The sequence below is a fragment of the Aquila chrysaetos genome, chromosome 2 (genome assembly GCF_900496995.4).
Source record: "Aquila chrysaetos chrysaetos chromosome 2, bAquChr1.4, whole genome shotgun sequence".
Classification (NCBI taxonomy): Eukaryota; Metazoa; Chordata; class Aves; order Accipitriformes; family Accipitridae; genus Aquila; species Aquila chrysaetos.
The window spans coordinates 70,929,781-71,001,621 of record NC_044005.1 but is presented as its reverse complement, the minus strand read 5'-3'; the positions used below and the strand labels follow the sequence as shown (position 1 = coordinate 71,001,621).

The following is a 71,841-nucleotide window of genomic DNA, read 5'->3' as shown; positions in this document are numbered from 1 at the left end:
GACCTGTTGCTGCTTTGGAAATTTTGCATGGAAACTCAGTGGAAGCCAGCTGAATTTTTTTCTTTTATTAAACTCAGTTTTCTACAAAGAACAATGAAGAACTGAGGACTTGAATTAAAACTCTTATTTTCCCAGATCATTTACTAAGGGTTCAACTTTTCTGTCACTATCTTACCTGTCTTTTCCATCCCTCTCTTTTTTTCAGATAGTATCTGGCTACATTTTGTTCTCAAAAACCTCCTCCCTCCCTCTGCAGCTGACCTCTGGGATGCTCCCCGGTTTCGCGGGTGGGCGATATGTATCCGCACTGTACCATCTATACACACCTACTGCTTAACCTGCTGCTCCACCTCTGATCGATCCACCCCTCCGCTTCCCCATCTCTGTCCCCCTCTGCCAATCCCGTGCAGTACCTTTCACTTAGCATACCCTTTCCGTTCATAAAACAGAAGAAGATGACCATCTTCTGCTGGCAAATCCCTTCCTCATCCTTTCTCTGCCACCACAGGTAATTTTGTCACCCTCTGAGCTCACTTGCTCCCTTTTCTCTCCCATATGAAAGCTGGTTTTAGGCCATGCTCATTCTTCTGTGAAGTATTTCCAGCGACCTGTTTCCCCACCTCAGACCTCATTTCCAAAATTCTTCCCCAGACTTAGGTCACCTCTAGCCTGAAGATGCTTATAAATTACCAGCTTTCTAGAAGTTTCTCCTGGGGAATCTTTGGCTTCTCCTTTCCACTCAGTTCAGGGTCTCTCTGTTCCCCCTTCCAGGGGATAGTTTTCACTGCCCTCCCCCTTTTTCCTCACCGAGCAGCAGCATATCGCCCCTTCTTGGGTTTTTCATCCCTTCGGTTTCAGGCCTCACGTTCAGGGCCTGGCATTGTTCTGCTGCTGCATTAATTCAGGATTTGTGTCATTGCTCCCACACGTTCTGGTCCAGCCCAGCGTTCCTCTAATCGCTTCCTTCCTTCCCTCCTCCTGCTTTCCTCCGAGGGCTTTCATTCACGCTGCCCTTTTTGTTTCAGGAACAACTGCGCCCATCTTGTGAACCAAATCCACGCTGCCTTCATTCAAATCTCTCCATAAAACATACTTCTGCCATAAAGCCTATCCAGCTCAGATTCCTCTGCTGAAATATATCCCATTCCTCTATAATAAAAACAAATCCAGTTTCATAACAAAACAAAAAGAACTGAGCGAGAGACTGACTACGCAATTAATTTTTGCCAGTTACTTTCTGCCAAGAGCAACATGCTTGTTCTTATCCCGCTCCTTAGGATTGTCCTCCCCATGTGCCTCCTGTTTGTCCTTTTGTTTTATTACTGGCTTTCAAGTCCTTCCTGAGGGCTCCTGGCCTGATCCTGTGCTCGCATTGGGGTGAAGCGAGGAGTAACTCCACTGCAGCAAACAGAGCTTTGCCAAGGTGAAATTTCTGTGGAAGACGAATGAGCCCTTTGTTTTAATATTAGCTTATAAAGCCTGTGCACAGCTCCAGCACAGCGCTCTGGTTTTAATTAATAAGAATTAGCATATACATCTACATACACTCTTTTTTTTCCCTTTGCGGGCTCGGCTACTTTGAAGAAAACCTCTTTGTATGTCTTGCTGGTTATCCTATATCTCGACATTAAAAAAACCCAAACGAATAAAACCCCAAAACTAAAGTAACATCAAACTCCCACGCAAACAAAAGGCTTAGCTGCTGCCGGTGGCGGGGAGTGCTGGGAGCAGCCCTTCCCGCCTGCCGAGAGGAGCCGGCTTCCAGCCCATGCTCCTCACTGCTGGGGAGCCGTCCAATTCCCAGCCCGCCGTCCCTTCCTCCGCCTTTGCACAATCCCACTGCAGTGACTTCCCAGTCCTAATTGGAGCCTCTGGGCATTATTGTATTATTATTATTTAATAAACAACCACATAAAACACTGGTTGACATTTAAATAAGAGTAAAGAAAGGAAAGCCCTGACTCCTAGACTGTTTTGTTTTCCTGTTGACTTGGGTGGAAGCAGGAGCAGGTTTTCTAAACAATACCCGCACCCGCTCGACACATACTTACCTTTAATGTTTTAGAAAAGGCACTGCTAACATGGGCCCGGTGCGGGTGAGAGGGCCAGACCTACTGCAGCTGTCAATCCCTGTTGCAACATAAGCTGTAAATATAGACCCGTAACCTGGACATTCCCGAGTAAAATACACGAACGGCTCGTCTTGCCTAAGCTACTAATCCTTGCTTAGGCAAGGATTCAGCATCATTTTCTGCATTGTTACCCCCAGCATGTCCTTTCGAGTGGTTATCCGAAATGTGCAGCCGTCAGGATGCTATTAAGAATAAATGGAAAGATAGTTTTATTTTTGCATTTGATTGTATGTTTGAGACAATTCAGAGTGAGAGTTATCATGACAAAAGAAAACGTGGTGTCCTTGAAGTGAACGCAGAGGAGCACAACTCGTTCAATAAGGTTTTGAAAGAAAACAAAGAGCTGAAGGCCAGAACTGACTCCTTTAGAAACAAGTATAAAACAAGACAGGATTCGAAGTGCTTAAAATACTTTGGTGACAAGCAACAAAGAAGCGTCTGTTACTAGAATTGATTGAATTAAGGAAAGGGAGAGAAAATCTTGAGAACTTTTTGAGAAGTAGAGATTTGATGTGTGGGGAGTATAAGAACAATATTCTCCCGGGCCACGACCAGAGCTCTGAATCAGCATAACTCTTTTCCTTGAAGAAAGTGAAAACTAGACAAGAGTGAGTACGTACGCCCTTATTATCCTTTTTCATTGTGGATCAAAGAGGAGGAATTCTCGGGGCTGCCAGCTCTCCACTTTCCTGCAGTGAGTCTGGAGTGTGGGCTGGGTTTATTTTTCTTGGTTAAGCAATGCCTCTCTAATACTCTAAATGATCAGGTCCAATAATGGACTTCTTGTGAGATCTGAGTTTTATTTACTGGTTTGTGTGTAGTATAAAGGTTTTTAAAGTATTCAGTAGGAGTGAAACATTCTTGCCATTTATAAAAATTATGTACATATATGCTTTAATTCTAGGGTGTTCACCCCTCATTCTTCCCACCATTTCATTACATGTTTGCTCTCGTGTATTATATATTAAAAACTTCATGCAGTGGCTCACTTGCATTTGCATATGTGGACTGTAATAATTCTGTGATGTTGCTTGGAACTTCTGTATGAACATGTTATATAGAGTCAATGTGGGCATGACAAATGTATTGCAGATTTTTCGTAGATAAACACAGTGAATGCAAATATGAATGAATTTCTGTGCAAGTTTTAATATCTAAGCAGAGCTTATAAGCGCGTAACACCTGTAACCACAATTGTCAGGGCAAACAGGGAAACTAGTTTTAAGGCATTTGTGCTGATTTAAAAGTGCTGGACTTTGAAATACTTCAGCTGTAATGGTGGAGATGTGTTCATCCTCCGGCAGGTATTTAAGTGCATAAACTCTGTTATTAAAGAATACAGAGTTTATTAGCAGCTGATACGCCAAAGTCCTTGTGAAAACAAGTACCAGAATGGCAAGGACTGCCTTACAAAGCAACCTGTGGCTTTTAAAGGCAATATGGAAATCTTACTGTGAAATGGATTAGAAAGTGCCAGTTGATGGTCTTAGGGAGGTGGGTGTTAAACATGGAGAATTTTTTTGGAAAGCAAAATGGGAACTTACCAGAAGGGTGCTGGATTTGCATGAGTGGCTGTGTAGCCAGTAATAGGTTTGGTCTAAAAGAAGGGAGCTTGCTTAGGAAAGGCACTGCAGTGGCATATAATATAAGGAGAAAATGGAATCTGTTTGAATATGGGGTGTAGTAATCTTCCCCTGAAGGAAGACTGAGTGACTGCTTTTTGTGAGAGTACTGAGACAAGAATATATTAAATTGTTACCAAAGATACAGAGAAGAAGTATATTCTGTCAAGTTTTCTGCTGCATTTTATGAAAACTGTTCATGTCACAAAGAGATACATGCAAGTCCAAGACTTTTATCAATAAAAAGGCAAAATTAACCTCTTTCAGCCTTTTCTTTATTCATGAATACAAATCTTTGCTTGTTCCTGTATTTGGTGGAGGTAAAGTTGTCCTTAATTGGCCTGCAAAATATTTCCTTGCTAGAGAGTTCAGGTTTAACATGTGAAGGAAATTTGTTCTGAATTCACTGCAAGTCCACCTGCTCGTTCTATGTAACACTATATTAAGTAGCTGTTGAAAGATGCATAAGAAAAGTTATGTTTTGCAGAGAGAGAAAATGAAATTGTCTTTGCATTTCTTTAGAGCTCAGTCTGAGTGGTTTATTCATGGAAAATCAGAAGACAGTCTTCAAAATGGCCAGTAGACCAAAGAAGCTGGGCTGGGAGCATCTGTATCTTCCCATTTGAAAACTTTGCCTGTTTCTTGCTCCTGCAGAGTACCTGGCAACACTGGTAAAAACCAAGTTACATTAGTCCATTGTATTTTAGAAGCTCTTTTGTCTGTATTAACATTAGGATGATGTCAGAGGTTGATTATATGTTAGGTTGTTCCAATAAGAACAATTAATTTGGGGGCAAAAGCCAGTGAGGACCCTGTCAGACATTGAACAATGTTTTTGGTTTTCATGCACTGAATCATCAGTGTTTGTAGGCCTCCAACATGTAAATCACCCTGAGGTAATCTGGAAGGGAAGGATATGAATAAGCCAATTAAATTGGCAAAGAGCCTAAGGAACACCCTGTTTAGGGATAAAATCACATGCCTGTCCTAGTGCCAGGAGTTTTGGAGAAGGAAATAGAGTTAAAATCTTTGTAGTTCATTTCTTTGCGGAGAGAGATGATTTAGAAGACTTCGGTCTTCTCCTTTTGTATGTGTGAGCTCAGGTGACTGTGATAAGGTAGTAAGTAATGTGTTTTCTGCAAGTAATTTTTATTTTGATGACACAGAAGGATATCGTCCAGGTTGCAGAGGGTGTAGGAACTAGTTGCCTCATTTATGGTAATTATTTCATATTCAGTTTTATGATATGAGCATTCAAAGGACTGAATTGCCCTTTATCTTTCCAAGTACCTCCTTTTTTTTTTTTTCCCTGTGGAAAGGGAGGCACAATTTTCCATCAGGAAGCCTTCTCCACACGACTCAGCAGTTACTAGCATACTTTAAGGTGCTCTATATCTAAATAATAACAAAAGCAACTGCTTTCTTCCTACCATCTGCCAGGCCTGTGCCTTCAAAGTTGTGATGTAACGGGGAAAGAAAGGCAGAGGTGAAGAAAACGTTTCACTGAAAGTTTTGCAGAGGAAAAAGTATTGCCATTCTTAGTTTACTTCTTCACAGTACCAATGGGTTCTTTTTGTGTTTTTAAGAGGCGTGCTGCATTTGCTGGAAGACTAACTGTGTATTTCTGCCATCCCACCCAGATCTTTGAACCTGTAGGCCAATTCCAATCAGGAAAGTAGCTAGGTCTCTAGAAGAGATATACCCTATATATGCCTTTACTGGAGGAAAGGCCCAGGCAGAACTCATGGCTGACATCAGACACTTTATGTGGGAGTGGATCATTATGACCTCCCCAAGCACAGGAGAAGCTGTAATTGGCATTTGTACATTATTAAGCATAGAGAATTTAACTGTAAACAGAAATCCATAGGAAATCAGGAGTCACCAGTTACACTGCTCACAGAACTACTCATTTAAGGGCAGCTTTTGGGCATTTTTCAGACACTATTAAAAGCGGGGGAGATGTAACCTCTCCTTTTTTTCCTCCATGTAGCCCATCATCTTTGGACTTCTAGAATCATGTTCCTGGTTGAAGGGAAGTAACTTCCTGAGAACAAAAACAGCCAGAAAGCAACAGAGACATGGGGTCACTGGAGGCACCACCTAACAGCCCTCCGGACGTCTTGGAAGTAACAGCATTGGGATAGCCTAGATACAAATGCACAGACTGGCAAAAGACCCAGATAAACATAGTTGTTCAAGATGGTTTCAATGCCTCTCACCTAACCCCAGCCATCTGATAGCTCAGCATCTAGCCCACACCAGTCTTTACGCCCTATGGAGACAAAGAGGCACCTTCCAGGAATGCTTTGTTCCAGCCCAAAATAGGTATGAAATGGGTGTGATGAACCCTTCTTTTTTTGTGTGTCTGCGTTGTGTGCTGAGGCCTAGATGACCATCTGAATTTTTTAGACAGCTAACATTCTGTGAGATTAATCCCAACCTTAGTGTTCAGCTCCTGCGCAGCCTGACCATGCATTGCTGGCAGCAGAGAAAACTGCAGTTACTATTTGAGGGCTAGAAATTTTGCACCAGAGGGTTAGTTCCAGGATCCCTTTTGTTTTGAGCTGGAACTGGAGGTTCAGTCAGCCTCTTGGACATGTCTCTGGCCCTTATGCACTTTCAGGCATTCAGACACTGTTCAGAGCAGTGGAAAGAAACAGAAATAGCTGCTTTCACTTCTCTTGTTGGTGTATGGGCCCTGCAGAGAAAGAGGAACCAAAGTAAGGTTAAGCAGGGTTTAAAGGAACAAGATAGTGTTTGGTAGAAGAAGGGAAAAACACATAAGCTGGCCAGGTCTTAACTTCACAGCAGTGTACATAAACTGTTTCCATGTCCCCAGGAAAACAAGGAATTCGGGAAATGGTCTAGGGCTAGTCTGCATGAAATACAGAGCACATGACACAGCATGAGTCCCTTTCTCTCGATAGACAGCGCTCTAGAATCGGTATGACCTTCCTCCTGCCCTTGTTAGTCTGAAATATGTAGCACAGCTGTAGGACATAGTTCATCATTTATCAAGGGTAAATACAGTTCTGGATGGGAACATGGAGGTGAAAAGTGTTCTGCACACAGCGTTCACTTGCATGTTGTAACTTGCTGCTCGGAAAAAAACAGAACGCTTTGTCTTCTTGTAACACTGGTGAGTGACTCCTTATCATAACCTTGTAAGAGGTTTCAAGTGTGTTCATGAATAGGAAGATGATTAAGATGACACATCAAGGTTTTCTGAATACTTATTCCTATTGAGCCGCAACCTCATATTTTTCTTAGTTTTCATTCCAAAACAAGGTGTTTCTAATCTCCGGTGTGATTGGTAGACCACATCCTTTCACTCTTGGTAGCGCAGCTTGCTGTGAAACCCAAGCAGAGCAGTAAGAAAGTGAGTTTAAATGAGAGGCTGTCAGAGCTAAAGCAGCTAATTTAGCTGAAAGGCCCTGCAAAGGAGGCCTCTATTGCTCTGAGCAGTTACTGTGACAAAACCCAAGGCTAAAAATGAAGCGACCTCACTAAAAAGTTTAGTGGGAAAGAAGCTAAATGGGAGACTTAGAGGATCTAATTTGTAGGGTAGGAAAAGGAAGATGGCTCTGTAGCTGGGGAGCAGTTGAAAGTCTTGCTCTGAACGCAACCATAAATCATCATGCCAGGTAGGGTATTTTCTCTTCCCCCAAGTATTTCCCAGACTGGGAGTCTGCTATGGCCACAGCTGCTTCTCTTCAACAGGCCATTAGAGCCCCGAGACTGGGTTTTGAGCAGGCTGTGTAGAAAGGATGTAATACTTTTGTCTGTTACGCAGCTGAAGAGTTAGGTCTGTAGCCTGACTGATGTGCCTTTTTTGAGGAGAGGACTCATATTAATTACCCTACATCTAAGGAAATCTAATTTCAGAGCACAAGGACATAGAGGAAAAAAGGAAGCCTGTTTTTTCCAGTGTTCAAATGATCGTATCAGTGCAGAGATTTGTGTCATGGGGAGCACCTCTGGGCTTTCTTGCCACTGCGTTTGTTAACAGAGGGTAGGAAAACAACTGAGGCCAATGGCTTCAGTGACAGACACCGGGGGAGTAGAGATGGTATCTTTGGCATTAGGCTGGGGGGGGCTGCAAGAGGCAGTGCAAGGGCTGAAAAGTTTACCCAGTGTCTCATTGCTTCTAGGGTTGTAAATGAGTGCTGACCATACAGCCCAACAGCACAAGTTTCACCACGCTTGCAAAGTGAAGTAGCTCTGGTGGTTCCCTTTTCTTCAAAGTGTTTTACACTTTCTGCAAAGCCACGTTTGGGGTATGCGTGGAATGGGCATCCCCAGTTCAGAGGTGGTAGAAGTAGCAGAGGACATATAGCCTTTCCTGTCTACTTTTCCAGCTCAGCCCCCTGTTCCTACCCCCTTCGCTCTGTAGCCCCAAGGATCCAGTTAACACCTGCTCCTTGCTGTCTGGTGCCCTCTGGTGCTGCAAATACCTGTCCGGGCTACATCCCATCATACCCCTGTGCAGTTGTGGGAACCAGCCTGTACCCCAACAGGGGACTCACGAACTGGTATCTGCTTTTTCCCCATTGCAGCCTGGCTGTGGCAAGGGCCCTCTGATATGCTGTGGAGCAGGTGGGACTGGCCTGGGAGGTGGGAAGAGCTAGTCCTAGCTTCTCTAGTCGTGTTTCAGTCCTTAAAGGGGGAGAGTGGGAAGCGGACAGGCTCTCGCTGGTCCCCCCTCCAAGTATATCTCCCTTTCTTTACTCCCTCCCCTTCTCCAGCTTTAGCCCCCTAACTTCTATCATCCATACTCTTTTATTACTGTTACCTTCACATAGTTGCCCGGTCTCACTGCAGAAAGCCTTTCTTCCTCTTCCAAGATACAGCTCCTCTTCCCCTAGGATGCTATTCCCACCACGGTCTCTGATCCCACTCCAGACACCTTATATTGCGGGGCCTATGGCTCAGGAATGCTTGGAGCTTACACATGCTCACATCCATTGTTCAGAAAACAGGATTACAGTATCTTCGCTGTCCTTCATCTCCCCTCTGATTAATCAGTGCTGATTGATTGATTGATGGTGGCTCTCTGGCGTAACGAACTCCCAAGTCCGTAACAATCTCCCAAGTCCGAGAAGCAGCCACATGCCTATCATTCTCACATATCTATCCAGAGCATACGGAACATATTAACCTCCAGAAATTAGTTAGAGCCTCTTCTAAATTAGTTTGTACGAATTGGCAGGGCTCATTTCTCTGGACTAAAAGAAAACTGATGACAGAGGCAGATAGCAATGACAGGCTGACAGGTCGTTTTCTTGGTTTTGGTCCAAGTAGATTTCACCCTCACGGGGAATGAGTGGATCCCTTGGTGACCACAAACTGCACACTGATGGTAGGTTCCTGCCTGCAAGCCTGCTTCCCCACACGTGATGCCCGTGCCTTGTTCAGTTTAGTGCTCCCTTCCTGAGATGGTCAAACACTGTTCACAATGATGATGTTGTAGTGCTGCACAACAGGCAGTAGGTGCCATGTGGTAACAGAGATCAATTTAGAGGGCCTGAGACTGACCAGTCCCTGTTGGCCCCCAGCCTGCTCTGTCACTGCGTGAAACCCCAAGCGACTGAGCCCTTCTCTTCTGCTCCAGTGCTTGGCTCAGATTCCTCAGCTTTCTCTCATTAGGCTCTTTTTGGGCAGCCTAGTTGCTGGGCTTTCTGAGTTGTAGGTAGATGACAGTGCTTCCATGCTATCACTGCAGCTGGGGGTAACTGCTGTAAGGAAGGACCAGCTTCAACTACTGTGTGGGCTGAAACACGACGAGTTGCTCCTTTGCAATCTGATTACCACCAGGAGTCCATTTGGCATGGACTTTCATGGCAGATTCATGACCTTAGGACTATCAGTCTGACAAATTTCAGTTCTCTGCCACAGGGAGTAATTATAGGAAGAAAGTCACAACTTTTTGGGGGGGGTTGGGTTTGGGTTTGGTTTTTTTTGACAAATCTCTCATGGAAACAGTTGAACTGGTTAAACAGAAAGTAAGATATCTTCCCCAAACTCAACCAAACCAAACCCCCAAACCCAACAAACAGGCAGTGAGCTGTATGCAGGCACTAAGCTTGAAACATGTGAGCTGGAACTGATAAAGGGTTGGCAGAGCTGTAAGCAAACTGAAAATGGGACCTTATAAAGAGAAGTTGGGCAATCTTCAAAAAAGTGGTGCTACCAGTCCTGTCAATGAATACTTAGATATGGCCCTTGCAGATTGCACCCCTTGATGCAATGCTCACTGGTGAGTCATTTGGAAGATCACTAATTGAAGGATAGAAAATGGCCTGCTGTGGCCTGCAGCCATTATGAGCTGCACATTTTTTTAAGCGGTGTTTGTTGCAATCCCCTCTATTTTCTGCAGATGGGGTGTGGCTGTCCCATTCCTGGCAAAGTGGCTGCTGCAGCCTTTAGTTGGGAAAATATGGGTGCTGTTGCATGACAAGTTAGGCTTCCCTGGGGAGGAGAGGGGGGGCAGTCACCTTCTTTCTCTCCAGCACAGCATCAGGGGTGTGACGATTCCCTAAAGGACAACAGAACCGCACAGAAATCTGGCAGCTTTATTCAGTTTGTAGTTATATGGATCTGGCTCATAAAAACATCTGAATCATGTTTCACACTACCTACCTAGCTACATAAACACAACTTGATCCTCTTCTTAGGATCTGAGCCTTATATTCTCAGACTATGCCTCCTTTTCCTTTTTTCATCAGAGGTCTTGTGACTCTCACTCCTCGCATAATTATTTGGGCTTTCGTGAAACCTGCTGTGTTCAAATTCCTCAGCCTGCAATCAGAAGTGACACTGTCACTCTTTGTTCATGTTAAATGCAGGCACCCGAAGTTTCTTTGGCTGTGATGCATTAGAGAACTCATTCTTCATGCAGGATGGGAGGGACACTGCACTCAGCCCCGCGGATGACAGAGCGTGGGTAGGCAGCAATCCTGCAACTGTGCCTGCGGTGGGTGAGACAACCCCTACACCTCCTTGACTCCTTATTGCCCTTCTGCCACTCTGCCTTCCCAGATCCACTCGCTTTGCCAGCTGAAGACTGCCCGGTCAGCTCTGCCAGAAGCCCGGGGTCACGGAGCAGGAGACAGACTGTGGCACTGTGCTGCAAGGATGGGAAGCATGGACTTAGTTTTGTGGAGGCTGCACGGAGGGAGCAGTCTGGTGAGTATTCGCACAGACACTGCATCCAGTCTGGTAGGCAGAAGAAGAAACGCACCCTCCTTATTTATAGGAAGATGGAGGTTGCTATGCTAGGCCAAACTGATTAAGTCTGGTATCCTGCTTCAGACAACGATGCACACTGGCTGCTAGAGGAGGTGCAAGAAATGCTGTAGTAAAACAAAGATAAAATCACTCAACATGGACATGTCTCACTGTCCTATGGATATCTAGGTCACTAGTTAACTGTGTCAACAACTAGTGACCAGCATGAGCTGGGAAGGATGAAAGCTTTACGCTGAACTATTCCAGTTGGTGTCCTACATGGTTCCTCTTACTTGGCTGAAACAAAAATGAAGAAAGAATGATACCCCCCCATTCTGTTTCTTCTGAAATATATGACAAACCATGTATTGTTCTCAAAGGTGCAGGATCAAACCTGTCATTATCTCACACAGAGTGCAATAAGTATCATGACTAAGAGTTAACAGTGCATCAAAAATTATCATCTCTAAGTCTTGTTGGCAGGCTTTACATGAACCGAACCAGGTTGTCAACTGCCTTCTTCAATGACAACTGATTATATTACAAAGAACTGCAACAACAAGGCATTTATTTTTCATTTTTAGGAATTTGAATGAGGAGATCTCATTACCCAGAATCAGGATGCATCTTGCTCAGTGGATACAATAACAAATGGATTCTTCAAATCCCTAATTCACAAGCATTTCAGAGCGAGATAGTTCAGCAGCATAAGAAAGATGTACTATTCCTAGAAATCTCCTGACTCAACTCCTGTCCTGTATCTGTCAGCGATTCAATAGCATGGCAGTTATAATTGAGCACAAACATAGTTCTGTTAGCAAACAGGAAGAAGCTGGGCAGGAGCACCAAGATGGCAATGGGCTGGGTGGGTGCCAAGGTGGGTGGTCACACCTGGTCAGGGCTGTGAGATCAGCGATATGGGTAAGGTGATCAGGCTTGCAGAGGGAAAATCCGAGTTGCCTGTCACTGTGTGGTGATAAGAAAGGAGGATGCACAAGGAGGATGATAAGCTTGATGGGCGCTTAACAAGGCAAAGCTGATAAGCCTGATGGGCACTTAACAAGGCAAAAATGAGATACAACAGTGCTTCATTTCTGTTTCTTTAATTAGTAATTCTCTTACCTTTTCCTTTGCATTGAATACTTTGTATAAGAAAGCACTGGCTGCAGCACTTAGACATATAGTCTATAGACTTCTGTAGATTTACAGACATTGTGTGACATGGTTGGAGAGAGGGTGGATTATCAGCAGGTAGCCAGCAGCCTGGGGAGAGGTTCTTGAGATTTGTGTGCTTCTATGTGCATCTTCTCAACCTCACCTGCTCAGTTGGAGATTTGGAAAAAAACAAGACTGTGCGCTATTTATGAAAGTGATGGTGACATCAGGACAAAAATACATGATCCACGTAGTTCCTGAAGCTAGAGATTACTCACAGGATATTGCTAGGGCATCAGATAAAGATTTTAACAAGTGGGTGTAAAAATTTCATCACAAGTCTGTCTTTAGGAACCCAAGGAACTGGTCCTATTTTCAAAAGTGTGGAATCACTGACAACTTCAGCAGCTTTCTTCCTCCTGATCTTATTTTCTGAATGGATTAGGGCTCAGTTGTTCAGGCTTGTTCTACTTGCCTGAATTGGTAGTATGCATAACAAACCAGTAGGATGGGGCAGCTCCTTTTCCTGTCTTTTATTTGAAGTTCTTTAAAATTATCAAATATCTGCAGATGCATAAACCATCAAAATACAAATAAATGGAAAAGAAAATTTGCTGTTAAATGCCTCCTTCTTCCCCACTCCAACCTTGTGGTTGGAGGTTCCTTCCTATCAGTCAGCTCCTGGCACCAACTGGTGTGTGGACACATCCCTCCTGCCTCCTAATGGCTCCTTGGGGAGAGAAGAATCTGCCCAAATTATCCTGAAGAGAGATTATGGCTTCAGTGGTGAAACTCATTGGGATAGTGATGTGTCCAACAAAGCTGATGACTGCAAGTAATGCTTCATTTCAAGCATAGTTCCAAGGGCAAAAAAGGCTCCTCCTGCCAAATTTGGCTAGTTTTCCTAGTTGAAATGTTTGTTGATGGTTTGCATGTGTGAATAGGTCTTGTCAATATTCCTCAGTCTCGGTTACATTGGTCTTATTACCCTCTTCTGTTAACAGCCTTTTGGAGGGAGGAGAGGATGTCATGAGTGCAGGAGTGCATCTTCAGTAGTTAGTTCTTTTTCTTTTTCCCAGCACATGAATCTAAAATGGCCCTGCTGCCTTCTTACTGTAACTTAATTGTATGGATCAGAATTTAATTCACTTAATTTTCTGGCTCTAAACATTTGCAGTCCAGAGCTAATCCAGAGAATAATGTTATTTCCTAACAGTCTCATTTTCCCCACTGGTACTTTGTCTATGTGCCATAAATGTTTCTTGATCATCTCTATTTCAGCCATGTAGAGGCACATACCTGAACTATTCTTTGGGTAGTAAAATGGTTTCTGGAAGTCAGTGCTTGAAGAGCTGGAATAAGATAATTTATAGCACAGAAGAATCAGGAAGGTTGGGAGCCCGTCAGGGACCTGATTACAAGGCAGTGTTGTCCTGATTCTTCCATTTTGTAACATAGGGAGATCCACCTGTGTGACAAGCCCAAATCACACTGAAGTCTTGGGCAATATAACTGATTTCCTGGTGTGCTCAGGCCAATCAATGTCCTGGACCAGACAGCCCAGGACGTGGCTCTTCTCCCTGTCTGTGCTTTGTAGGGGTGTGGGTTTCAGGGAGCTCCTTCTGTCCCACTGGAAGTATCGACTGTATGTTCAATAAGTTCAAAGGAAGACATTAGCTTTCAGCCAGATGTGCTGATCTGTGGGGCACGTCTGGGTGTATGTGGCATGACCACTGAGCAGAGGCTGTCACCTATGGGCCCGTGTTTGGAAGAGAGTTGTAGCAGTGCTACCAACAAGCAGCGGTTGGGGACAGCCGCTTGTGTCCATGCAATGCTCTTGGGTGTATGTCCGCTCTCTCTTAAGCAACTGAGCGAGTGCCCAGAAAGACAGATGGGTGCTGCACTGCATACATTACTTCCTAAACATTGCCCTGTCTAATCCGCAGCTGCTGTGGACTTTCCTTTCAGGATAAGGTCGCTTTGTCTGAATAAGCAACAACAGCATCTAAAGAAGCAATAGATTTTGAAACGGAGACAACTGGAGCAGTCATACTTTGATCTCTGGCAAAGCCCAGGGGCTTGATTATTATCCAGTGGAAGGAGCTGAGATAAATGAGTTTTCAGGAGCAGGGAACTCAAAGAGTTCAGGCTGTACGTGAATTGAGTGAAGGGTGAGGGGGTGCGCCCTCCTCCCAGGATAACGAGGTCAGTCATCAGTGAGCCACAGGGTCCTCTCGGAGCCTGGCACTTTACAGGGCTCACATACATTTTCTAGAAGCAGGCAGGAATGTTTCTTTCCATAGACCTCTGCCACCTCCTTGGAAGCTGATCAAACTAGTTTTATTAAAAACCACCATTTGACTTCTAATGTTTTTATACTGATTAAGAACATTGACTTGGCTGACTGAACAAGGGAACTGATTGTAGCTCAGCTGCTTCATGCTGGAAAAGCTTTGATCGGACTGAGTGGGAGTTTATGTTTAAGGTACTCTATAAAGTGAATTTTGGTGATAAGCTTATAAACTGAATTTGAACTTTGCACAGGCTCCAGAGAGAAGGAATAAACAGCTTAATTTATATTCTCTGCAGATGCACACCAAGATGTCCCTTTAACCTTCGGTTATTTTACCTAGGGGGTCAAACTGTTCTTTAAACTGTTTGAAATTATTTGTCCAGATTAGCTGTCCATGCTGAAGATGGAGAGCTTTCAGGGTGGCTCCCAAGAGCCCTGAAGCCAACTATAATGAATGAGTTTGGTGTTCTACCCAGAGGAAAAAAAGCTGAATGAGTTACAGAGCTGCCAAATAACCCCAGTTCATTCACACAAACTTGAGGATAATGTGTTTCTCTTGATCCCGATGTGGTATCATTAGAATAGTTTATTTCAAGGGCATTTGTGTCTGACATCTTCCCTCCCTCATTACTTATCAGCCTCTATAGTTATACACAGCAGTGAATTGCAATTAGCAGACACCGGTATCATTCAGGAAACGCTGGGGAGCACGGAGGGTTCATCCCCCGCTTCCGCTGAGGCCAGTGACCAAATTTGCAGGGGATCAAGTGGAAGCAAGGTCAGGTGGTCATCCTGCGAAATCCTCTGGTCCAATACATCTCGGAGTGTATATGCATAGGAGTCAGTCTGAAGAGTTTGGTAACTGGTCAAGGAATTATTCATCTCCAGTGGTGCGTGCAGCACAGATCCCAACACAGCCGTCACAGAGAGTCTGAGGCTGCCGCGAACCCCGGGCATGAAGGAGTCACTTGTTGAGGCAGTGATGGGGTCTTTGCCCGGGGAGAGATTTTCTTTAGATGGTGAGGTTGTGATCTGTCTGAACAGATATCTAAATATTTTATCAGAGGAGTCATCCAGCTGATGCGTGTCACCGCCGTAGGAAACGAGAGACTTTTGTTTGTGTTTTCTCAAGGCGGAGGGCTGGAAGTGACAAACCCGAGGTCTGGCTCTGTGATGGCCTTCTGCATACCTGCGGGCAAGTCACTCCCGTCCTCATGCTGCTCCTGCCGTCTCCCCACGTCTGCCCCAAAAGGCAATTGCTGAGACCCAGCAGCACCCTGAGCTTGTGCAGTCATTCTCCCTTCCCTGCTTCAAAACAAATCCACTTCATTTATCATAATAAAGGGAACATTTTTTTTTTTTTTTAAACCCAGCTTACAGTTCATGCCCTGTGTATGTGTGTCCACCTCTTCATCCCTCCCGGTGACTTCTGACCCTGATGCCCAACTCCAGCTAAGTATGGCAGAAGTGTAGAGGCCTCAGTGATATCAAAGTTACATGAAATTTCCAGAAAATTGGGAGAGCAAATAATTCAAATGTCACCTCTGCTGGGACAGAAGTCTTACCAGATATCAGAGGTCCCAGTAGGGAAGGGGAAAGAGGGACAGAGAGAAAGACAGAAGAAACCAGGCTTCATTTGCTCATTCTGTTGCCCACACTCATTTTATTTTGCATTTTCTTTTAATTTCCTTGTAACTCCTAGCTATCTAAACCTTACTGAGGACTTGAAGTCTAAGTTAGTGTAACGAAAAATTCCTCCCATTAGCTCTCAGTTGCTCTCAGCAAAGTATCAAGAGAGGAGTAGAGATCACTCAGTGTTGACGCTCCACCCCTGACAGGGGTAAAATCTAAGCAGCAAGGACACTGAACATGCCCAGGGAACAAGTCAGCTATGAGCTGGAGCAAGCCCATTCATCAACCAGTTTCACCATATGCTAAGGGAATGCAATAATATACATCTAAATCAGAGACAAATTGCAAAGACTAATTTGTGAACTGGGGCCCCATTCCTTGGAGTAAAGGTCTTTTGCTTCTAATCTATCTCCACTGGCTTTGCCCGTGTAGAAATAACTATGGGAAAAGATATCACAAACGAATCAGGTTCTGCAAGCCTTCTGAGGGCATTACTGACTTCTTCACATGCTCCCATTCAGGAGTCATAGACTCCCTGAACACTCAGTTTCCACCTGAATAGCTTTACTCTCAGCCTACTCTCTTCATCACATGTTATTTTATTCTAGTCTGCCCTGAAATAACAAGGTTTAATTGGCAATCTGGCTCTGATTTACTAATATCTCCTTGTGCATGGAAGGAGACCTCAAATTCTATGCACTCATTCTCAATCAACGTCAGTTTGGTATTAACTCAATGTTATTACATTATTGATTTTATTCATCCCAGGAGCTACATCAATTTATCATGGAATTTACACTTCTTTAACAACCAACACAAATCAAGAACATTTGTGAGGCTTGCGATGTAGACTAGAAAGTTTTTGGAATCTGATCCTCATTTTCCTTTACATTTGTTTAGATTTCCCGTTAATCTGAATTCCTATCTTGCCCCTTTGAACTTTCAACCAACTGTAAATACTTTTGATAAATTTCCGTGCTAAAAACTGTATTGCAACATAGTTCTGAAAAAAAAATGAAAACCAACTGCAAAATACCCAGTGCCTTCCGATGTATTGATATAATTGGTTTGGGGAAAGAAATGGTCGGGTGCTTTATGTTACACAGTGGCCACATGTAAACAATAAAATCTGTTTGTAACCTCAGTCATGCATTTGGTTCTGCTATACACAGTGTAACCATTTGTAGTTTTAACTCATGTCTTGAAGGTGTGTAGCAAATTAAAAGCATAGCAAAGAGTTTGTCCTTTTCCGTTGCATTTTACTGGCTGACTTATTTGCAACAGATGAAGAAATTCTGGGAAAGTTCATTGTCTGTTTCTGCATTTGTTCAGTCTTCCCCTCTGGCTTGACTCTGTGATGGCTGGAGAGATACTGAAAGGATGATGTCAGAAGAGTGGGAAGTGAAAGCTGAAGGGAATTTTAGTCAGATGCTTTGAACTGTTGATTTAAAAAAAAAAAAAATTAGTTAATGTTTACATAGCTGAAATGCTGATTGAGCGTTTGGGAAAAAGGATATGGGACACCAGAGCAGTCACAGCACTGGATGGTGTTAACAGAGGTACATTTTAGAGAACTAAAGCACCTTTACTATCTTCCTTCACACTACAGAGAAACCCACCACTGGCTGGAGTGTAAGGTGCAATTCTAAACTTACTACTCTGTGTAGTAATTTTGTCACTGCTTCTGTATGTTGAGCCTGTTGCTTGTGTCTGTTAGCTGTGTACAGTAAAACCAAAACTTTAAAAATATACTGTTGCTTAGTAGTAAGAGGACAGAGACCAGTCAGAAACACAAGGATGGACTTTACTGAAAATAGAAGGACTAGTTCAGCTGCATTTAACCTAAAGTGCGTGAGTAAGCTAGAAAAGGGAGGATTGCAAAATCTGTGTGTCCACGGCAATGCCACCCTTCAGTGTTACCTAACGTGGTTGGGATTACATCATCAGAACAAACTTTCATCAGTTCATCACAGTTTGGTTATATGACACTGTTTTGAGCTCAGCGAGGAAGTGATGCTTTTATGTATATTTGTCTCCTCCGGAGTATTGCAAAGAGTGTCAGAAACTCCATCCAGCCATAGTTTGCTACAAGGTGCCTTGGGAGAGAAGGACACACCACCCAAAAATATCAAATGAAAAATTCAGGAGCTAGAGGATTCGTGTGGACTTTCTCTTTGAAATCATCAAAGCAGGACTTTCTCAGCCATGTTGCTCAGGAGAGTTTCAGGGACATATGGTACCAGTAGTTCCCACACCAGCATCCTTCTGTTTTGCATCTCATCATTTCACATGGTGGTGAAAGATGGATACCTAGGTACCTGAGTGCTTGCGAGATTTGAAATAGAGGCATGCAGGAGGCAGGGAAGAGAAGACCAAGAACTCCCTCTGGATTTGCCCGGGTAGACAAATGTTTCTATTATGTTTTTACTACTCTGATAGCAGAGCCAGCTTGCATCTGTGCCGGAAGCCTTACACGTGGGCTGTTTGCCTAGTGGTAGCTGTGATGATGGTTAAAGGGTCGTAGTGAGATGCAAGGTCTCTTCTCAGGCTGAGCAGTACAGCGGGAACCCTCCTCCAGGTCAGACCTGAGATCACTGAAAGGCCAGGGAAGCCACAAACCAGAGCAATGCTGCGGCGCTGGGGGCAGCAGGAGGAAACGGGGCGACTGCGAGAGGTGTGATCCGCTCCTGCTGTTCCCCCTCTCCCGGCCAGGGGCAGGGGCTGAGCGAGAAGATGCCACGGAGCTGTAGCAAAAGGCTTGGCACTTGTGCATAGAGACCAGCCAACGCATAGGTTTTGACAAGAGTTGAGATGGTTGCCCAGCCGCTGCTTCAAGGGGCACGCAGGGATGGCAATTTGCCCCGAGTGCCAGGTGCACAGGTAAGCAAGCCCTGGCCTTTGCCAGCTTCTCACACCAAGCCACGGGAAGCCCTGAGCGCTTTTATAAACCCATGCTGCAATTCCGCAGGCACCGGGCAAGAGCAGGCACACGACCGCTATCAGATTAGCCGCTGACCTTATGCTGCCTTCATGCCGCTCGTGGGAGGACGTGATGCAGCAGAGAGGCAGAGCGGCACGGGCGAGCGGCACCTCATCCAGCACCCGACACGCTCGTACAAGGTTAACCCACCAACGATTTTAAACAAGCGTGAGTAGCCAGAGCTAATTTATAAAAGCTTTGCATTGTGTGGCATTTGGCTTGGCACTAGGCACCCTAACGCTGGCTTCAGCGCATTGCTGGATCACAGCTCGGAGATGTGGCTTGGCCGGGGTGTTTGGGTGGGTTGGTAGAGGTGCTTGGCTGTGCGGTGGAGGTTTTGGCATGTTTGCCTTCACTGCCAGTGCTGCAGCACGTGGGCTCCAGCTGCTGCGGCTACAAATCACCAAGCCCCTCAGGCTGAGCCCTTGGGCTCCGCAGGGGTGTCTGACTTGCAGCAGCTGTGCTGTGCAACCTTGAACATTAAAATACCTTCGCTTGTTGCTCAGACTCCCTTGTTTTCCTTTTGCTGGCTCTGTGCAGCTTAGTGCTGCCTCGGGAGTCCTATCAGCAAAGGTCACCCAAGTCAGGTTTCCCCACAAAGAGAACACTTTTCTGACCCTAAACTGTAACCATGGTGATTTGTTTTCTTTTAAATTCCTTTCCCTTAGATTCAATGCTATCTTTAGATGTCATCCTGTTTTGACAAATGTCCGTGTAGTTCCTGATACTATCAGGGAACTGTGGCATGACAAGGACTGGCTTAAGTAACAGCTGCATAACTCTGTCAGGAATGAATGATGCAGCCGGTGCCCTTTCTGGAAACACTCCCATTTTAGAATCATAGAATCATTATTTAAGCTGGAAAGGACCTTTAAGATCATCAAGTCCAACCGTTCAGTGATTCTTGCTCCGACGCAGCATCCAGCAGCCAGTCATGGCCCACCTTGCCTGGGTTTTCATCTTTCCTCTTCCCTCGACCTTGTGCAAGCACCTCATCGCTGCAGAGTTTTGCTCACACTTTGGACTTCACAGCCTGAGAGACTGGAGAGTTGGGATGTACAAGGCTGGCGGGGCAGGTAAATGGGAACAGCAAATGGGAACTGAAGCCTGAAATGGTTAACCCTGATGAGAGCTGGGCTTTTGACCCAGCAGAGTCCCAAGGCATGTTTCCCCAAGGATGATGGGGCTGGAGTATGGGCCTAGAAACGCTCTTCCTGACTTGCAGCAGAGGCCAGTTATGTTCTAGACACTGGTAAAATGGGCTTCCAAGCAGAGGCTGTGGAGATTGAGGGCAAGTGATATATCATCCCCTGAGATTTTGCGGCTGGCACGTAGTTTATGTATCTTTATTCTTTAAAAAATAATTACTGCCTCTGCTGTGGGCTAATATTATGGACAACCTGCAAAATGTGAAACCTGAAGAGTTTTGTTGGCTTTTTTTATTCAAAGAAAACTTTAAATTTGTGGTGCTGAAGCAATACAAGCATTTTTTTGTTTGTTTCTTACAACATTTTGTATTAAACCTCTGATGCTCTGGATATAGTTGCCTGTCTCTCTTCAGGCATGTGTCTACCAAGGGCGCCGTCGCGTGCACCCAGCCATTACCCGTGCGAATACAGCAAATGCTGCCCCGCAGAGCTGTTTTGCCAGCTAGAGGAGGTGCATGGGGCAGCACAGGGGCAGCAAGGCTGTGAGCCTCTCCTCTGGCATCTCCGGCTATTTAAGCACCCTATGCTTAAGGGTGCTCAGAAATCTGACCATTCAAGTTCATACCTCAGAGTCATCAAATCAAAATATTATTGGAAATCTGGCCTAAATTATAGACCATACAGCCTGACATCACCTTCAGCTAAATCATAAGATGACATTTCCTTCCTATAATGGACTGTATAAACCTCAGCTTAAAATGGCGAACAAAATTATCCCATCATTACCCAGCTGATTTAATGCCAACGTGCATTCAGAGGCGCAGAGGTGATCTTTAGCATCGCACATGAACTTTATGTTTCTTTAATTAACTGCATCATAGTGCATGTTGGCAAGAAGCCGTAATGATACTTCATCCTTCCATCGACTGAATGGCAGAAAGTTGCAGGGATAATACTGTCAAAAAACAGACTAGGTCTTGATTTAAGAACTACTCTAAATACCATTAAACAAAAGCCTTTTTAATAGTTCAATATTATATACTCAAAATACTTATGCTGTATGTTTAATAATTCCTTAGTATAAACAGTTGGGACCAAAATCAGTGCTATATCTAGGTCAAATGTAGCTTTCCAAACAATTATTTGGATCCAAATAGCTACGAGCCTTGAGCATCATGCAGGTTGTTTTAGGTAGGAGGTGCAAAGTATGATAAAGTTAGGTCAGTTGTGTTTACTTACAAGAACATAGTTGGGTTTACCTAAGACACAGTGAGGGTTCAGGATGTGTCCGGCTTCCTCTCCAGGGATTGCCCACATGACAGTTCTCAGCTTTTTTTCTGTCTGGCAACGCTCCGTACGTGCCTGGGTGCAGCTCCTTGCCCTGTCCCCAGCCCTCCTCCCGCCTCCGTTTTGCTGCCCTTCGCTCAGCCCCAGGAGCCCTGCTGCTCTCTCCCTGTGTGTGTCCCGACACTGGCTTGATGCTGGGCCAGGCTCGGGACCCCAGCCTGTCCCTAAGCCCGTGGGCGTCCCTGGACGTGCTCCCCCGGGCTCCAGCAAGGTGGTGCTGAGGCAGCCCAGGCTGGTTCTGTGCAGGGGCAGCACAGGTCTGGCAGAGCTCTTACATCTCAGGATGTAAGACTGAGATATAACCCACGTCCCAGGCGCTGAGTACTCAAGGTCTGCCCTTGAATACTGGCATAGAGCAAGGCTGGCGTGATGGCAGTGCAGCCGAGGGCTCCAAAAGCCATGTCTGTGTTGCAGCTATTGACTATGATCTCCCTGAAAGTAAGCTGACAAAAGGTCTCTGCTGATGGAGTTGCTGTGTGCACACCCCAGTTTGCCTGGGACAGCTCTGTGGGCGGGGAAGCACGATGTTTTTTCTCACCCTGAGCCAGCTCAGCTATACAGGCAGTTACATTTTCTGATCTGAATCCAATAGGTCTGCTTCCATGTGTTGCCCCCCCTGCTCCTTCCCCTTACGCACGCCCCGTGCTCAAGGCGATGCGCAGGGTGCAGTGCCCTGCGTGTTCCCTTTCATAGGAAGCCAGGACCAGAAATTCCCCCACCAGCCCTGCCCCTGGCAGGTCATTCCCTGTGCTGAGCCCCCGGGCTGATGCCCCAGGGGAGACCATCACCAGCCGAGGGCATGGGAAGGGAGTCTCACCCTCCCAGAAAATGCATAGGCAACTCCACCCTCTTCTCTGCCCAGAATTTAGAGCAGTTTTGTGTGTTTGCTTTTGTTTTGGGTTTCAATATGTGCTTAGCTATCTCTCAGAGCTATCTCATATGCAGGGGTGTGGTGAGACTGCCTAATTTAACCCGGCCTGTGACATCTGCAGACGGATGGTCTGTCTCCATAAAGCTGTTTTATCTTTTTCATTTAGGTTGGTTTAAAAGCTGATCACTTAAATCCTTTGTCACCACTCTTCTTTTGGCTTAATGAGACAGTCTAAGTTTGCTGGCAATTGAGATAAATGAAGTAAACCCTCTCAGAAACAGAAAAGGCCCCTGCAGAAGTTTGCACTGTTTTGGGAGCCTGTGTTTCAAAACACCGCTTCAGTTGTCTCCCCGGGAGGGACCTGGTTGCACACTGGGTCATGCTTTTAGGAAAGGAGAAGAAATGGCAGGATGTTCTGGGTACTTGTGAGGGCCCAGTTCCTCCCCAAACTTTCATCACCCCCCTCGTCGTTTCCCGTCCCACGGTCCTGCAAAGCCTGACGGCCAGGCACAGTGCCTGCCAGGCCAGCCACCTCCTTCACATGTCAGCAGAAACGCTCGGGCACCGAACGTGAGGAGCCACATCCCCAACCCACTGGAGTCACTGGAATAACACCCTTGACTTTCACAGGGTTAGGGTTTCAGCCCAACCAGTGCTCTCCAGTTGAAAAGCTACAGGCCAAACACACCCACGGGATCCACAACATACGTTTCTAGCAATATGCTCAGATTTTAATGTATTTGCATATAATCTTCTCGATGAGGGTTTTCCCACTAAACTCTTGCTCTGACATGACGAGGAATGTTTAAGACAGCAAAATGGAAAACACGGTAGGGAGATACGAACACCTGAACAGAGATGATGAGAGCAAGCGTGGTTACCTTTTTCTCCACCCTGCTTTCCCTCCTGCTGGCCCCATCACCATGGGTTTTGGCCTCCAGAGTTACTCCGCGGTGGCCAGCATCCTGGTCCTCATGCTTGTGCTTTCTCGTTGTACATCGTGGTGTGCCGCACGTCGGACACCAGCCCATCGGGTCTGCACAGAGCTTGCGTGCAAATCGCTGGCTGAGGGTCCCAGGGCTATTTTTTTTTTCTCCAGGACAAGGTGGGTCTCCAGATCTTCAGAAAGGGGGATCCCATCTGAGAGAGCTGCTGGCTGCCAGGGACTTATGAGCTGCAAGGGGAGTGGTGTGTTGTCTGTTGGGGACAGAAGGCAGGAGGATAATTACAGTGCTGTCATTTTTGATAACACAGGCCAATATGCCACTGAAAGTAAGTTTTTAGTCCTCAAGGAGGTGATATTTCCATGTCTCAGTCTTTTATGGGGTGAGGTCATAGGGCACGTGAAAAGTGAGAAACTGAGCTCTAGGTTAATGGCATAAACATGGGTCTAACCATTCCCCTTCAGTATTGGACTCCTTCTTGGGAAGAGGGAAGGAGATGGGCACCCTTTCTCAAGTGCAGTCAATCCCACCAAGCCAATGGCAGCTGCACATGTTTCTTTCCATCTCTGTTGTTTTTCTAAGGATATATTCAGTTCACTCCTGAGGAACAAGGATCCTGGCCACATTATGTCAGTCCGTGGCAGGCAGTTGTGTAGTGGGTAGTGGGTCCTGTATGGGGTTCAGATCCTCTGCAAGGTGCTCGGTGAGCACCACAAGTGCTTCTGTGGGTTCACCACAAGTGCCTCTTACTTACAGGATTGTCAAGTCCCTGCAATGCTTTCCAGATGTGTGTTAAGTCTGGTCTGGAAGAACCAGCTCTAGGTAGGAATAGACTTCAAGGGCCAGCTGCACACAACAATACTGATTAATGCCTTTTTTTTTCCCCAGATACAGTCCCGTCCAAGATGGACTAGACACAGACCACCAGCAATACAGACTGTCCATTCATTATATCAATTTTTTTTTTCAGAAGCTATTAATTTGGGATGTATTTCAGCTAGTGACCTCAACTGGAAAAGTACCAGAGCCCATGCTGTGTATCTTGGGGGTACCCCATCTCATTAATAAGTACCTTCATTTCAGAGTATTGTCTGTTTATTTTGGAAGGTTTACCTCCCCTCCCTGAAAAAACAGCGATGAATTGGGATAAATACAGGCAGGAAATGGTTTCCCTGGCAACACTAAGAATACATAAGAACAACCTCATCATTCACTTTTATTCCTTAGATACACTTTTAAAAGAAGTTTGAGCTACATTAAAAGACATCTCCTGTTCACAGCACAGCACCCAAGTCAACAGAATTAATCAGCCCTGATTTCACTTTCAGTGAGACGGGAACTAAGTCCCTTTAAAAAACAGGGACGTAAGGTCTTAGATTCCAGGGAATGAAAGCTGAGTCAAAAGAGGAGTTCATTCAGATTCAACGCTGGTCAAAAAAAAGCCGCTTTATGCAACATTCAGCTTTGCTGAAGTGTAACTTATACTAACAAACTTCCAGTGTGCCCTGTTCAGAGAGCCTTAGGTTTTGGTGAAGCCTGGGTCAGATTATCTGTAAGCAAAATCTAATCTATTTGTGTGACAGTACCAGAAAGGAAATCAGAAAAAGTGTCTCTGAGAGGTTATTAGGGGAGACATCAAAGCTTGGTGCAATGTAATTTCTACTCGCATCACGTTGCACTAACATATCCCCCACTCCCTCCCAATCTGCTTGCCATTCCTGCCAGCTTCCCCACACGCTGTAAGGTGCAGGAGAGACATTTCAGCAACTTGGATGACTTTACCTTCCATCTGGAACAACATGTCCCGCCTCAGAAGCCAGGGGAGACCTCACTGGGCATGTCCTCCTCACCCAGGTTGGTCTATGGTCTATAGCCAGGAGGGATTGTTCCTGAGGGGAAGCCACTTGGGAAGCAGGGTTTCAGGCTTACCCCTGCCAGATTTCTACCTCCAGGGCAGGCAAGATCTCCTCATTAAAGAGGGATCAGATTTGCCAGCAAAGGTCATGGCATCCCAAGGACCTGGTGTTCAACCTGCTTCCTTGTCTCCTGTCTTTTCTGGGATCACTGCTTCCCAGACTAGATCCTCTGTCCTGTATGTAAGACCTACTTTCTTGGTTCTGATCTGCCTAAACAGCGTTAGATTTGTCTTCAGTGACTGCTGGGGATCAATCCATAAGCACAGATATAAATCATTATCCGAAATGGTGTTTCTACTGAACATGTTATTGATGCTGAGGAAGGAGGACCCGTTGCTGATGACATCTGCAGATGATAACAGAGAATGTTTAAGGTCAGGTCATAGGAGGATCAGTTGTTCAGCTGGATGCAAACGAACAACATGTGCTTCAGCACGTGTCTAACGTGGAGTCACAGATCTGGGAACAGAAGTGGCAGCACATTAGAAAGTCTCCAGGGCCTCCTTCTGTTTGTCCCATTAGAAAGAAGGCTGAGAAGAGGGCTGGTCACTGCTTAGCATTGCCTGGATAAGGACAGGTATTCGGTGGCAGAACGCTCTTTGTTCTAGCAGATGAACAGAAAAAGCAGTGGGTGGAAGCTGAAAGTAAGCAAACTCAGACAAAAATAAGGTGCATTTTCTTATTGTGAGCGTAATAGTCATTGGACTTCAATGACTTCAACCAAGGTTGAAGTGGTTTCTCTCTCACAGGAAACTTAACATTCGTGGTGTTTTTCTTAAAGGTGGACCTTTGATCACTTCCAGGAGGTCCACTGAGCCAGGTTATATAGGAGATCAGAAAAGATAGTCACAGTGGTGCCCTTCTGGTGTTAGACTTTATCACGTGAGGAGCAGAGCAGCTGAAGAAGCCAGTCCAATATCATGGCCAAGCTAGTAGGTTTAGCCTCTTGGAAGTACTGATGGGAAGAAAGGGGAATATATAGTGCTTCCACATCCTGGAAGGCCTCTGATATTTGCAGGAGAGAGCTGATACACATTTGCTTTTTCCTCAGGCCTGTTTGAAGAAGGTAAAATTATTTGTTTTACCAGTCCCACTGGCATAGCTCTGGTTTGTTTGGTCTTGACATCAACCTAACTCCCTGCTCAGTAATATTATTGTTGCCTTGTATCAGAGGAATGGGGAATGGGTTGATGGTCCTTTCTGGGATGATTAATAGCACCTTTCTCTGATGTAGCTCTGTATGGTCCAGCTGATAGTGTGCAGAGAGCACAGCATGGCAGCTGGTGCTGGAGGAACTTGGAAGAGGATGGTGGTTACTGGGGAAGTTAGGGATTTGCAAAGGCCCCCAAAACCCGTGTCTGATTCCCACTGATGTGCCACTCTGGACTAGCTCATAATAGGAAATGATGCTGTAGCCAAAGACAGCCCTAGAAACTAACGCGGTCACTTCCTTATCTCCAGGGGCCTGATTAGACTCAGAAATGGTTTCTAAAGCTGGTTCTGCATTTTCCATCTACAGTATTACTAACCTCAAACTTAAAAAAAAATTTCCAAAATGCTGCAATGCCGTAATGATGAAATATGACTGAGGTATGGATGGTTTTGTTCTGTAAATGAGTATGCATTATTTGTTTCAAGATCAAAATTCCAACAATTGTATCCAATAAAAGAATTTCTGCTCTGTGGGGTGACATTCTCCCACGCACAGCGCTCGGTCTCAGGGATGGGCTTTCCTTATCACCCCGCAATTCTTCTCACACAAAAGCCATTTCTCAGAGATATACCTTTGTTCAAGAAGGGCTCAGTCCTGGGAGGCCCAATGAACCAGGTTATGGAGACCAGACTGGATAACCACAGCACTCTCTTTCTGGGTTTAAGCTGCAAAAGAGGATTTCCTGAGCACAAAGAGCAGGCCAGCTAAAAGAGGTAGTCCAGCATCATGGCCAAACGCCTAGACCTGTCTTCTGGGAAGGTACGATGGGAAGAAAAGAGAAGGACTCCCCAGTGGAGGACTTTGCAGGGCCCGTGCTCTGCAAAGGGCTCCTCAATGCAATGTGCGAGCTGGGCAGCGGGCCAGGAGCAAGAGAGGCAGAAGCGATGGGGCATGGCCCAAATTTGCATGATCCGTGGTGAAAAAAACACATGGGGCTCCTCTTTTGGGAATGAGATCCCTAAGGGCCTGGCCGTGCCCCTGCCTGCCCTGGGTGTGTAGAAGGAGGAGGTGGTGTAGATGCTCTCCTGGGCTACGATAGAGCAGGGTTTGGCTGGAGGATTGGTAGTGCCTCCACGCCTGTCCTAGCTCTGCTCCTTCTCTGGATTAGCTCCATGGCGAAACCCTGCCTGATTTCAGCAAGTGTTGCCTGAGCCCCTCTCTCCATGCTTCTGTGCTTCCCTGCCATGTCTAGCAATTAAGCAAAAGCCCCAGACATCCCCTTGCTCATACAATGCTTTAATTATAAAGTAGTTTGCTTCTGATTGGCAATTACTCTGCCTGGGAATGGGCCTCGCAAGCGGATGGGCCTTGGAGACCTGGCTGTCTCTTTCATCTGCCTCGTCCCCTTCTCCATCGGGCTGCTGAAGCATAAGGTCTCACAGGCTTTTCCATAAAATAATAGCACTAAAAAAATTAAGATAGTGGGTGGGGTTGGTTTGTTTCTTTGTTTGTTCCCTTTCCCTCTTAGTTGTTAATAGGAAACGTCTGATTCATTACCGTTGCTGGGCTAACCCCATCACACAGTGGCACCCGGCTCCTCCTGCCAGAGAACTGAGATAGTGGTGGCACACAGACAACCTGCCGCTGACCTTCTTCTCCGAAAGGCAGTGGGACTACCCTGGGAAAAGCACTTCTCAGAAGCACATTCCCAATCCCAGACACCGGGGCCGACATCTGGTCTGAGGGGTTGCGATGGTGGTCTCCGCAACGGGAAGCAGGGCGGCAGGGACTGGGTGCAGGGAGCAGACTGGCTCTTCTTGCTCTGAAATCCCTGAGGCTAAAGACTAGGGACAGAAATGCAAACGTGCAGAAATGTGGAAGTCTCTTCTGTATGCTGACATGGACTGCGCAGCTTTGCAAGGTGCCCTGGGGTGGGAGTTGGGTGCGGGAGCCCGGGCACTGTCTGTGGTTCTCCTCCTGGCCTGGGGAAAGCCGCTGCCCCCTCCTGACCTCGGCTACCCCCGGTAGCTGCTCTCCCATCCCGTGACATCCTGGCTGGTGGCACAAACCAGTCCCAGCTCAAAAATACCGCGATGGGTGGAAGTGCCGTGGTGCAGGGTTGGCCCGAGGTGGTTGAAGGCCACATGCCACCATCAGGAGTCACCCGCTGCAGCAGCGGTCTCCCCGTACGCTTTCTATGGCCGGTGACATCTGGGTTGTGCAGCGTGCTCTCCCACGCCAGTTGACCCTTCAGGCCCCTTCGTAGCCCCTTCCCACATCAGGAAGCATGTAGAGACAGAAGTAATTTCCTTTTCCACCTAGAAACTCCACAGGATTAGATCTTAATACCATGTACTTTGGTTCTCCTTAGTACAATCACACTGGTCATAGGTAGTTGTTCAATAGTAAATATTGGCAAAGAGCAAATATTTAGTGGCACAAAGATTAGGAACTGAGCACATTTTTGGATGAAACTCTCCCTTTCTTCAGCAGCCTGTGTTTTTTTGAGCTATTTAAATTCAGCCACTAGAGAGCAAACTTCTTCTTTTTATCAAATGGCAGTTTATAAATTTCTTTAAAAAAGAATTGTACAGTTCTTCAGGCTAAAACCATAAAAATTGAAAACAGAGCTTTTAGTTTACAGAAGGGGAAAAAAGCTTGCTTGCTTGATCTCTTTTCCTTCCTTCTTTCCTTCCTTTCTTTCTTTCTTTCTCTCTTTTCCTCTCTTTCTCTCTTTCTTTCTCTCTCTCTTTCTTTCTTTCTCTCTTCACAAGCTGCTTTTCAGGAAGGGAGAAGAATAGATGAGTGTGTTTTGTTGTAGTGAAGGCCTCTGCTAATGACTGCCGAAGCTCTCTTCCTCCATGTCAATCACCAGAGGTAATTGTCCATCCTGACATTTGGCAGGCTGAGTGAGGAGCATCTCAAAAGGAGGCCTTGGGATAGCAATAGGCACTACAGTGCTGCGCGTGCTATTGTGCAAGAGTTAGAGAGGAGGAAATCTGCAAACCGGCAGGATTATACCCATTAATATTGGAGACTGCTTCTTTTCTGGGGAAGCACTGCAGCAGCTGGGCTCCTTAGACCACGTGGTTTAAATGCCCTTGAGATTTTAATGCAGACAGGTTGGAGAAGTCAAATCTTTCCAGAGAGGAGCCTTCAGCCATGGGCTTTCCTTTGCCCCTCGGTCTTTCATAGCTCGGAGGTGACCCACTTTGATGGTTCCCGTGCAGCTGTGCTGGGGGAGCGGGGTCAGGGCTGGGGGAGAAGGAGGCCCTTTCAGTGTGGTAAGTTGGGAAGAAGAGCTCTTCTCACTTCTTTTTTGGTGAGCAAAGGTTGTTTGTGTGGATAGGAATAACTGAAGAATTTAAAAGCCATAATAAAAGGGCAATGGCATTTTACTAATTTACTTAATTGCTTCAGGAAAAAGCCCATACAAAGTGCTTCTGGGATACAGGGACTGTGGGCCCAGGCTCTGCCGAGTCCTGTAGTTGCTGTGCTATAACTGTATGTCCTTGACAAGGTAGTCGCTCATGTCAAGGCTGCCCGCAACCTTCCTTTAAGCCAATTTTAATAACGATAAACCCTGCAGAGGTGCTGAGGTGCACAAAGAGGCTTCCTAACATGATAGTGGTGGCAGAGACAGCTCAGAGATGATGGGGACGGGCAGGGAGATCTGTGGTTTAACAGGAGACGAGTCCCAGGTACGGGCTGGGACTGTGCTGCATGTCCTGGGCTTGCCAGCCCGGGTAGCAGCAGCAGCAGGGAACTGACCTTCCTGGAAACCACCTCCAAATGGCCCAGAGCACAAGTGAAGCAAATGCTGATTCAGTCAAGATCTGGAAACGCCCATCAGCACCTGATCAAAAGCAGCTCTTCCTGGGAAAATGAAAGGGGATTTTGTGAAATACTTAGTGTTGTCAGCATTGTGTACGTGGTGGGTTATCTCCCTGCCTTTCTTTGTGAACTGGCCAAGGGACCAGCTGTAGATACATGTGTGTTGCCTAATGTTCAATGAAGTGGTACTTTATGGTGACTCACAGGCACGATATTAGGGCCCACGGTCTGACATGGACCTTTACAGAAGGGCACTCCGACGGGCTGTGGGTGGTATGTGATCTGACTGCTAAGAGGACAAGTCCTACCATTTAATGTCCTATTGACATTATGAATTGCCCCATGGGGTGATGTGGCCCAGATTTAATCAGTTTAATCCATTGTACCAACCTGGGAGCTAGTGTTTTAGAGTGAAACTGCTTTATTATCTTTATGCTGCATTAGGCACGATGAAGTGGCTATGAAATTAATTAGTTGTACCCCTACAGCGTACTGTGACAGACTCTGCAAGCCAGATGTTTTGCCAGCAAAGAGGGACCTTAGGATTTTGGACTCATTCAGAGCAGCTATGAAAGTCATGGTTGGCAAATCTCACCAGGTCAATCTGTTGCAATGTAAGTTTTTGTATTTTGCTGCGAGGCCACTGATCTTGAGACCAAATACAGCTTGGGCAAGTGTTGTACAAATGCAGGCAGCAGGTAATAAAATCCTTTCTCTTCTATCTTGGGAACATCAAGGTATTGGGGAGTTGATGAGTCAGTCTGGAGAATGGGATCCCACCATCCCCCTTTTTGATACAACTTAGCTACAGATACGACCTCAAAGAGCCATGCCTTTAGGGGCTTGGATATGAATGACTTCACTGCAAGGTCACAGAGATCGCAGAGGTACAAACCCTGAGAAGTGAGGACAAAAACAGGACTGGAGCGTCCCACGCCACCAGGCATCCAGACCACCACAGAGGGTTGGGTATTGACCTGGCTGAACAGTGGTCAGAGCGGGTGTGACATCTCCTCTGACCCTCTGCTAATGCCTGCTTTGGTCTCCTCTGAAAATAACTGATAACCCTTTGTGAAGTGTGGCTTTGGGCAAGCTCACTTCACCGGAGTAGCTCCTAGCTGGTGCGTGCTTAGATAAAAAACAGCCACTGGACAAAATAAACAGCTCCGAGGGCTCATTGGCAGCAGCTGCAAAGCTCATGTCTTTGCTCTGTGCATGACAGCCCAGTCTAGCGTCAGCATAAATTCAGCCCTGGGCACGTTCAAACATCTCGTACACTCTTACCTGCCCAGCTAGCTTTTAAACCCGTGTCAGAAGCAGAAGCTGATTATCAGCTTAAGTAGTGCTGTCTCTCCATTTTGGCTGTAAACATTGGCCACAAGCAGGAGCAAAACCAGCAGCTTGAACTTTCTCTACAAGAGACTTCTGGATAGGGACTGTTTAGGCAATCAGCACCTACTTCATTAGTAGGTACATTACTAGGTTCATTAAGGTGCATTTAAGAGTGCTTTGTTTAGCATCCATATAGGGCTAAGGATCTCTCTCACTCTTCTAAAAAAATACAGTCTCGATTTTTTTTGGTGTGACTGAAAATCTATTTTCTGCAAACATTCATGCCTCTGAAATTAGATCCCATGAACTCTGAATGGGATGGCTTACACACTTTCCCCTGGCAACTTTTCTAAATGCCCCTCATAAGTCATTGTTTTCAAAAATGCTCTCTACTTTTGAGTATCTGCTTGTATTTTTCTGTACCCCCTTTAGAAGAGACTTCATTGCTATTACCATGCTGCAGTTGCTGAGGTCCCCATCTGCAGCATGTGTTGGTGCTGAACCACCCTGGCACCTGCATTTTGTGCCTCCCATGTGCAAGAACCTGGGTGCAGGGTTGGGAAGGAGATGCTTGACTGGCAGCAGGGCTGAAGGACCACTCTGCTAAGCTGTGTCGGGGGGTGCGTCTTCCTATGGACTCTCTGCGTGACTTTAAACTATGGCTTCCCTACACCAGGCCCAGAGCTAAAGCCCTTCTATGTATTTCTCTTGTCTTTTTTTGACTTGGATATTCTTTGTATGGAAAATTTTATATGGAAAAAATTAAGGAAATTTCTTCCGAAATCCTATGGAAAATATTCTGCCAAGCGCTGGGCTGTGCCCGGGGACCAGGATTTCATTCTTGGCTTCTGTTCACTCTAAAGAACTCTTTTTACCTTCCTTCTTTTCACCCAAGAAATGTGTCGATTTTCTTAACTTTTCTCTCTGTCTCTCTGCCTAAAATTAGACAGCCGCTTTCCTTATCTCTAACTAGCTCTATGGTGCTATCCTTTTCCATTTCTTACCTTTTTTTTTCTCTGTGATTTCTTTCTGGAAAATGTGGCTTGCAGTGAATATTTACTAATGCTGGAAAGGAAGATAGGACAAAATAAAAACTGGACTCAGTCTTGCTTTCTTTACTCTTCACATTATGGGAATGCTCAGTTATTTGTCCTTCAGCCAAACCTGTGAATCTCTTCCAAGGCCTTACCTTTGTTTCTTACCCCCGAATGAAAATCAGCATCTGTGGTTTGGGGAGATGAAAACCGACATGACACTGCCTTCTGATGTGCTCAGGTCAGTCTGGGGTCTGCAGCAGGGTGCTCTGCCTGTGGGTAGTCTGATGATATTTGGTGTCATTCTCGGCTTCGCAGGGCTAAGGCTGGTTGTACCCGACCCTGAGCCTTGCTTAGCAATTCCCCTGTGCGGTTTTAGGCTTAAGCTGGCAATTAAAGCTGTTCTCCTTTCAGAGCGTCAGCACGCTTGTCATGCAGAGAACATTGCTGGCTTGGAGTGGTCCCAGACCTAGCCTGGGGGGAGCGGAGGACGGAGGAGGAAACAGACGCTGAGGGTGGGGGAGAGAGGCCAGTCACCTCCGGCATTTACTAAACTTATGCCCTATAAAGTACTGCAATTATATTGTTTTCTAAATCCAGTGGGAACCGTTGTTTTCCAAGCAATAAATATCCTCCTGCAGCGTTGGCAGCCATAATATGGCAGCTCTGACAACCTGAAAGTGAAACTCATTCCAGTAACATGAAACTGATGCTTGTGACTTTCTATTAGCCAAGCTGAGAGAAACAATCAAAAAAAGGTAAATAAATTGGATGGTTAAATTTCTTTCCCATTTCCCTTTTAATAACCACTTTCCAAGGGATAGAGCCCAAGACCTTCACTAGCAATATGTTTTTGATAACATTTTGATAACAGAGCCTTGAAAGATGCAGAAGGAACCACTAATGACTGATAGACCCAAAACAATAATTTTTGTTAAGATTGATGCTCAATTTTTTTTATAGTTCAAACATTTCAAGGCAAGATGATGTAGGCAATCATTCATTCTTTGAACACCAACAATATTTCCTTTTCCCATCTTTCAGCTGTTTTGGTCTGCAATATACAGGATTTTCTATTGATATTCCTCTAGCAGAAATTCAAATGAATAACAAATACATAGTGATGAAAAACAACATGCCTAGAATGACAGGATTAAACTGAGGTTCTAATGCAGCAAAGCCATACTCAAGTCTCAGCAGAGCAGCCCTAGAGTTAGGTGCTTCTTGGCACAGATGGGAATGAATGTCCAGAGCGTTTCACTGTAAGATACTGTACCTAAGCCACATGCACTACTGCAGTGTTATAATTAAACCGTTTGGTATGGAAACATGTTTACGGAATGATCTGTCATTGGTTGAATGACAAGATCTGTAAGCTAGGTTTTCACATTTATGGAGAAGTGTCCTTGTGCAAAATATCCCCAGTTTGGTGCAACCTTGGACCTTCAGGTAAATCAGTAGGGTCTGTGAGTACAAACAAGCCCATTAACATATGTTAGACCAGATGATAAAAATGCAATACAAATGCACCTGGCTTCCTAAGGCGACTGTGTTGCCATGTAGCATTCCTTGGGAAAACCCTTACGACAGTGCGGAAGATGTGGAGAGAGCTGTGATGGAGAGATGTACAGGACCTCCCTCCTCCTCCATAAATGCTTTTGTCCACTGCTTGTTAAACCACCTGATTAATGTATTAAAGACTTCTAATTCTTCTGGTTTGACACAGACTTGTCATTATGTGCCAGTAAAAGACAGTACAGTGGAAACAAGCCACCTGTGAAGGGCAAGGGTGTAACTGGTGTGCCCCAGTGCCCTGTGTGGTCCTCGCAAGCCCCGTTGTTTTTATGGGCTGTGAGATGTGCACGCTTACAGCTCTTGGTCATCATCACTGCAGATCCCAGCCTGGGCAAGGCTGCCCCACCAAAGACAAGGGTAGACCTAAAGGAATATAACTTCATATTTTCTAGTTTAAAGGGATGTATTTTGCTCTCCAAACCACTTTTCTCTAGCCTCGAACCCCAACCAAATGCTATTGTTACCCGGGCATTTGTGAAATATATCCATAGTTCTCACACTAAATCTTAGCTGATAAGCTGTGTGTTGAAGTAGTTGATCCCACATTAAACCTTTGGTTTTTGTTCCTCTGTGTCCTATAATTTAGAAGCCACAATTGACTTCGAGATGTGCTTAAACGAGAATAAAGTTTGCAGCAAAACCTTCCCTACTGCAAGAACCTTGCACGTACATTTGTAATTATTAGCCCATTACTGGAGACGTTAGCATAGACATAATAAAAAGATTTATTTTATTTTCCTGCCAGCCCATGTGTATGCCTTAATTGCATATCGAAGGTACTCTTAGAATCCTGTCTTTCATGTAAATATACTGATTGGCTAGTAAATATTAATGCTGCTCTCTGGCTCCAGCTGTGAGAAGATTTTATTGTTGTGTTAGAGGTTTTGATTAGCCTCCAAAAGGTTTCGCAGCATCTACTCTATTTATCTGAAACATACAGAACCGCTGCAAGCAAGGGTTGCTACAAAGAAAATCATGCACTTTCTCTCATTGTTTTTAATTCAGTCTGTGCAAGTGTAATTATTTCTGCCTGTTTAATGCTTCGGAGTCACCCTCTATGAAATTCCAGAGGCAGGGAAGAAGCTGCCTGGTACCTTTTAGTTCCAGTTTTCAGCAGACAGTGCTGAAGTAAAAGAAACATATGTCACGTCTTCCCACTATTCTCCCTAATTGTCACGGCAATTTACCCACGAGCTGACATGATAGCCATGGAGGGAAATGGAGCAAAACCTTTTGCATAACTCCGGGCTCCAGGAAATTGCAGAGGCAGATGGAAGGGGGAGCTCGGTGTCTGCCGGGCTGTGCCGTGGGGCTCTCCCCCCTGAGATCAGCTGACGAGCTCGGTGGCCTGTCTTGACCTCCCTTCACCCAGCTGAAGGAACGAAATCCTCCTCAGCTGTCCCTACTATATCCCTCACAGCAGGGTACGTCGCTGCTGTGGCTTTACCCGAGCCGCCGGTGCTGCGCACCTCCCCGGCTGCTGGACTGGTGTCCGTGGGACCGGTGTCCACCCCACACAGGGACACTGGTGCTGTTGTGCCCATGCCAGTGTGGCTCTCGATGGTACGAGGCACATCCCGAGGCTCCCGGTTTTTGCAATGAGAAGGTTGTCCTGAATTCCACCCTCATGGAGAGTGGGAAAACTTGTGTTGGACCCCTCCTGGCTCTGGAGGGGCTTTCTGGGGGAGTGAGCAGCCACGGTGTGATGATCATCTCCATCCCATTGCCCAAGTCACCACAATCAAAATACTGTGCTAGTGAGAGCTCTGGTCTGTGCTTCTTGTGAGAGCTCCAGTCTGTGCTTCTTCACAGACCACCTCAGAGGAAAGGGTTTTGCAAGGAGGTAGGTTTCTCAGCTGGGGCAAGTCCAGTTAATCTTGCAGTAACAATATGCCTTTTGCCCTGCGATTTGACTTTAAAACCTGCATTAAATATGCCCAGCAGGCATCGACTCCTGAGTTGGGAAAACGGGTACTCTCCTCTGTTGACACAACATCTGGGACCATCAGCAGCATCTGCTCCACGGGGAGCTCAAGCCAGGTCAGCCAAGGTGAGCAAGATCTTAACCTCTGGCTTCTGCTGAGACTGCTGGTAAGGGCTCGCGTCTGTGAGAAACTCAGACCATCACGCCCTGGCAGATAGGCCACTTGCCGCTAACAACTTTTATTTACTGGTGACTAGGTCTGGATTTGAGCCAGTTGTCTGGAGCCCAATTGCCAATCCCCAGTGTCTGTTAGTCCCCTTTAACCTGTTGGATGTTAATGTTCACTCCACAGGCTTTTGGGGGGGGACTTTTCAAAACTTGTTGGCTTATTGGTGGGGCTGAGCTCTGTTAGTAAGTCAGTTCTCACGTGCAGCATCTCTAACCTCCATGGCTGCTTTACATAAACCTTAAATAAATATAAAACCACAGTAGCTTTGCATGCTGAAGAATAAGTCTTGTTTGTATTATGCAGAAATTACCAAGTTTTCAGCTGATCTTTTAAGTGGTTCCTAATAAAATTACTAGGCAACTGGAAAATCTTCAATAACATTTTTAAATACAGTCCAGCTTCACAGTAATAAACTCAGCTTTTAACAATCCTCGTTTATAACAATTCCAACAGCAAGAACTAATTTTCCCTTTGGTAATGAGGCCTATTAGAAGGATTGTTCACACAGAGCTGACCTGGATTCAACAGTCATATGGGTTTTTTGCTATTTTCAAGGCTCTCTGTGTTGAGCATGTAAATGCACAGCTTTCCCTCTTGTCCTTGCCTCTACTTGTCTCTTTAAAAATTGTTTGAAGGTTGCTAAATGGCAAGCACAGAAGCAAAATACAGTGATGTTCTATGCAAATAGCAGGTTTCTTCCTTATTCTGATGCAGCTAATTGCTGAACCCCGCTACAATGTGTACTTTCAGAACGGGAACATTTATCAGGTTCCCACTGGCTTTTGTTATGGTGACAATATACCACTTCAGCTTTTAATATGGGCAAAGGACACAATTATTTTAATATGTTGACAGCATTTATCATTCCACACGCCCGCTGGCTGTAGGTTGCAGAGCTGGAAGATGTCGTCTCCTGAAAGCCACGGCGAAGCTGATAGCTTCCCACGGAGCAAGGTGGGTGAGCAGTTCCCACCGAGCCTTGTGCGCCAGAACTGGTGGTGTTCCCTCCTCGCTGGGCCCCGTACAGGGCCAGGAGAGCAGATCGGCACAGGCTCTCTGCCTGTGACCTGCTCAGGGCTCCTGAGTGAGGCCGATCTGGCTGGGGGCTGCAGGACCGGACCGATGCTCCTGGTCCGGGGTTGCATCTCCCTGACTGCAGGCAGCTCTGCGCACTGTGTCCTTCGCCGAGCACCCAGCATCTCGCAGGGATGAGCTCTGCGCGTCCCTGCTTTCTGCTGAAAGGGACATCTCGGCCAGGAGAAGCTAGGTTTGGTCCTATTGCCCTCTTGTGGCTGCCCGAAAGAGGCTACGACACTCACTGGCTGACATTTGCAGGTGTGGTACCCGCCCGTAACTTTCCTACCGCTTCAAAACACAGGGCTGGTCCCCTGGGTGCAGCAGCGCAAGGTGAGGCAGATCACCAGTCAGGAGACGGTGACATTTCTGAAAGGGATGCGGGGGTGCCATTGCTGTGATAGCAGGAGACCAGGCACCAGGACGTCTCAAGCCAAGCCTTCCTCCTCTCCTCCTCCCTCACCCTCACGGTTGCCTTGTGCCTATTTTTCAGCCGCATGGGAATGGCAAAAATGGTTTAGCGGAGTGCCTCAGGGCTCTCACATCCACATGTGACCTCTAAAAATGCCCTGGTAGCCCTGGCAGGACACCCTTTCCTTACTGTCTGACCTGGACCCCATGCCTTAACAATAAGGCACACAGGGGTGGTGCCTCTGTCCCTGTAGGACATGATGTGCACAAGGTGAGGGGATCATCGTCGAAGGATTTCACCAAAACCCAAGGGTTAGAATCAAAAGAAAGAGAACTAGGAGGAAAGGTAGCAGGAAAAAAAATGACCGCTGTAACCATCCCAAAGCCTTAACACCTTTCCATCCATGCATGTGGATGTCCTGGGTTCAACTGCAGCTGAGCTGCTTTCTCTCTGCTGCTTCTTCCGTCAGGCTGCCAGCGTACGAGGCAGCCCACACACCTCGCTGGTCCTTCTGCTGGTGTTTACGCCTACAAATAGCTTGAAAATTTACTCAGAGATTCCTAAAAGGACCAGCAACAAAAATCAAATCAGGCTTGCATGCAAGATAAATCTTCTGATAAGGAGAGGTGATGTTATTTGGTTTTGGCCAAACAGGGCAATAAAAGCCAAGATGTTTAATGAAACTCTATCTGGTGTATATTGGCCCTGACACAGTATTTTTACTCAACATAGCCTGCACTTAATGGAAAGTCTTGGCAAACAGTCAGAGCCAGGACTATAATGTTCGTGAAATAGGTGTTGCTTTCAGTGTGATTTTCCCTACTGAAAGTAATGCAAAAATAAAAAAGGAAGATTCAGTAACAGTCTAATTGTGTCACATAAAGGCCACCCCGGGAAGCCATCTGAAGTTTTAATGTTTTAAAATGAATACTGAATTCAGTCATCTTTGATAAAGCGTGTGGTTCCTTCTTCTGTTCCCAGGCACAGATGTGCGTGCACACCGAACGGCTGCCGAAGGAGAGCAGAACAAACACCATCTGCAATTCAAGTGCATTTAGACCCCAGATGAGACTGTCTTGTAACTGCTTGCCTGCTATTCTGTAGCCTTGGTTAAGGACGAAAATTATCCCTCCAGTCCCGACGTTTGCCAGTGACTACTGAAGACCTGACTCTAATCTCTCCCTAACGCAAACGACAGCCCTCCTCAAGGCAGTGGAGGCACAGACTGACATCAAACCAGTGAAATGACACCAAATCAGGCTGGATTGGAAAAGGAGCTGCTGGAGCAGGCCATCACATACTCCTCATCTCACTTGCTACAATAAAGCATTCAAATCTTAGGGTTTTGCTTCTAAAATCATCACCACAGGGGCCCAGGAAAAACTCTTCCCTCCAGGACCAGCCACGGTTGTGTTTGTATGTGAAACAAGGGCTGCTAGCAGGGACAGATGTTATGCAGGGGAATTGCTAGGTTGAGCTTTGCATGCAGCAGACTTCCAGGCAGGTTCGCTTCTTTTGCAGGGCAGAGCCGGATCTTCAGAGCCTCCCAAGCTTGTCCTCGGGGTCTGCTATGGGCTGGGCTCCCCTTGAGTGCCCTGCATGCTGTTGGCAGCACCTCAGAGCTGCCTCATGATTTTCAGCATCTTGGTCCTCTTCTTTTCAACCTGGCACTTGATCATAAACATCAGTAGGTAGCAGAGGACATGCCATATATTTAGTTTCTGGAGAAATGAATTATTTTTCATCAATAGCCCTGCCACCTTCTTGCTGTGCGTCCAGTCGCTGCTGTTCCCTTGGATCTCCAGACATTGACCCAACCTCTGCTCGGCTCTGGTCTCCAGCTGTGCCCAGTCCCATACAGCATCTCAGTTTTTAACTCTTTTGACCACGACACCACTTTTTCAGAAGCCACAGGACCAGTTAAGCTCTCTGACACACATCTTACAACATTTATTTCCATTCATTAGCAAGGGACGGATTTTCAAGCTGTTATTTTTTACTGACCATTACTCATTCAGACTGTCCACTGCCATTGTTGAACGTATGTCTAAGTAATGGCACATCACAACTGGTGTGAATCTGCCCTTGTGATCCAAGGCATGAGCTCGTGCTCGCTGCTTACCCCCAGCAGCCATACGGTTGAGGAAGGAGGCAGCGTTCTCCATAGTGTGCTTGTAGGGAAATGCAACCCCACATCTTCACGTTTGGTGCTCCAATAGCCTCATATTGGCGTGTGATGCTCTGCTGTTGGGACACCAGGGACCGCTGCATGTGAAGAGTGCTTTTATAAAAACAAGTTGGATTGCATTATCTGTCCCCAGCTGCTTTCTTTAACAGGATCTTGGATATTTCTGTACTGGGCACGTCAGACAATCGGTATTGCCAAAGGATTGCTAGGAGCAGCAAAAACACAGATGAGGCAAGTTGCCATCTCCTGAAGAGCCCCTTGTCATGGGGCAATAGTTTTCCTTTCTTCACGTGGAAGCTTCAAATGCAGCAGGAAAAGGTTGAGCTTGTTGCCTTTTTCTCAAAGACACACATTTTCTCTTTACCATCCAAAGCAAGAACTGTAAAGGTTTTAACATGAGTTTAAGGAAAACATAGAGCTGAATTGCTGAAGTTAAAAATGACCAAAAGTAGATAAGCATTTCTTTTCAGGGGAAAGTTCTGTAATATTGAACTTATGAAAGGAGAGAAGCTGCTGTCTGCCAGGCAGGCCAGGGCTTCCCCAAGCATGCCTGGATCATCAGATGATGTGGAGGGGGAACAGCCGGTGTTTTCCGCAGCAGTGGTTAGCGCCTGTGTGTGATTTAGTGGTATCCTTTTGAATATGAGCTCTGCGTGACACACAGAGCATTTAATGAGGATTCATGGGCCACCACGGACCAAAAGATCACTGACGAGGAATCCAAAGATAGGCCATTAATATTTTATAATCACCGCTGTTAGCATAGTGGCTGTGTCTTCTTTGGATTTGTACAGCCCTTAACACAATGGGGTCTTGTTCCTTTCTGTCACACTTTTCCTTGTTCCTGACTGGTGCTTTTTCAATACTACCCCTAAATAACCCCTGAAAATGCAAATATCTAAGAAAAAAGTGACCTTTCTTGTGGTCTCCATCTGTGCACGGAGACTTTCAGCAGTGCCTGGTGTGCTCCTTGGGGGGAGTTTGATGGGAGGGAGTTCCCCTCCTGGCTTCAAAGGAGGCAAAGGCTGTTCGGTCAGCCCCAAAGTCTGTCCTTTCCAGGTCGGACAGGAACTGAAGGGTGCCCATTTGACAAACGGGAGGACCTGTCCTCCCTGGCAGACTCCACCAGGCCCTGGCTCTGCCACTGGCCCCGTACGTACACTGGGAGGGGAGAGGGTGCTTGGCCACCCCCACTCTTGCGCCTTCTTCATGCTCCTGATGTGTCAGAAACAGCAAAGGCATCTCCCTCTCCCTCATCTCCAGATGGGTTTTTCTGCTTCATCTTCTGAGGAGCAGACTCACGAGGTGTCCAGGGGGGTGACCTCAGGCTCGCGCTTGGGTGAGCGGGGTGTCCCAGATGGATTTTGCAACCTCACGACCCTGGTAGACCAACCAACCTCCTGGTAGCCCAAGCTGGTACTAATCCACACCAAATGCTGTGTGTGAGACACAGGTACATTTTAGGGTGCTCTTGGAGCTCTGAGCCAGCGAAGCTCTCCATGTTGCACGCATGTTGCATGCTCTGGCGTCTCCTGGTCCTGCCGTGGAGCCAGCCTGTGCCCTCATGGCTCCATCCCAAAGAAGGCAAGAAGTGTGCCTGAAAGGGCCACAGCCCTTCCCGGTGGAGATCCCAGAGTGGCTTTCCTTCTTCCACCCTGCCTGGTGGTCACTGGGGGATCCCCGCCTTGGTCAGCGTTAGCAGCCCTCTGATTTTGTGTTGTAAGAGAGCTGCGGGTTTAAGAGGGAAGGTTAACCTAAGCTATAAACTCACTTTGGCTGGGTCGCTTTAGAATATTAATGTGAGTGTTAAGGTCAGAATATTAATATTGTCAGCTGTGCAAGTGTGCTGCTTGTAATTCATGATGAATATACTGAAATGCGGCGCTGTTTCAGTACTATGGCAGAGCCATTTTCTACTGCACATATTCCATTTTCTGACCGCATTACTTCCACATGGAATGGGCAGCTTTCCCGACTGGGCACGTGCACTGTCCTTCCTGCCCATGAAGGGCACATTAGTGCTGAAAATCCCTGAGTTTTTCGCATAATCGTAGCCCAAATAAGCTTTCAAATCAAATAACAGTTCCTTTTTAAATTTTTTTTAAGAAGAAAAAGAGTGTTTTGGTTAATGTGGGCATGAATAATACCTTTTTCACAGTCATATTTGCTGCTTCTGTTTAATTTCTCTGAGATGACTAATTGTTTTGAGCTGCATTCCCAGAGCAAAGCAAGCAAACAAACAAACAAACAGCCCCCCTGTGTTTCAATCCCCAAAGCTTAAACCAGCCCAAACAAGGACAAAATATATTTTGCCCTCTGTAACTGTAAGTTTTCTCTTCCATCAGACTTTATGCTTGAAACAGATAAGGTTTTCTTTGCATAAGCAATTACGGAGCTATCTCTTTTTGGACAGATCTGAATTAACTGTCATCCTAAGCCAAGATCAGAGACATAGGTAGCGAGGCTGAATGCAAGTTCAGCAAAGCAGAAATTTCAGTTCAAGGAGCTGTTTATGAATTTAGACTTTATTAAATTAGAAAGAAAAATTCTCTTGGGATCCAACAGTCTTCAGGGAAAATGTGTTCGAGTCATTTTGCCTGTATACAAGTTTTCTTTCCCTTTGGCATTATTATAAAGCAAAGCAGGCTAACAAAAATATTTTGTTTTATAAGGCTGTATAAGCTGTTCCATAGGTGCCTGCTTTGGTAGCAGGATGCGTATCCATTATTTATGATGCAAAGGGCTGTCTCCCTGAAGGATTTCTCTTTAGTCCATAAAACCTAGCATTTCCTTCCTTGTGGTGTTGGCCCAGCTACCTAAATTCATTTTCCGTTCTCTGCCGTGTTTTCCAGACGCTGCGGCTCAGAGAGATGCTATTGCAACGTGATGGGTCCGCAGCAGGTACCGGGGTCCTGGGGGGATGGCAGGTGATGGAGCAGGGCATCGTCCCAGAGCAGGCAGCGGAGCCACCTGCCTGCCCAGCATAACCCTCGCACAGCAATAACCCGCCAGCATCGCGGTGGGAGTGTTGGCGCATGGACAGGAGAAGGTCCCACTCGAGGTTTTTTGGCTCTGGCATGTTCCTGCCTGAGAAGTGATGTCAGGGCAACATGGAAAACCTGTGGCAGTGCATTCAAGCTAGGTGGGGTTTACCCGACATCACTCACTTTTGCCACCCAAAAATGGGCTATCTGGTCGTCAGTGGAGGGAGGCAGGTATCTATAGAGGAGGATCCAAACCACCAGGCTCAAGCCTCTCACCCCTGTCACAACCGTGTTGAAGTACCTCTCTGTCTGCTCTTTGCAGAGGGGCCGGAGACAGTGGGACACCCAAATTTTAGACAGCCAGACAGCGGAAATGAATCCCGCCATGGTGATGAAACTACTTTCATGTCAACCACGCTGCTATTTTGGAATAAAACCTTCAGACTTCTGGGACTTTTATGCACTAGGAAGCAACAGGATTAAGGGGTTTGCAGTCCAGTTAAATAATCCGCATCATCCTCTTTATTTTATCCCATTTCCCTCTAGTTTTTTGCAAATCAGCGACAGCTGTTTCCCAGGTGCTCTCAGTGAAGAAGTACACTGAGGCTGAACCTCCCCAGCCTGCTGCAAGGACATTGATATTCACCTGGCGACTTCAGAGCCACGCTCCTGAGGAGGGTGAGACTAAACCAAGCAGACAGTTCTCCCAGACTTGTTTCTGCAGCAGCCCATCTAGGGACCGGTTTTGGATTCTGACATGCGAGACCCAGTACTGCTGCTTTACTGCCATGTGTGTCAGCAGTGTCCCAGCTCTGCTGGGACAAGCTAAAAAAAAAAAAAAAAAAAAAAATGCAGAAGGCACTGTTGTGAAAAGCTTTGGTTTGTGCAGTTGGGTTGTACTCTCTTACTGAGGGGGACCTGGGTGCCCCCTCTTTGTGCCCCTTGGGAGGATTTGGACTTTCTCAAAAAAAAAAAAAAAAAGTATTTCACAATGGTGCTGCAAGGTGATCTGCATGATTGTTGAGGTGAATTAACTAATGTGAATATTACTGAAAAATCACAGGCAGTAGGATATCAGCTACTTTCTGAAACAGGCGATGCAACTTCTGTATTCACGGACATCAGTGCTTTCCCATTGCTCTGTTCATTTTGAGGAACCGAATTACTGTTCTAGTTAATTGAAACTTTTTAGTGGCCATTTGGAGAGGGAATACAGATCTCTTTCTTTCACCATACTCTGAGTAGCTGGAGAATGACCAAAAGAAGGAAAGGTGGGTGGAGGCTGGTGAGGGTTGTCAGCCTAACACGGCAGCTTCCTGCATGTTTTACAGTCTAAAAGCAAGGAGTGAGGGTCCTTTGCCAAAGCATGGTGAAGGCATATGGTGGAAAAAATGTCTCTAGGAAACAGTTCCAGGTCTAAGAGCACTGTGTCCCTAGTCAGAAGCCATATGTCAGCTAGGTGCTCGGCTGGTTTTATGTTAGGCATGAATCATCATAACTTCCCATAAACTAGTGTATAACTACAATAGCGTGAAGCTCACTTCATACTTTGTGGGAGATTATGGCAGGTCTAATTAATCATCCTTAACTGTCTGATGAACAGAACTATGAGGACAATGTCAGTTATTTTTTGGTATGTAGAACTAAATACACAAAGTTAAAATATGTGAGAAGTAAAAATATTGGAAAAACCCAGAGCTGGGCAAAGCTAAAAAAGCTGTTTAAAGTGGTGTAGGGAAGTTTGTGCTTGCACAGAAAGCCTGCTCTGCTTGTCTTCTTCAAGACCTCTCTCAACGCTGGGGAAGGGAGTGGGTCTATACTTGCCTGATGTATGCTGTTGGCTGAGTTAATGTGGGTTTCTCTTTTTTGGGGGGCTTTTATTCTCCAATGGTATGCACAGTCTATAAGAACCCTTGCTTTTGATTTTCTTTGTGAAGAGTATGTCCAAAGCTGTGGCAGTACCAGAGGCAGGGAGGTTCACTTGCAGGCCATAGAATGGTCATGAGAAAGCTGTGATAATCTCCTTACAACCCATCCAGAACATCTCACTGCTTCAGTGGCTTGGCCCTGCAAATGTGAACTTTGGCTTTCCCTTTCGAAAAGACGCACTTGTACCCTGGCTAGTATTCAGGGGAATCCTGAAAACTCCTACAGGTAAAAAATTTTGGTGTCTCCAGAGGGGAAGAGTCTCTTGGTTTTCACCAGGGAAGCAAGCAAGAAGACAAGAGTTCCCAGAGCTTCTCAGACATGAGCCATGGTGAAGGGCTTGCTCTGCTCTAGCCATGGAAGAGGAAGCATACAAGGCAGCCAGAAAAAAACCCAGAACAGCACGGCACACTGAAAATCAGGCTGTATGATGCCTGTCACTGGCATACCCCTGTGTGAAAGCAGAAGGAGACCATTGCAGGTGCAGCAGCTCTTTCTCAAGGATATTAATCTGTTTCCAGTGTGCATGGGGATGCAGTATCCCTGTGTCTCAATAAAGTTGTTTGCAGATTAAAGAACCGTAAAATGGCAGGTGATTTTTGATAAAAAATTATGAACAAGTACAAGTTTAACATGCTAGACCACATATCAGCCTGCAACAGATATTCAGCATAGACAAGCCTGAGGTCAAAGATAGTGAGAAGCACCACAACTAATCAAGCACTAGTGGTAATAGAAGCTGAAGTTCCACATATGGAAATCTCCAGAAATATTAAATGGGGAGGCTGAAAAAATCCATAGGAAATTCTACAGATTTATGAATATGATTATCTGTGAACTTTAATTACACTGACATTTAAAGTGAACAGAAATGGCACTTTAATTGCACTGTAGCCATACTTTTATTGCATACATTTAAATACATTAGAAAGTAGTTAGAGCTGTACTGTACTGTATGGGACCAGTTCAGGCAGTTAGACATTAAAAATGTGGAAATAAAGGAGATTTCAGAGCTGCACTGCAGCTAGGGAAAACTGGCTCAGCAGTTCTTTCCCAGTATCACAGAAGAGCAAAAAGAAGTCTTCTCCCAGCATTTTAAAATTCTCCAACGTGCTCCAGGGCACTGGATCCTGAAGTCTGCTTGGATGAAACTGCTTGCAGGCTTTAGATATATGGCCTTCTCTGTGAAGCTATCTTCAAAATAGAGTTTTTTCAAGCGCAACCTTGCATAACCCTGCGTAATTGTGGCCATCAGTGTAGGAAGGGTCTCACACCAGCCTCTGAAGTGTCTGAGACAGCCATCCTTGGAGCTAATGGGCTGGATGAGACGGGTGGCACTTTATATCCCACAAGGGTCTGATGTTGCCTATCTGTAAGGCTATGGTAGAAACTAGATTCCTGCTGCACTTTCACTTTTTGGTCGAAAATGCTGCCATACGGGGTCTGACATTACATCTCTTCCCTGCAATCTTTCTTCTTGTTTGTGGAAAGTTGTTAGCATGGAATTAAAAAGAGTTCTGCCCTTTGACAAACCCTTAGAAGGTATGTTTTGTTAGTGGTTTTTCCTGCTGCTCCAGCACCAGAACAAATAAAGCCTGTGTTGAAGCTTCAGCAATAGGATTGCCCTGAATCTTCTTGGTTCAGGCACTGAAGAACTTAATTCAGTTCTTCAGTTTTCACCTGTCTCTGAACAAGTGACCCCATCTCAGTGGTCTCTACTCAACTGTGCAATATTAATGACTGCAGAACAGAGCTCTCAACTTCAGCTCTGCAGCTGTAAAGCCATACTAGTCCTTAATTCATAAGCATTATTTGTCATCAGATATACTGGCAAGCTAGACTACATAAGAAGACTTCCTTGTTTAAAACTTTTGGAAATGGAAACCACTGGTTTGTGCAGTTTCTGCACTAAAGGCTAAGACTTTGAAAGTTCAAAATGGATTATTGCACACTCCTCTGGGGACCGCAGCATTTTGTTCCTTGTCCCACACATCCAACTGGTGCCTCAAATACACAAATCTGAATTCTGGCCTCGTGTTTGACAGCAGCACAAACATCTCCACTCCTTTCATTGAGTAAGCAATCATGCTGACACTGCAGATCTTAGGCACTGATACACATATGACATCATATGATATCTTGCAGGTGGAAACGTATCTGAAAGAAGTGCATTGCTGGCCGCTGAAAAAAATGAATTGTCAATTCAATTTTAACTTGGGAAATATTTATGTAGGAGACATTCTGACTCTTTAAAAGATCCCTTCCTTGGATGTTTTTTCTGCTTCATGATTCACTGCTTACTTATACAAGGGTTGTTGTTATGCCCTGCTGCTGTTTTGCTTCAAGATCCCTTGTCAGTGGGTTAAGTCTGAATGTCACAATTTCCAAAACACACTGCCTCATCCCACAGGTGTGACCTGCATTCTTCATTTCCAAAGATGCTTGTGTGATTTGCATTTTGGCATATTAAAATTCATGCTTCTCAGATTAATCCAGTTTACAAAATGATCTAGATCTCTTTGTGTAGTTGGCTTGTCATTATTTAGTGTGTCACTGTTTGTCCCACCTGTAAATGTTACTGGTCATGGCTTCAAATTTTCTTCTAGATTAAAGTACTAACTACTATTCTATCCTATAAAGAGATGCTATAATGATGCTATAACTCTGTTCTGTGTTCCCACTGATGACTTGGATAATGGACTAGAATATGTATGCTTGTGTAGCTGATATGAACCTGTGAGGGACTGCTAACATGCTGGAGGAAAGGACTGGAAATTCAAAACGGTCTTCCCAAATGGGAGGCATGGTCTGAAAATAAAGAGGGTCAGTCTCAAGAAGGAAAAGTACAAGGTAGCACACTTGGGTAGAAATACCCATCTACAGAAAAATCTGATACTTGCTTTTCAGCAAATCTTCAGAAAAGAGTAGAGTTTTCAATGGATTGCAGGTTCAACATGTGTCAACTCTATATGATGAAAAACAAAAGAGGTGTATGTTACAGCGGGGAATATAGACAGTTGTTTAGCCTGCAACATAAACGAAATATTCCTCCTGCTCTGGTCAGCACTGGAAGGGCCTCTGCTGCAGCTCTAAGCTGGGTTTCAGATGCAGCACTTCAAAGAAGATGTGTATCAGCTGGAGGGAATGCAGAGGAGAACAGCAGCACTGACAGATCTCAAAAACATGGGCTCCACAGAAGGACTAAACTAACTGAGTCAGCAGAGTGTGAAGAATGAAGGACTGATACCAGCCTTCAAATTTGTTGAAAGTGTCTCTAAAGAGAAAGACAACAACCTCTTTGCCATGTCTGTAGGACAAGAAGTACACAGCTTAAGTTGCAGCTACTGGAGGTTTTTAAATACAGGTTAAACAAGCACTTGTGGGGCTGGTAAATGTATCATTGTCTATTCCTTGGGATGAGGGTGATTTGGATGACCTCTCGAGTTCCTTCTGGTCCTCTTTTGCTATAGTGCAGTATCGACATACAGTTCTATTGTTGATCTATTTTGCTATATTTGCTATAAAACTCAGTTTTGGAATCACAGACAGGCTTTGCTAAATGCCTTTAGAGATTGCCATTGGATTCTGGCTTTATATTTACTATTGATTTTCAAATCCATCAGTACATTTAATGTGTCCTACACCGACTTACATATGTGTTGACTCTAAACCGAATGCCATGGTTGGGTGAAAATCCATTAAGTTCCTTTGGTTTTGATACCACTGTTTTGGAGCACTGCCAGCGTGCTTTAGATTTATACACTTCATTTTTGTCATGCTCTAGCATTGACCCTAAGCTTCTACTGAGCAAGGTGCTAATGTATGCCTGCACCTCTAAACACCTTGAGTAAAACCAGTACTTCCTGAACGACTTTGTATTAGGTCTTTTTTTTTTTTACTTGACTTAATTTGGTATATTTTCAGAGCAAACTCCCTGATATGTGGATTTCATGGGATAGAGGCCAAATGCGCTTCTCTTTGGCACCTGTGAGCGTGCTTCTTTCTCAAAGTAGCAATTGCATCTGACTTGCTCCTGCTATGTTATTCTGGGGCTTATGAAATCCTGAGTACAGATTTCCATAACCGGAGGCAGCCGGGCACAGGGAGATGGGGAAAGTGGGATACCCCAGCTGAAGAAAACACCCAGACAGTTTCAGACCTGAGATGGCTTCTTGGACTTTCTAGAGCAGCTGGTTCCCAAGGGATTCATTTGCTCTGCAAATGCCTGGCTCAGGAAGCACCGAGGCTGTTTGGCTTTGGCCCCGTGCACAAGGTGCTGATGCCCACCAAACATGACCTGTTGTCTCTGTTCCTGTGACATACTTTGCTCACACCCAAGCTGGACCGTGGCCTGGAGTTTGCTCCCGTACGGGCTGTGCTTGACCAGCCGTTGTTGTTCCTGAGGTGCAATAACACAAAGCATCAGGTGGGATGGGAGCGTTTTGGGGGCCCCTGGATCAGTTTCTTACTTATTTGCTCCCCTGCCGTGTTTGCCCGCTCCTCAGGAGTGAGTTGTTTCAGGTGTGCCTGTTAAATTGGCAGTGACTGACACTTATTGCCGGCACCCAGGGATTCCCTGTCATTCAAGAACTACTGGGACCTGTCTAAAAATCGTACTTTTCACATGCACCTTCCCATCCAATCCTTCCTTCAGCTGGTATTGTCTAACGTGATCAAAGCCTTTACCCATCACACACTCCCTCTCCACTTTGTCACTGGTGGGGTCTGATGAATCGCCCTCATTATTATTCTGAGCCTGCAGGTCACCCAGACACAACACAGTGCCAGCACAATGGTGACAACTGAATTATAACAACTTCTCAGCTTTCTTTGCAGCACAGATACAATATTTATGGCACTATTAATGCACAGCATTGTCAGGATTTTTAAAAGGAGAGTAACTCACCTGTCCCTGTCACACATGCATGTCCTCCGTGTTTCAGAAGTGTCAGGAGAATCCTTATCAATTTTTCTCTCTTAATAGTCTTCTGCCATGAAGCCCAAGTCAAAAATGGCAGGTTCCAGCACAGGAAAGCCTGATGGATCTTTCTGTGGAGACAGCCAGGATAAGACTTTCAGCTCTGCTGCTTAAGCAAGTGACTTAGCCTTCAGGCCATGGGGCTGTATAAGCACTTTTTATTCCTTTATCTCCTGATTTTAAGCAGAATTTAAGCTCCTAAATATCTTTATGGATTTGTCCCATAACCTTACAGGGCAGCTGATACTTGACAAAAACAATACGTGATGCAAAACTCACTCTGCTGAATCAGAGGGACCAAATGATGTTGAGAGCTTTATGCCAGGTTGGATGTCAGCTGTCTCCCCAGGGCCAGTCATGGAGCTGGCATCAACACTGCAGTTGTGTGCTCTGGCTACATGAGCAGAAATATGACTGATCGCCCTTGACCGTGAGTGATCTGGAGCATATTGGTACTGCCAAAGGATGGGAAAACACACACATTTGGCATGAATGAATATAGAACCTCAACTTTAAGCTCCCACCACTTTTTAAATAGGACATAGACCTTGCTAACACATAAACTCTTTACAGTTATAAACATATGTGCAAGTTTCTCCTATGGCCAGTGAAGATAAGCCAGAGAAATTATTTTCTTTTGCTAGTGTCACTTAAACTGATTCAGAGAGCGTGATCACTTCTAGTAGTGAAAGCATCCCATGTGGGGGACACTAAATGCACGAGAGCCAGTTCCCCTGGGGTCCCTCTGTAGTTAGATGAGAGCTGGTTGATGTAGCTGATGGAGTCTCCACCGTGACTCACCTCACCCTAAAGTAAAAACTAAAACAAAGCACAGGATTTAGGGTTTAGAAGAGCCTGCTCTCCAGCAGCTAGGAAGGAACCAAGCTCACATGGTTACACCGCTGCTGCTATTGAAGTTAGGTGAGATGACCCTTTGCTTCTCCTTAGCTCTGGACTCATCTAGCAAATACTGCTGATGATTGAAGAGGTCATTTCTTAAACTTATTTGCTGCTCTTCTCCTGGCATGACGGTCCCACAGCAGAGCCGGCAGAGCTGGCTTATGGACACAAGAGCACTCCAGTCAGGCTAAATCGTTGCCCTGGCAATGGGACTGTTAGTCTAGGCTACTTCTTGCATTTCACTTAGCTACCATCACACCTGATTTTAAACAGAGCCAGCTGATTTTGCCTGGAGTTGATGAGGGACCATGGGCATGAACTGTGCTGCAGCAATACAGCAGGACCCCACGCTCTGCCTGACTGTGGTGGTATGGACTTGTACCTACAGCCAAAAGCTCTCACAGTAACTTTGGGGAAAAAATACACTTGACTATTTCCTGCCATTATTGCTTTTCCAGCAGAAGTTTTGGTGACCAGTGACCCACCTGTGGACTTGTAAGTCATTTAGGTACTACTGGATTGCTCTTCTTTAGCTTTCTCCTGTGGGTTCATTTACAACTCTATGAAAGAGCCAGGACAAAGCTGCAGAGGAAGGGGAGCCAATGTACAACTGGCCTTCCTCATAATTTGTCACAAAAAATTGCTTTTATTGTTCTGCTTGAAAAGCTGGTTATTAAATTTCTCTCATGTCTTTGCACTGACCTGGACAACAAACAACCTCTACCAGAGTCACTAAACAAATCTGGTCTGAGAGAGACCCATGTGCCAGTGGTGATGGACGTTTCATGGCACAGCCTTTCACTACCCTCCCAAGCCCACCTCTTTTAAAATGACAAACCTGCATTTAGGAAAAGGAAATTTACTGTGGCTTTTCTGTGCAGATGGTGATAAGCGTGACTTAGCATTTGTAAGCTTATAAGCACATATGGTTTTGTACATATCAATTAAGGCAGTTGGCTAATCACTCTAATATCATTACTGATTCATCTGTATTCCTTCAAATAGACATTTATGCTCAGCCTGCTGGGTTTTATACGTATGGACTGGATTGTGCAATTCTCCCTGTCACCATTTGTAGTCAATAACATTTCCTTGGCACCAAAGGGATTAAAAGGGTACATTTCAGAACTGTGTGGGCAAGTCTTTTGGCCCATGCCTTATGTATAAGGCATGCACATAAAATATTTGTGCGTGTGTGGTTTCTTTTTAAAGGTTCTGCTAGTCATGCCGTGGGCTGAGTGACAACAGCACTATGTCTGTGCACATGGGACATACATGCAGACTCATGCATGCGCTCATTCTGCTGTTTGCAAGCCTGCCGTGCATGGCCAAGCATCTTGACCCCAACCAGCCCCACCTTACAGCCCTGACTGGGCTCACCACTGCACCTCCAACACAGCAGTCCTCGCAAAGCTAATCTTTTCACCCGAACCTCTCTCTCCTCCATACAGATACAACAGACCCCCAAACAAGAGACCAAATACCCACCACCAGCTCTCTGGTGCTCTGTGGCTTATCTCCAAGCCCGCTGTTCCTGCCTGCTTGGCCGTGGTCTCAGCACGACGTGCCTCACTCGCCTCCCTGCCCCTGCACAGCTCTGGCCTTGCACCTTTCCTCATGCCGTTTTAGTTCCCACTCCTGCCCAGATCAAGCTTCTCCTGTGTCTGGACAGCAGCCCTTGGACCTGCATCATCCAGAGACAGCCCTGAGAGCTGGCAAGTAAGGCATGGTTTAGTTACCCCATGATTGTAGATTTTAGCTGTGCCTTCCCCTGGAGAGCAACTGCTCTTCAACACCGCCCCCGCCATATACTCTTTGAATATGGGTAGATTTACCAGCACCCCTGGGATGGATGTACAGCTAGATCCCTTCACTGCTGGGGATGTTCAGCTCAGAAGATCGGGGCCAAACTTTTCATATGTTGTGCAAAAACATTGCAAATGGCAGCTATGTGCTTAAATCCATTTGATTGTCAATAGCAATAAACAACCGTGAGCCTTTGAAAACCACCAGCTCCTTGAGATAGGTATCTTGATACATTCCAAGGTATCCAAGTCTCTGTTTGGGCTTTGGGTGTTGTTCCAGATTCAAAAAATTATGTGAGCAGTAGCTGTTGGGAGGATTTAGGAATTGAATTGCTTTTTCAGCACTGTGATGAAATGACCTGGGTCATCCCCTGGCACAGGAAACCTGTGGGACTGGGGAGCTGCATGACCTGCAAGGCCACCCATTGACCAGAAAAGGTCCATCCCATCTGCCCTGATCTACCCTACAGGGTTCTCAGGGCTTGTCCCCATGCCAAAAATTTGGTACATGCAGGCCAGAAAATGACATCTCTTGTCGCAGATCTTAGAATGGAGACATGGGGATTTTTCCAAGTTTTACCTTGAGGCTACAGATAATATTCCCACTACATAAACACTCTTTGTTCTTTTTTCTCCCTTTCACTTTTTAAAACTTCATGCCGACTTTTATTTAGCTTGCAAATAAATGATGCATAATCTCCTCAGGGAAGTGGTGGATTCCCCAACACTAGACATTTTTAAGATTCGTCTGGACAGGGTGCTGGGCCACCTTGTCTAAACCGTGCTTTTCTCAAGAAAGGTTGGACCAGATGATCCTTGAGGTCCCTTCAAACATGGTACTCTATGATTTTGTGATTCTATGATGCCACTCCAGAACCAGGAACAGATGCATTTTGGAGAACATCAGATTTTTTTTTTTGGTGTCTTTACCTCTGTCTTCAAATTGGTTTTAGACCTCAACAGTACCTTTAGTCCAGGAGTTTTTTTGAAGAAACTGTTTTCTTCAAAAAATTATTTCTGGTTTTGATGTTGAACAGCTCTCACTATCTGGGCAAAAAACGTAAGTTCTCGGAAGAAACTAAGAAGGACATAAAATTCATGAGTGGTTCACTCTCCCGGCTGTGGTCCAAAAGAAAATTTCTATGTTAGTTCCTCACAGGAGTTTATTTATAGACTTTTGCTAGCCACAGTGTTAAAGCCGCTATGAAGAGGTTTCAGGATGGTATTTTTAGCACCTTACCTACAGTCTGGCCATGTGATTTCCCCATAATCCCCTAACAACTGCATAATGGAAACTGCATTTTAGCTATAGCAAAGTGAAGATGAAACTGATATAGGCTTATAAATGCCCAGCACAGAGCTCTGCTTTTGGGTGGTTGTGGGTGAATTTGCTTGGAATTGAGATCTTCTAGAGTGCCGGCATTGTGATGGATAAGCTTCCAGCTCTCCTCGTCTCTGCCAGTACTCCATCCTTAGTTAACTGTGCAATTAACTAGACCTTTGTCGGCCTAGAGGGACTTGAGCCCTGTTAGTGCTGTGCATTCCCAGTTGTCACTGATGTTAATTGAAACTGGAGGTGCAAAGTTGGAGGTTGGGTCCAGTGAACGACTGGGCCAGGTTCCCATCTTCACATTTGTCATGAGACTGAGACCTGCCCTCGGTACAAATTAGACCTTACTAGCAAACGGGTATTCTCCTATGATAGTTTACAAAGAAAGTGAAGGGAAGGTGAGCAAAACTGTTCAGTAGAAAACACTTGTGTTTTTGAGAAAAAACTTGAAATACTTCACATCTGAGGTGCTAGCTAGTGAGCAAGGTAGTTTAGATGTGTCGCACTCCCACTTTGGCTCTGTGGTGTGACCATGTCTGCTGGGATGGATCATCGTGTCTCAGTGGGGGGGTCCTGGGGCTCACCTGTCTGTGGCACGTCAGGAAAGAGGTTTTCCAGCTGGTGGCTTCGCCTGATACCGAAGCACAGGAACATGACGAAACAGGGCTGTGTACAACACCGTAACAGCATTTCTGAATCAAAATACCTTAGTCGTCGTCTGAAAAAATAGTGTACTTGTTCATAAGTTTTTGCAACACTAAATTAAAATCCCTGTGGAAATCAGACACTGGTGAAATATTTAATAGAAATTTAATTCTAATGGTTTTTTATCAGAAAATTGTTTTCATTTCAGCCGAGAGCAAATCTTGCTGTCTTGATTAAATGAGGCAGAGAGAATACTTGCTGGTTGCTTGCATCTCTCCAGTCCCTCATTTAGCTGTGTGCTTTTGGAGGGCAGGGATTTCTTGCATAATGTCTTTGCAGCTTTTGGCCACCCCAGCTACTTCGTGACACAGGGCTGAGCCCAGCTGAGACTGTTTATAGTCTATTTTTTCCAAGACCTCTAAGTCCTATACTGTTTACTTGGGTGTTTTGAATGAGATGGTTAAAAATCACAGCCTTGACAGCTCTCCAAGGCCACCATCTCCTGGTTCCCTCTCATGTAAGCACAGTTACCGAAACACTGGGCACTTCATCTGAGGTAAATGTCAAAGCCTCCTCTCCAGCCAAGCAGAGATGGGCACCTCTCGGAGAGCTGGTTCACTCATCTCTTTTAGGAGGGGATAATTGGAAGTGCCTCTCTTCATTGCCAAGAGGGAGAGACTGACTTGTAGATGGGTGACGTCAGATGAGATAAATCAGACCCAAACTGGTCTGAATTTCAAGCCTGTGTTTTATTCACCCTTTGGTGCCTCACCAACTTCTTAGACCCAAAGGCTGATTGCATTACCCTGGGGGGATTGCATTTTTGCAGACAGATGAAAGGGGTCCAAGAAATGCAAACGCATTATTCACAGCAATAACTTAGCTTTCCTCACCCCCTTAAAAGTTGCATCATCTTCAGCGGGTGCTGGTGCATTAGCCACAATTTTGGCATTGCCAGATACTGAGAGTTTCAATCTTGGATTGGAACATTTTCTTGACAGAGTAATTTGTACAGAGCACTCACAGAAAAAGCAGCTGCTTGCTTGAAACTGAGTTTCACCCATGCTTTACTTTGAGAAAAATTAATCTGGGGGGAGAAATCCTGCAGTCAAGGGATGGAGAACAAGAGGGTGCATGACCTCTATTGCAGTTTAATTTTCAAAGGTAAGGCCTTGTGCATCTCATACGGTTGTAAAATGCTTATTGGTGTGCCAGAGGGTCCAGTCAGCCCCCAGGCTGCCCCTTGTGATTAGGTTCATTGCAGCAACATTTCTCCGCTCTCATCTCCTGTCCTATGCCCATCCCATGGCCCCGTGGGACAAGGGCAGGCGAGCAGCGGCTGGAGGCTGGAGAAGCGTTGCCCACCTACCTGCCCTGCCCGGGGCTTCTCCCCAACATCTGCAGCCCCAGTGGGAAGGACCACTCTCCATCCCTGTCCTCTCCGAGGCCTGGCCAGTCCCTGAGGAAATGTGGTACCCAGTGTTCTGTCTCTCTGTCATTGAATTTGCAGCTGGGATTGCTCACATACGGCAGCTCTGCCCTTCTGAAATCCAGGCTCGCTCCAAAACAGCCATGAATTTTCATGAAAAGCCTTCAGAGATATGCTGTATAATGACCTGATTTCATGACTAATGTATATTTCATGTTACGGTTGTTACACCTCAAGTTTCCACACAAAACCCCTGAGCTTTGTTCTCATGGTTACCAACGTGTCCACTGAATCCCTCAATAAAGTGCATTACGGTGGCGCCTACTGGAAATATTATACCTAAACTTTAGAAGAACGGGCCATTATCATGCTCTGTTTTCACTGACTCCCTCACTCTCCTCACAGGAAAAACAATTTCTTCTGAGCTGAAACCTGGCTCAGAGGATCTCTCACAGAGACTGAATTTGATAATATTCACTGCAGATGTTTTTGACTTAGAGAAATACAAAATAAACTAGAGCTTGGCAGGTTTGGATTTCTTGGGGGATGCTTTTAAACACTCACAACTCTTTTATCTTGGAAAATTAGTTCTTTTGAAGAAATGGACCATTGATATATATCTTCTTTTATTAGGGAAAGAACCAAAGACATTAATGAGAATACAAAGATAAATAGATTATATTTAATTGCTTTTCTTTTCCTGTAGAAAAGAGAATTGTTCTGGAAAACAAAAGCTGTGCTTGTGTATTTTGCTGAATTTAAGTTGTGGAAAGTACACTTTCTGGTAACTCTGGCCTGCCATAAACCATATTGCTCACGTAAATAATTTTGTCTCAAAAGCTGATACTTTTTTCATAAACATAATGCCTTCTAACTGATTAAAAATACATATTTTTAAATCGTCAATCAGGAGAAAGGTCAGTCATACAGTGATGTGATTTTACTTGTAGAGATTCCACTTAGTATAATGTCTGATGAAAGAAATTCAGTTTAACCTTTTGAATGACTTTGGGAGCCTGAAGAAATGTCATGATGCTGTTTCCTTTAGGCGTTGTCATCTTCAGACTCTTTCATATCCCATCTCAGCTGCCTCTTCTCCTTTTAACAGTTGCTCATAAGAAATATGCCTGCCTGCCTTCATCCTCTTTGTTGGCATTTAAAAAAATTATTGAGCTTTAAGAAGGTCTTGCTTCTGTTTATCTTCATATTTTGTCCAGCTTTCCCTATAATTTATCCACTTCTTTGTCTCCCCCGCTGAGCGTCACAGCCATGTACTTTTGGTAGATAGAGTGCACATAACCATAAGGAAAAAAGGGGTAGAAAGAACAGAAGCTGGCTTTCAACAAAGCCTTGCACTTCTTCTCCAGGTAATTAAACCCCCTGTTGCTTGTGGGTTTTGCAGCTTGACGTTTTAATAGGTCTCTGTTCATGTTTTGTTCACTGTACTAGGTTTACAACAGGTTGTGCCAACAGAGCAAATGTTGCCTGAGATGGAGTAGCCCCTCATCTAGGCTTTGCTAGAAATGGATGTTATTGCAGCCACTAAGGCCTTCTCCTTTTTCTTATTTACCAAGGGGCTTTCTTCATAGGTGTAGTCCTTACAGAAACTGCAGTCCTGTCTGCTGAAAGCCTCCAATTTTTTGTGAAAACATTCTGCTTACTGAAAGCACCAGCAGAGCCTTTAACAGCTAAATAAATGCACTGTAAGGCCCAAATTCTCTTGACAATATGCACCGATTTGTACTAGCCGAGCATCCAGCTCTTCAGCAGCGTAGCATAAGGGTACCAGACAGCCCTGTTGTCCCTTACTAATGAAAACCAGATCATTGCTGTGTCCCCCACCGTGCCTCTGAGGCAGCTCCCCATGGCTTCAGTGGCTGTGAAAGTGGCCGCTCAGTTGAAGTCGTCTCTCTTCTTACAGCTACGATGCTAGAGCAGTAATTTTTAGCCTATGGTCAGAGATGCCTGGGGGGCTGTGGAGGTCTTCTAGGGGTATATTAAAACTCACCAAGAGAACTACCATTAGCAGTTGGCTTACATCTATCTTCTGGGCTTATGCGCCTTCCTGGAAATCATATAGGGGTCTGTGATTAATAAAACCCCAGGTTGAAACCCACTCCCCTGCAGCTAGCTGGCAGAAATTCCACAGCCCCCTTTTTTTTTTGATGTTTCCAGCTTTCTGGTATATTAGTAACATATTTCTCCCCTTCCCTGGGAGCAGGGAAAACAAAATCCACCAAGTCATTTTGGACTCTGACAAGTAGAAACAGAAGAGCTAGACACTTTCCAAGGGCTGGCAGTGCTGCCTGACTCACTCTCTTTGCAGGATGGAATGTCACTGACTGGCTGGTTTAAGGGATGAGTTGCTCTGGTTTATTCTGAATTTACATGTCTTGAAGTGCCACCGAATGACCAGTGATTTAAGTGCAACTCCAGAGTTGGTCTGCTCAAACCCTTGAGCACCTGGGGGAGTAAACACCCGTGACTCCTGCCCAACATTGCCCATAGCAGTCCTCCATAGGGTGGCTTCTCCCACACACCAGTGGTGGTCACACGTTCCCTGGGGAGGGCAGGCAGGAGGAGCACTGCGTGGAAGGTGGGAAGACTTCTTCACATTTAGGCTGTTCAAGGGAAAAGAGCATCATCCCTCTGATTCCTGCCCCGGTTGACTTACCCTTCCTCACCCAAGCAAGCTGTGGCCGTTCAGATTTTGGGAAAGTCTTCCTCCCCTAGAGCTCTCCTGATTCCCCTCCTGGTTTCCTACAGACCGCCCCAAGGCACCCCGGTGTTCAAAAAGCAGGGACACTGAGCAAAACTTCATGACCACATTTGTAGCCATTCCTTCAAATACTCTAAGCACTGAATTGCATATTGCTCCCGCAGATGGGAGACAAATGGTACTGCTGCAAGTATCACTGACGTCGCTGCTGAATTCGGCCCAGAGACTTCCAAGAAAATTTTGTCTGCCTACTCCAAGCTACATTTAGCACAAGCCAGTCATTTGTGACTGTAGCTTATAAATACTCTTAACTACCGGCATATAATATGGGAAATATAATACATCTTATCTAAGGGCCAAATGTTCATTATTTATTGCAGTCATTATTCATTTCCATTGTAGTTCCTAATGGAGCTTTAACACCTGCTGGGCCATTAGGCTAGCTAAGGGTCCCAGATTTCCTTGGCATAGCTATCACCTGTTTTAGCTGATATGTGGTTCCTGGCTGGTACGTACACAAAGGGGAACTGGGCATCACAAAGGGAAATTCACACTTATTAGTATGTCCCACAGTTCATTATAATGCCATAGTTCATTCATTATTTTTTTTCTGTTTTCTTCATTGGGTTCCTTGTAGCCAGATGAGGATCATTAGCTTCTGAAATGAAACATTTTAATTAAGCTCATCTGCGCTGTGCCTTCTAACTCTTCAGATAGCATTGCCAAATTAGGAAGGCACAATCACTTCTGTGTTTGTGTTTAATAAATATTTCAGCGCTACTCGATAAGGCTGACACTACTGCATTAAGGACACTTGGAGCCACGTCCTACTGACTCACGGCTCTGTCTCTTCCCTTCAGAAGGTGGCATGTAAGACTGAATCACACCACTCGAGCTGTGTATACACAGGGTTGAGCAGGGAGACTGTCAGCATGACAGACATGTCCCTTGTTAATCTGATGGAGTGAAAAAGTGAGCGATAATTAATCATCTTCATTCACTGCCTCCAAAACCAGCCAGTTGTATCCTGCCCATGAAAGGAGAATTGCTGTGAGCTTAGCTCCTCTTCCCTTCTCTGAAAGTTCAAAAGATAAAGGAAATGCCTTTCAGCATGAATGTAATGGGAAATGGGACAGCTACAAACTGATAGATGTTTTCCAATGGCTAGACTGGTGTTAGCAGCTCCTGCCTACTTTACTCCTAGCCAGAGGTTCATGAGAGCTCATTGCCTCCTGAGGTCTGCTGCTTCGTCTGCCTGCAGGACTGTGTCTGGAACAGGCACAGAGATGGATCTGGCTAAAAAAAGCCAAAACGAAAGAGCAGAGGACTATTCTCCTTCTCTGTAGGCTTGCAAATAACTGCTCCAGAAAAAATGTGGGAATGCAACAGAGTTGGGATGGAGTGGTTGGGTTGAACTTGAAATGCTTACAGGTTGTTGCAGCCATGGTTCCTGGATTCCCTGGTTGTGCAGAACCATTTACAGCTGACACCCAGCCATCCTGATCTGGCAGCATCTTTAACTCATTTTGCACAGCGGTAGGGGGCTAAGGGGAGTGTACAGTGATGGGGGCCAGGCCTTCACTTTCAACCATAGTGCACAGTTAGGGCTTGTTTAATTCAGGGATGGCAACCAAGTTAGAATCAGTGGGGGGGCCCAGACATGAGTGGGACCAGACAGCAATGGGCACAAGCCTGAAGACAATACTGAAACATCAAAGCATTTTCAAGCCCAAGTGCAGACATGACTGATATGTCCTATCCATTGGGTCCAGGCCAGCCATTCATCTTTTGCATGCCTCTGGGATCTTTCTTCAGCTGCAGCCCTGAAATATCCATACATCTTGAAAAGAGCCCAGACAAAACTTTGCTGGAGTACCTTGCTGTTGTGGTTTAACTCCAGCCAGCAGCTAAGCACCACGCAGCCGCTCGCTCACTTCCCCCCTCCCCAGTGGGATGGGAGAGAGAATTGGCAAAAAAAAAGTAAAACTCGTGAGTTGAGACAAGAACAGTTTAACAGGACAGAAAGGAAGACAATATTAATGATAATAATAACAATAATAAAATTACAACAACAACAACAACAACAACAACAACAATAATATAAATGGAATATACAAAACAAGTGATGCACAATCCAATTGCTCACTACTCGCTGACCGATACCCAGTTAGTTCCGCCCCCCTTGGCCAACTCCCCCCAGTTTATATACTGGGCATGACGTCACATGGTATGGAATACCCCTTTGGCCAGTTTGGGTCAACTGCCCTGGCTGTGTCCTGTGCCAACTTCTTGTGCCCCTCCAGCCTTCTTGCTGGCTGGGCAACAGAAGCTGAAAAATCCTTGACTTTAGACTAAACATTACTTAGCAACAACTGAAAACATCAGTGTGTTATCAACATCCTTCTCATACTGAACCCAAAACATAACACTATACCAGCTACTAGAAAGAAAATTAACTCTATCCCAGCCAAAACCAAGACAATTGCTAAGCCCAGAAATTAGGATTCACACTCAGGTACTTGATATATCTCCCAGCTATGCAATAGGAAGCCTCTCGCTGCTGTCATTCCAGGGAAAGGCAGAAGGAGCACCCGCTCCAGCGAGTGGTGGTGGTGTAGCTGCACTGAGCTGAGCCACCGTCATACACCCAGCTCTCGCTGCTGCTCAGTGGTGGACACTGAATTTTACCCATTCTGTCAATACTAGTGTTTCCCAAGTGCTGCCATTGTGCCCTAAGAGGTACAGACCACAGAGGCAGGTGCCGTATCTTCCCTAGAGACTTCACATCCTTATGCCATCGTGCCCCCATGGAAGTCAAATAACCATTTATAACTGTCTTCAGAGGGAGTAGAATTAGGGACATGCAATCACAGGACAGAAAGTGACTTCATAGTCTCATCAAAACCCGTCATCTGCAATCACAAGCAACTACATCCCTTAAGTGATGTCAGACTCCACCCTGAAATCAGACAGGTTTCTTTGCCATCTGTTCCAGAATCCAGAACCAGTTTAATTAGAAAAGAAAGTCTCTAGCTACTCAATGATCATTTTGTACCTTTACTTAATCATCTTTCCAATTCTCTCCACAGACTGGAAGTTCAGGTATTTTGCTACTGACATTTCCACTCAAAACTTACATGCGGTGCAATAATGCAGGCATGGTTTCTCATCAGCACTTGTAGAAATGGAGACCTGATTAAACCTCACTTGAAAGTCAGGCCCTGAGGTCCTAATCTGCAAGCTGGCGTGTACCAGAGGTGGAAGCTTGTTTACCAGCTCTCTGAAATGCCTCTTCACATTGATATTCGCTTAGTGTCTTTGTCACCCTGGCTCTGATTTTTTTCCTCTCTCCAGTGAATCATTTATGCACTTTGCTGCTATCAAAGAAAAGTCTTCATTTTCAGCACGCTGTCAGGAGAAATTCCTTTGAAAAATCTTACTTAGGCAAGCCTTTCAAATGAAAGCAAAAATACATAGCATCCCTCCCACTTCTCAAGTTTATAAAAAAGAAAGACCTTTTAATGTAATTTTGTCCATCTTTCTACTGCTACAGGACTATCTATTTATTAGTATTTTCTCCAGGGTTAATTCAATAGTTTTTCATGATGATGTTTGCAACACATTCCTCTTGGGGGGGAAATTACTCCATAGGCTGTGGTGGTCTGCTCTTCCTCTGCATAGGATAGTTGACAGTTATGATGTCTCCTTCCTAGATAGTATCTGTTGCATACTTTATTCCTCTTTAGTCTTTGTCATCTAGCAACTGCCCATATAACTTCACTAACCTTCCCACAGGAGTCAATACGTGCTATGCATAGGCTGTCATAACCATACCTAAGCTTGGGAACTAATAAAATTGGCCTGGTTTTATTGGATTTCTCACTGGTTTTATAGCTCTTCTTTGAACTCCTGACTACTTATCAAAATCTTTTTTTTTTTCAGAGAAAGAATGATCTTAGCTAAAGAGTGGTTGCATTAAGAGCATCACTCTGCTGGAGCAATTACACATGGTAATTTTCTGTGTGGAGAGGTCGTATGAAAGAGAGTAAGTCCATTACTGTGAAAGAGAGAAAATATCCTGTCTTCCAACATAACGTCCCTGCTGAAGAAGCCCAACATGGTATTAATCTTTATTTGTCTCTAAACTTCATTGTAGGTTAATATCCCCTGAGGATTGTCACTGCTTGGTCTCTTGGTATTGCTGCTGCTTCACAGACGGCTCCTTCTGGTGGGATGTTTTTATTATGCATAACTGAACCTCCCTGCGTAATTGCATTCTGCCTGTGACTCTGTTCCTCTTGATTAGTGAAGAACGTGGACTGGAAAGGACTGTGTGGGTCACTGAGTGCAATCCTTAGCAGTTTCAGGCAATTGTGCTGTAGACGTAGAGTGCCAAATGGTCCCAGAATAGGCAATTGTGCCTTCCCATACATGTCTCCCAAACACCCTCCAGCTCCCTGGAAAAGGAATGTTTAACCCCAAAGACCCACGATTGTTAGTGTGACCGAGGCCTGGCTGTAAAAAATGCAGTGTTGGACACTATGGCAAAAGCAGAGCTGGACTACTACACTGCCCTCCAAAACACTGTGCTTAAAAGTTCACGGGAGTTCATGGACTGAATGGTCAAAACAGAGGGCTGCACAGGGTGCTCATGGTGAAACAGGAGAGTGGGGATGTTTTCTGGTGATTGCTGCTCATACCAGTCTGTGCATCCATCCTGACTGGCGGGGAGGGGGGAAGCATTTAGAAAAGGAAATAAAAACCCAACATGATTAATCCTTCGCAAAACATGCAGCGATACCAATGGGTCACTGGAGGTCCTTCAGGTCATGGGGTCCTGTGGTATCAACCTACCGTAGGCTCACTGTGGCTGGCAAACAGCTTTTCTGGTACTCATGCTGTGGCCTTGCCGCTGTCTTCAGCAAATAAGGACATCTAACACTGGGAAAATAAGCAGTATTGCTATAAAAATCACTACTTACAGTCATGCTTAAAAAATGCTCTTGACTAGCTGTGGTATAAAAAGCATGTTTATTACAAAATACTGATGCATTTCAGACTTGATGAGCCTTCCCTGTGCAGATGGGTCTAGGATGCAGCAACAAGATTAATATAGGTAAAATTAGACCTCAGCTTAGGGCTGAAAGCTCCCCCAAGTTTTTAGCTTGGCTGGTGGGAAGGTCAAAGACAAAATGTTGTCGCTGCTTTGGTCCTGGGCCGATTATTTACAAAACGTGCACAAAGCCCTGTTACTCTGAACGCCGCTGCTAGGGGTGAAGGTGGGAAGAGTGTTTCTTTGCTGACAGCTCACAGCCTTTATCCCCTCCTCATCCCAAAATCTTCTTGGCCATGGTGACTCTGTAAATCCTTTTCTGTTGGGTCCTTGCCTTTCTCCGACTGCTTCAGTGACATTTCCCACCCTTCTCATGTATCTCTGTCCTCTTCTGGGCCAGTGGGACTGGGTTTGCTTGGAGAAGATGGGCAGAATGGCCTCTGCCTACATACAGTGCTCAGGGACCATGCTGGAAACCATCCTCTGCATCTTCTCAGCTTTCTCCTGCCTCCTCCATCCACTTTCCCGGCCTTGGTGCAGAAACAGGCTCCCGGACCCTCCCCCTTTGCTCTAGCAAAGACCCTGGCTGGTTGTTTGCATTTGGCCATACGGAGACCCTCCTGCCCGCACCACTGGGTCCCAGTTTTGCTGTGCCAGGTGTTTCAAGCAGTGACTCCCACAGTTTCAGCTACTTCGGCTCATGCAGGAACAGTTCAGCCTCTGCAAAACACCCAAATAAAGTGCGGCTCTTGCATCCACCAGCTTAATGGGGCCGTACCCAGCCGCTGGCAAAACAATATCTTTGCTTTGCAGTTCATTTTTACTGCCCTCCTGATAACAAATGTAAACTTTAGTTGTGTGTATTTGATTAAACTCCAAGGGAGGCTACGAGGCAATGGCTCCCCACACTTCAGAGCACTTGCAGTGGGCTGTTTATCTTCTGCAGTTTCTTTAGTAAACACCGCATAGTGTCAGCCAGCAATTTAATGCTTTGTACTCTAGCATCCCCCATTGCCAGTGAAAGCAACCTTTCAGAAAAATCACTTTGTTAGCATCTTTCTAACTTACTAAGAACACAAAGTGACTTGTGTCATGGCCTCGCCCTGCGCAGCCCAAACCCGACCTAAATACAGGAATGTGGCATCTGGGGAAATGAAGAAAAAACCTAATAACACTAAATAATCACTTTCTCTATTTTCCCTTTCCATCCTTCAGCTAAGTGCTCTGACCCTCAGAGGAGGGTCATCCGGCTGTGCTACTTTTCTTATTTCTGGAGTTCCTGTTCCATCTTGTTATAAAGCCAGGCAGCAAGAGAGGGAACAAGATGAGGATTTTGACTGGGCATAAGTAATATGGGAGAAAAGGAAACAAAACCTTGGGAAACAAAGACAACCTATAATGACATGACACTATTTCTGAACATCTGGTAACCTCAGGAAAGGCAGACCTTTCAAATTAGGAATCAAATCCTGAGGCATTTGGGGCCAGTTAATGATGCTTTTGTACTTCCACTCCATGAAGATTAAAACAATTACGGATTGGAAATAGAGCATTTATTTACTACCATTTTTAATGATAATGTCCATAACCTTGTTTGGTTCAAAATGCTATTTAATTTGGTTGATTATGTTGTTCTAAGCCTGTGATATCCTAAGGTTTAACAACCACACCATATCTTCACACTTTTATATCCATAATGAATTTTTGCATGCAAATAAAATACCAGTGCTTCAGCTTCCAGAAACCTCTGAGGCAAACATTTTATTACATCATGAAATTAATTTTTATTGCCCTTCTGTTCTGTGAAGCAGAAACACAAAGCAATATGAAAAAAAAAAATCAACCAAAGTGGCCTTTTCAGCAGCTTTGCAGCCAGAATTTCTTTGTTAATCTCCAAGGCAATATGCTCTTCAGATCGATGATCAAAACCGAGGGGGTAATGACACATTGTATGGACTGAGTCTACTAAAATATTCTCCACGGTAAGGAAGCGTTAACCATTATGGAACCTCACGGACCATCTTGCTGACTTGCTCAGAATCACGATGGCGTTTCTGCCTCATAAGCTAGTGGGAGACACAGACATTGGTGTCTGCTTTTGCACGTGGTCGGAGTGAAAGCTGACCAGATACTGCATTACTTTTTGGACCAGCAGACTTGGAGTCCTACTATAACATCTGCTGCAGTTTTGTAGTCTGACAGCTGCAGCATGAATGCTGCATTATTTGGTTTAAATGAACTGCTGGTGGTTTATCCTCCCCGTTTGCAGGAGGGCAGGAGGTGTCAGCCAGAGAAATGCATCCACAGGCACTGGGGCAGCTACAGTGCTGGTATTTTGTGGGCAATGTTCAGGGGATGCTGTAGCTCTTGGGGATGTCCAGGGGCTGCAGACAGGACGCGGCATGGGCAGAGGGCTCAGACAACCAGCGGGATACTCCTGGGATACTCCTGACCTCCCACGGCTGTGGCAGACAGGGAGCTGCTGCACTCCCAGATGTGGGCACGTGCCACCAGGTGAACTGGCCATTTATGTAGCCGTGTGCCCCTATTTATGTAGCTATTTGCCCAGGGAGGGAAGGCAGGATCAGACCGTGACGGCAGGCGAAAGGGACCGTGTGTTTGCAGAGGCTGAACAATTAGATGTCTCCGGATGCAAATGGAAGCTCTGCGCGTCCTGCACTGTAAACACGGCGATTTGTGTGTGCTCATGCATGTCCTGCCAGCGTTTGCTTAATGCTTCAGTTGCACTAGCTTCTTCCCTTTTAGTTTGTATTTTAATGCGCAGGCACTTGCTGAAGTGTATCCACTTAGTGAGCATCTGGCCTTGCCGGGGTTTTAAACTGAACACACATTTTAACAACATCTGACTTCTCAGTCGGCACCGAGAAAATTAATAGACCCAATATCCTTTCTTTCCCTCCTGCGCAAGGCTGGCTGGTCCTTCTTCCCTAGCAGATTTGTGTGTCCCACCTGGGCCTGGGGGTCACAGCAGTCAGTCCCAGCCGGCACCTTGCTCTACAGAGAGTGCACGGTGCTTCATAAACTCTGCAGGAGCCCTGGAGCTCACTCGTGGCCTTTGGACATTATGAGCTTCTAAGGTCGATTGATTGAACATGGGAAGCCTGACTCTTCTTCAATAGACTCGGTACTTTTATTTGTTCAGTGCGGCTTCAAAGGCTCACCCTAAATTAAGGATTTACTTAAGGATTTAAATTAAGTGAAGATCTAATTAGCACAATTATGCATTACCAGGCAAGTCACAGGGCTGAGGTAATTTGCTTTGTTGGGTTAGTATTTGGACAAGTTATGTGGAGTAAAGTGACATTAATGAACAAACACAAGATCCAGTGAAAGTCTGTCAGAGAGCCTTCATTAGACAATCCAAATCTCCCTCTCATTGCTCGGTATGACATACCATGTACCACAACCTGGCCTTTAGCGCTTTCCTTACAGATCCCTAAAGGGTTAAATAATTCAAACTTTTACAGCCTTGTGCTCACCATCATGTGAGCCTATGTGCCAGAGATAACCCTGAAACACTCTGACTTCACACACTGAGATGGGCTATGCTATATAGGAACAAACTAACTCCTGCATCCTCAGCCAGTGCTGTCAACAGCAGCTCCCAGCTACCCAGAATGGTTCAGCGTGCCCGTTTCCAGGTCTGTTTTGGTTTTTTCCCAAGCTGGTGGCTTTCTCTCAAAGAGCTCTGGAGGAGGACCTGCTGCTCCTCAGCCCAGCATCACTGCCCAGCTGGGGGGACCAGACAGCGGGAGCTCGCCACATGAATGGGCACACACAGACTTTGAGCTCCAACACCTGCACGGCCCATTTTCAAACTCTGCTTCCCGGGAATGCTCACGTGTGCAGCCTGGAAACGCTGCCTGTACAAGGCTTTGTGCTGATAAAAGCCTGTCGTATGAATATGCAAGAAAGCAAGCACCAAGAGAGGTTGCTGGCCAAATTCATTAAAATCTGTGAGTGACTGTGTCTGGGAACATTCTGGCGGAGCTCATCTAGCTCTCAAACTCGTTAATTCTTCCAGCGCAGCCATTAGACAGGGGGTTAGGCGGGTGCTGATGATTTGTTTTATCACTATTTAACAGCTAGATGAACTTTGGCAATGTAACACAGACATGAAGACTCATTACATGCAGTTTAGGGGAGCATGGTCTGGCTACCCCCCTTGGCAGAGAAGACACCTACCTTTCCCTGCTGCTGGAGAGCTCCTCTTTTCTTCTCTCCTGTGTTGCTGGAGAGGACCCTGATAACCAGCCTTCCCACTCAGGAGCCCCTGTCCTGTGCTTGCAGTTAGCTGAGAAGATTCTGGGCCAAAACAAATGTTATCAGCCGCATAGTCACTATTTGAAGTGCACATTAAAGGCAGGGTGAAGGAATGAAAATCCTGGTTGCCCACAGCCAAGGATGGCTACTATGGATGGAGGTATTCAAACAGCGTGTAGACAAGGCACTTCACGATATGGTTTAGTGGGCATGGTTGGTGGTTGGACTTGATGACCTTAAAGGTCTTTTCCAACCTAAATGATTCTATGATTCTATGATGTAGAAGTCTATAGATGCTGTGCAGGACAGTCCTTGGAGGAGTTTGGAGGGGACTGAGCTCTAGGCATGTGACGCGTGCTGGGAACAGGAGACAGTTGCCCTGATGAGATGCATTAACTGGTTTTACAGACATCTCCAGGAGGTGAGAGCTTTTAGAGTGTAAGAAGACAGACATTTCCAGTTCACCTGTATGAAGGCCTTTTCAGGCTCAGCAAGGGAGATCAGAAAGATACTTTTGATTCATACACAAGATGAAGGAGGTTGATGAGGAACTGTAGCAGGAAGGCATGCATATGTAAATAAGCGAGCGGAGCAAACAGACCTCCAGGTAGTAGAGGCTTGTGTAACTCTTGAGAATTTCATCCTTACCATTTTCACAAGTGGGTCATAGAAAGTTGCTGATGGGGTCAGCTTTCAGTTTGGTATAGCTCAATATAATTGATTTTAATGGGTTTGTTAGGTCATAAAAGGTGATTTCCTTTAGGTCTTCATCCTGTGCTCCCTGGCAATGTTTCCCAAACCCTGGATGAGTAAAAAATGCATACTGAAGTGATTCCTAATACTCAGGACTTTAATGAGACTGCTCTTTATCATTTTTACATGATGGTAATGAACAAGCACTCCAATTCCCTCTACTTTTCTCTAGTACACAAAAGTAGGGGTATATAGCATTATAGCTACACAATATCAAAAGAGAAGCATAGGAAGGCTAGAAGTTTCCAGAGTATACATTTCTTCAGTATGTACATCTAAAGGAGACTCTGTCTACAATGGGGATACCTCTGCTGACAGCTCAGGCTAGCCCAACCCCACCCTTCCATTGCAAACACAGTCACGCCAAGAGCCTTTCTTAGCCCAAGCTGCAGGGCTGACGGGTGAGAGGGACATCAGCCCCCTCCGGGTGCAGTTCATCAGCACTGGGTCACCTGCCTGTCAAGGGCTTCTGTGGGGATGGGGCATGGACAAGACCAACTGCTGCAGCCCCCTCCACCATCGGTGTCCTGCTTGTGACTCTCCCAAGGCCAGTGTGCACCCTTCGGGTGAGTGTGAGATGCTCAAAGGATAATCCTTCCTTCCTCTTCGGTCGGATGCGCTGTGATGGGAGGGAAAGGGCACAGGTCACGGTGGTCCATGTGCTCAAGCCGCCCTTAAGGCCACTCTCCGTCTCACAGTACAGTCAGGGCCAGAGAGACCCAGGGCTTGTTCATGGCTGCAAGCCGTGGAGAGCAAGCTGAGATTTTTTTGCAGGCATGCCTCCACACACATACATTCCAGCTGTGAATCCTCTGGTGTTTTATTTCAGTCTATTGCCATACACTGGAAAAGGATCTGCTAAGATGTGGGATGAGTGCATACATTCCCTATCCTAAAACTACTCATTCGTGGTTGGTCCTCTTTGTGGTGCCTCACAGTATTTTGCTTGTAATGTAGGTCAACCTGTTCGTTTGCCTGTACAACCTCTATTGTTTTGGGTTCATCTTGGCCAGACGTCATCTTCCTGGTAAGCACCTGCTGACACTCAAGTGCAGCTCTCTACCTGGTGAGATCAATAAGTAAATTTTTAAACCCTTTTTTATCAAAACTAAAAATATCAAACAGATCATCAAAAAGCCCCAAATCAAATGTAAAGCAAACTTGCCTAATAATTCTGCATGGTCCCATCTGACGGTTCTTCACTTTGTCAGCCACCGAGCAGAAGAAAGTGTCCAAGTGCATTTGAAAAGGAGTCACAATAGTGAGCAGATATACCAGCAATTTAACAGGGAGAACAAATTACGGAGAGGTGGCACCCCCCAGAGATCAGGACCTCTGTAGAGGAAGAGGCATGCTGATGGGGTTGTAAGACTGGTGGGATAACATCCATTACCACTTTGAAAGAAAAATGAGTTAGTGCCCTGAAGAGGGACATCTCTGGTGTAAGCTCAGAGGATCAACATCAGGATCATGGTCTTGAGGGGCTCTGGAGCCCCTGCTGCATGGAGGAGCAGAGGCAGAGACCAGCCTGGCAAGGGAATGTCATCCTACAAGCACTAAGTGTTACCTCAGCATGACCAGCCCCCGAGGTTCAATCAGTGTCACGCAGCAGTCCTCTCAAAGTATCAAGGGATTAGTTTAAAAGCCATGAGGTATTTTCCAAGGAGGTTATGACATCTACTATACGTTATCTCTCTGCCCGTTAGGCTGATCCACAGGTGTTAAAAGAGAGAAGTGATGCAAAAAATAGTCCTCAGTTCACAGACTGCACAGAAATGCAGCTCTGCCCACACCTCCCTTGGAGCTAGCAGTGCTCTCCCGCGGTGCTCAGTGCCTTCCTGGAAGCAGCAGTTCTGCCCATCTCGCCAGTCTGCTCAATAATACGAACAAACCCCCACTGCCTGATGGGGACCCATTTCACAGTAACATCCTCCAAAGTCAGAGCAGCCTTGCAGAGGTTCCCATGTGGTAGCAGCCTGTCTCTGACGGCCCTCACCATGCCCTGCCAGAGACACACGAGTAGACTACAGCCCATCCTTGCTAGCCCTCCGTCCATCATCTCCTTACTGCTGAGCTTTGCCTGCGTATGTGTGCATGCAGCTGTTACTGACCTCGTGGGCTACTGCCACCAGCTTTCCCACCGTCCCTTTTACTTCACCTATTCCAAGGAACAAGGCTTTTCCTTCTAATTCTGCTCTACAAGGCAACATGAAGAATGGTGTTGACTGAGCAGATCTCTGACTTTTTCCTTTTATGGAAATCCTTAGACCTAGGGGAATATTCTTGCAAATCTTTCCTTTTCTGGAATACGCAAACCTGTGAATGTGAAAGTATATACTTGGGGACACACATTGTTTCTCCCTGCATTCTTTGCATAGGGTGCTAATTGTAGGGCATGCTATGTTTTCTCCTAGAATAATATTTAGTATTCCAAAATTTTAACTTAATCCATTATTTGGTTGTTTTTTGTTTTTTTTTTTTTTTAACTGGAAGTGCATCAAATATGCCATGTTGTTGGGAAATGTCCTAAGATATTTGTGCAGCACGTAAAACCCCTATCTGCATCTCAACACCCTGACTTTATTCTACTCCTACTCAGGGAAGGGTGGAAAAGGTGTTGTCTTCTTTGTAAGCATCTGGTCCAAGGCCTGGGAGTGGGAGAAGCAGAGGGTAAGCTTGTTACTCAGAAGGAGTGGAGGAAGGGCTACCAGTGCCCGTAGTGGTCTTTGGCCAAAAGTTTCCCTTCCCATTGCAGAAAGCCAGCCTGACCTTTCAGTGGATTCTTCCTCGTTGGTCTTTCTGGACCAGCGTCTGGGGTTGTCATCCAACCGTGAAGGTTCCTCAGGCATCACCTCATCATGCCCCTGCTTTCTGACCTGGGGCAGCACGCTCACCTCCACCAGAGCTTGCCCGGCAGGGCTGGCAGGCTGCAGTGAGCTGACGGAGGGGACAGGGACGTACCTCCACACCCCGACAGCCCCGCAGCCCGGGTCCGGTGCTGCACAGACCT

The 71,841-nt window shown here is 45.6% G+C and overlaps 3 long non-coding RNA genes across 3 annotated transcripts; all 3 read left to right on the top strand.

The window, feature by feature from the left end:
* The first annotated feature begins 1,358 nt into the window (after window positions 1-1,358).
* LOC115352367 lies at window positions 1,359-12,936 on the top strand. The gene is made up of 4 exons (XR_003927112.2): window positions 1,359-2,740; window positions 4,277-4,425; window positions 5,748-6,082; window positions 10,796-12,936. It is a non-coding gene; the product is annotated as an uncharacterized LOC115352367 (long non-coding RNA).
* Window positions 12,937-18,765: 5,829 nt separating this feature from the next.
* LOC121233157 lies at window positions 18,766-20,582 on the top strand. Its single transcript, XR_005931974.1, has 2 exons — window positions 18,766-19,212; window positions 19,713-20,582. It is a non-coding gene; the product is annotated as an uncharacterized LOC121233157 (long non-coding RNA).
* Window positions 20,583-36,139: 15,557 nt separating this feature from the next.
* On the top strand, window positions 36,140-39,177 carry LOC115347907. The gene is made up of 2 exons (XR_003925687.1): window positions 36,140-36,248; window positions 38,819-39,177. It is a non-coding gene; the product is annotated as an uncharacterized LOC115347907 (long non-coding RNA).
* The last annotated feature ends 32,664 nt before the right edge of the window (window positions 39,178-71,841 follow it).